Raw genomic sequence first — 72089 nt, forward strand, 5'->3', positions numbered from 1 at the left:
GTGACCCTTTATTACAGTGCCTCGCGTTGTGGTGACCCCCTCCCAACCATAATTATTTCGTTGCTACTTCATAACCGTAAGTTTGCTACTGTTATGAACCATAACGTAAATATCTGTGTTTTTTGATGGTCTGAGGTGACCCCTGTGAGAGGGTCATTTGCCCCCCAAAAAGGTCGTGGCCCACAGGTTGAACACTGCACTATGTTCTGTAAGGTAATGAGTCTGTGGTCACCCTAGCCTGGGGTCCCTGGCTCCCTCCTTCAGTAGAGCACTGGCCTCCCCTCACTCTTACCAACTGGTTTAACAACCAGCAGGGCTTCAAGTCCGGGGTCCCACTGAGGTGTCTCTTGTCAGTTTCTCCGTGCAAACTGAACAGGCACCTGTAAGGGCTAGGAATCCTCAGTCTTTGAAAAACCAGGCGTCTCCCCTTGGTCCTCATCTCAGTGCATCACGTGTGTCAAGTTTGTGTCTCCTGCTGTGTTTGTGAGGACTGCCACTCCCTCCTCTGCGGCTCTGTCAGAGTCACTAACTCAGAGTTGACAGGATAAACATGGAGCTAAACACAACCATCTAGAAAATCTTTAGAGCAAGCTTCAGATCACAAAGAATTAGAGAAGGACACAGAAGTACACACACACACACACAGAGATAGAGTCATTTACTCTCCATCCCAGAGTGAGAGTAAATTCCCACCCCCACCCCCACAAAAGGCCTCAGTTCCCAATCTCCGGAACATGTGATTATACTGTTACACACCAGAAAAGTTAAGGCCACTCTTAAAATGACAGAATGCCAGCGCACCCTGCACCACATGCCTCGCGAGAAGGACCTATCCAACATTGCAAGCTTTGAAGATGGAAATAAGAGGCTGTGAGCTAAGAAAGGCAGGCAGTCTCTAAAAGACAGAAAAGACATGGGAATCGTTTCTCTGCCGTAATTCCCAGAAAGGAGCCCAGCGTTGACGTTAGCTCAGTGAGACCCATGTTGGACTGCTAATCTGCAGGCTAGAAGATAACCCATGTGTGTTGGCTGAGCCGATAAATCTGTGTTGGTGGGAAGGAAGGGTTGTTGTTACAGCCACAAGGAAAACAAATACACTTCCTGTCTCATCCACATGTGTCTTGGAATCTCTTGATGACTCCAATGCCTGGGCTATGGAGAAACAGCAGCGAGGACAGGAGGTCAGATCGGAGTCACGTCCACTTCGCTCTGTGACTTTGCATGCATCAGCTTCCATACTTGCAAGACAATACTCCTTTCTCAAACGATCCCCAAGCCTCTCCCCTGAGTTCTGAAATGTAATGGCTGCTCCTTTTCTTCTGGGTACCAATGGTTGTATCAGATCTAGCTGGCCCTGAACTATTGGTTCCCCACTCAGAATAGATCTCTGGCTAGGGAGGGAGGGTCTATTGGACAACAGGCGCCTCAGGGCCTGTTCACAATGAGCGTGGGAATAGGTGCTGGGGACCGACTCAGCATCCTAGGTGCGCTTGCGCTCTCTCTCTCTCTCTCTCTCTCTCTCTCTCGCTCTCGCTCTCGCTCTCGCTCTCTCTCGCTCTCTCTCGCTCTCTCTCGCTCTCTCTCGCTCTCTCGCTCTCTCCCTGCCCCCTCAGAAACCTCCTAGTGCCATATGAGGAACACTGGGGGCCACCACCATCATCCTAAAGGACGATGGGAACTTGTGTTGGCCTCAGAGGAGAAATGGGCTCTGAATGGCTCCTGAGGAACTCGTGAGGACACGAAAGCTGGGATGCTCGGGGCATGACCAATTCAAGGGGCAGATGGGAGAGAGTTTTGTATGTCCTGATATCCTAGGGGGGAATAAAGAAACCACATATATGGGTCCTTGACAGATTTCAATACAAAAAGACCAGGACTCAATGAGCCCCTGCAGGCCCTGCTGCATTTTGTGACGTGCTGTCTTCCCAAAGCTCGGTGGTGTGGCGCCGTGGCAAGGCAGGGATGTCACAGGTGCTGGGTGCTCTGGTGCTTGAAATTTGTAGCCAAAGGAATGAGGAGGCATTGCTGTAGTTTGACTCCTGTGTGTCCCCTAAAGGCCTATGTATTGGGTCCCCAGGGTGGTCCTAGCGGGAGGAAGAGGAACGTTTAAGAGGTGGGACGAGGAGGGAGGCCCTTAGATCAGGTGCTTATTAGAGCAATGAAAGCTAACACACATTTCACCGTTTGCTGAGTAGAATACAGCCGTAACTCGACGTGAATGCAGGGGAGCTAAGTGGGACCTCCATGTACAGAGTGGATCTGAAGAGGCAGAGAGGAGTATCCAATACAAAGATTATACTGGGGTCTGGGGCTCTGTAAACTGAGAAGAGTCCCACGGACCACTCCAGCCGGGAGGGTGTCACTTCCCTTCATACAGATCCCTAGGAAATAAACCGACCACTCGTGAATAAAAACAGCATGATACTCAGCACACACAGAGAGCAAACCCCTCAGGCGCCATCGGAGCATCCCTAACCGACATGGCGCTGCCAATGGCAGTGGACGAGTCTTCCCGCAAGTGGAGCCAATTCTTAGTTTATCCCTTGCCTGCCTTACACTCAACATCCCTGACTCCCCTCGCTGCTTTCGGAGGCCCATTCTCCAAGTCCAACTGTGACAATGTTTTTTCTTTAGATTCCTTTCCCATTTTCCCTCGAGTCACCGAATCCTAAGACCAGATTTACTCCAGTCACACACATCTGACAGACTTGCTTTTCCTCTATGACAGCAGTTCTCAACCTGTGGGTCACAACCCCTTGAGAGGCTGCATATCAGAGATTTACATCCCGATTTATAACAGTAGCAAAATTATAGTTATGGAGTAGCAATGAAAATAATTTTATGGTTGGGGCCAGCACAGCATGGAGAACTGTATTAGCTAGTCATAGCGTTAGGAACGTTGAGAACCACTGCTCTAAAGACTCCACAAGAACACAGGTCCTCCTCTCCCAGGACATCATTCCTGTTTCATCCAGGTCCAGGTAGCTAAGGATGCAGCCAGCACTTGTCTGAGAGTATCTCCCAGAAATCAGTGTCCAGCCTTAGATCCCAATGGTACACCCCATCCTCTTCCTCTTCATCCTCCTCTCCCAGTGTCCCTTGTTTTACCTCCGCCAAAGTCCTTCCTGGCGGGGACAGAAAGGTAATTGATGGCCTTAAGGGATACCAAAGTGCTATTGAGCAAAGCCAGGGCTCGGCAGCTGCGCAGGTGCTTCCTGCAGTGGGGAGGGAGAGGAGCATCTTTGGAAAGCCCTAAATAACCCTGGGCAGGGATGTCAACTTGACTAATGACTCCCGAGAAATAGCCCCGTTGTTCCACTGTGTGTGATTCATCCAGAGCTGTGTGGGACTGGGGGACCAGGGCCTTCCCCGAGTCTTCATCCATCACCAGAGGAATTCCAGGGCACTCTGTTGCTTCTCTCAGCCTCGGTGCTTTGGCCCTCATCTTCTGGAGGTTTTATTTAGACTTGGAATCCAGTTAGGAAGCAGGTCTGTAGCAAGCCTGTTCTCAATCGATGTGGACATGTGTGTGACCCAGGGCCTGCACAGAGTGCACACACAGCACCACTTCAGGTCTGTTAGATCTCCTTCAACAAAGCATTCCGGCCACCAGACTATGGCATGCACATGCATGCATGGGCACTTGCTGCGAAAGGACTCAGCAGATCAGAAGGCTGTCTACTAGCAGAAGGGATGTCTGCTCGTGAGTTATTAACACAGTCCCTGAGCCGGACAGTGTTGCTGGTCTGCAAAGAAGTCCCAGGAACACACAAGGAACTCAGCCAAGGTGTTCCAAAGCCACCATCTTCTGATTCATTTTCTCATCCCTGTTTATGGGCTGGCGCTTTTTATGCCCTCAGGGTCCAACACTGGTAGCTTTGTTGATGTGAACAGAGAGCAAAGCAAATTCACTTGAAACCAGTATCTCCTGGGCCTCACACCAGAGCTGAAAATGGTTGCAACCTTGAGACTGAGATACTGAATGAAATAGTCTTTTATCATTATTATTATTACTATTATTACTAAGAGACATCTGGCAGCTAGAATTAAGGGTCACAAAAGTTTTGTAAGTTGCACCTGTCAATTCCCCTCTGGGGATCAATCCCCCTTGGTTCTTATACACAGATCATCAGGGTGTAATTATGGAAGCCCTTAGGTCAGGTGAAATCAGCTGCAGTTCTGACCTGACCCGCATGTCAACCTGCCTTTCTGCAAAGTGTCTAATCGCCCTTGCACCTTGGCTGGACTTAGGCGGGACCGACAAGGAGGAGCTTTGTTTGAGCTCTGGATTCTTGCCAGACTCTAGTATCCTCAGGGAAACAGACAAACCTTCCCACTGCAGAAGTAAAGGAGATGGAGGACAGACAGACGGACGAGATGTTCTCACCCCAAGACAGCAACGCCTGCACGCGCGCATGTGCTTGCACAGTCATACCACATACCCATCTGACATGGAAATCAACAGATTCTAAAAGGTAGACTTTTGAAACCATGCAGACCCAGTTTGGATTCTGTCATGTCACCTGCTTGCCTGTGAGCCTGGGTGAGCTAATTCGCCTTCTGGAACCATGGGTTTATTGTTTATAAAGTGTGGGAACAGAAAGGATCAAACCATGGTGTTGCTGGAGGGACAGAGGACATAACACAACAAGGCACTTTAGCTGTGCCTGGCTGCTCCAAGAGCTAGGTAAATGATTGATTCCACTGAGACAATAACAGCCATAAAAGTCTCCTTTTCTGCTCAGCCCCCTAGCACACCACACAAAGCTGGAGTTTATTCTATTTGGGGCTTTCCTTAGAGTTCACTACTAGATAGAACTATAACATAGATCACAAACTATCAAATATTTCTGTCTCAGTAAACTCCCAGAGAGAGGCCATCTGTGATTTGGGAATTGAAAGTTTTATCTTCTTAAAGACAGAGATAGAGAGGCCCCAGAGACTCTGAGCACTTGACCAAGACTCCAGCTACTTTTTCAGAGTCAAGATCAGAAACTAGCTTTCCTAAGCCCTGGCCTTGGGGCTCTATTCACTTACCCACTCAATGTTTGGGAGGCATTTAAATTAGCCAGTTCTTCGAGGAGCCAAGAACAAAGAAAGGCAGCTTAGCATGGTGTTTGATTTTAAGCGGTGCCCACAGTGAACATCAAAGAGAAACCTTTGCTTGGAGAGTCTCTCCATGGTTCCCGTCCTTCCTTCATTGAACATAGCTCAAACTGTACTGCATGAATCGGGAACGCAGGGCGGCCCATCTGCAGTGTGCATAGCACTGAAGCAGGCCACGTGCACTGAGAGCCTGGTTCCCCATGGAAACGGGTAATTTTTGCTTCAGGAAGCATAAGAACTTAATAACAAAGAACAGATAGATTCACTGTCTTCAGAAGTGAGCTCATGGTTCTCAGACACCCCCTTACACAGATGCAAAGGGAGGACAACAAGAGAGATTTGAGCACCAGTTCCTACGGAACTCACAGAGTTCCGTGAACTTACGAAAACGAGCCCAGCCTTTACCAACGCTTGGAGGTGTGGCTTTTCCAGCTTGCACCTTCAGAAGCTAAGCACCGTATCATAGTTCAGTAGTCAGCCCTTGTGTCCACTCCATGAGCACACGGATCTGCCACAGGTTTGCTCTTGCTGCACCCCAAGAGTTCGGAACCACACTCAGACATACCAGCCACTACACAGCTGCTGAACCTTCGAGAATAATTCGATGTGCAAGTTGAAGCAAATAGTTCTCCTTCTTGGTACCACCTTTCCCCATCTTGGAAAAAGTATATAGAATTCGAAAATCATCATCTTTATCTCATTTAAAAAACAGTGCTAGTAAACTGGGCGGTGGTGGCGCACGCCTTTAATCTCAGCACTCAGGAAGCAGAGGCAGGCAGATCTCTGAGTTCAAGGCCAGCCTGGTCTACAGAGAGAGTTTTAGGACAGTCAGAACTGTTAGACAGAGAAACCCTGTCTTGGGAAAAAAGGAAGGAAGGAAGGAAGGAAGGAAGGAAGGAAGGAAGGAAGGAAGGAAGGAAGGAAGGAAGGAAGGAAGGAAGGAAGGAAACCCAGTATCAGAGTGTCAGATGCCCCAAGTTCCACAGCTATCCTGCTTTCCTATACTCTCTCTATGGATTGTGGATTTACCAGACACACCTAAAGGCTATTTCATGCAAGTGACCATATGAGAAAAAGCATAGAAAAACATTTGGTAGCTGCTGTGTGTTTCTTTACTTGAACTGTTTTCTTGAGAGCAGTTCTGGGGGCTGGAGAGATTGTTTTAACAGTTGATAGCACTGCCTGCTCATCCCTAGGACCCAGGTTCTGTTCCCAGCACCCACATGATAGCTCAAAACCTCTCACAATTCCAGCTCCTAGGGGATCTGACTCCTTAGGTACTCATGCACTTGTGCATATGCCCACACAAGGACAGACAGACAGATGGACACATACATACATACGATTAAAAATAAACCTTTTTTAAAATAAAGGAGAAATTGCATATGATGGTTTCATTTTTATTGATTTATTTTATATGACTTTGACAGTCATGTTCAGATTCACGTCTGATAACAAAACAGCATGTTCTCCTGGGCCATTTCCACAAGGCAGGCATTACAACCTTATAAAGATCCTACTGAACCTCTGTAGCAAACTCTTCATGGAAGAAGGCCAGAGAACTTCCCAGATGGTAAACTGCCCTGCCAACATCCTCAGGCTGCGTCTTACACTATCCCTAAAGCTCACACTGCACCACAGTAAATCCCTCATACACTTGAGCCTCCTTAAACACCAGCTCAATTAAAAACCACACATGTGTGGCCCGATATCAATGCAAAGAGCGGAAAAACCACAAGTATCAGCATAGGTGAAGAGCTCATTTCTATATACATAAGTTTACTAAGTCTTAATGCATTAGGAGTCGGGGCCACAGCATCCTATTTATATTGCCAAAGTGAACAATAAGAAAATAAAAGCACTGGAGATATAGAAATAGGATCCAGCCCTTCCTTTCTGGATCCTCTTCTTGAGCACCACACTCTGCTGAAATTCAATTAAACCTGTACATTATCTAGGTTGGTTGGTACGGACCTATAAGCCAAGCTTTAGGGAAGCTAAGAAAGATTGCAAGGTCAAGACCTGCCTAGGTTATCAAGTGAGTTCAAGGCCAACCTGAGTGACTAGTGAGACCCTGTCTCAGATAAAAACTAAATAAAATAAACAAGGAAACGACCTGCTCCCAAGGAAGCAGCAGTGGCTCAGAGGTAACCAATAGCTCTTTGCTCAAGGAGACAAGGCCTGTCCTCGAGGGGGAACGTCACGTCTAGCGTCTAGCGCTGTTATCCTAGTTAAAATCCCATGACTGGGAGGTCACAAACCCCGAGGGAGCAGGCAACCACTGTTGCTTTGTTAAGTGGACATACAGTCGAATTGCCAACTATAGATTTGTGCTTTTATCCCTGAACTAAGACTGATGTCAGGTCAGAATATAATGCCAGAAAAGCCTCTGCTTGCAGAGGTAATGTGTAACTATGGATGCAGCAGACTCAAGCGATGAGAATGAGTGACTACGGAGAGCTTAGCCCTCAATAGGAAATCCATACTCCACAATCAGGGAACACAGAAGAGTGTGAAACACAGAGAATGTAAGACACAACGAATGGGAAGGAGCATGGCAAAACACTGTCTTTTGGACATGGTGGATATTGCACTGTGAACTCACAGACCTGTATACTGTATCCATCAGCACATGGGCAGGTGGAATGTGTGGGTGCCCCTAGGATATGTGGGCCAGTAATGGTTTCTGAGGGAGGAGGAGTCATATTTATCAGTGAGTTGCCCATTTTCAAGTAAATAACCTGCTATCCATACTCACACAAACATTCCTAATTAAAGTCAGAGGTGTATGGTTGTGTGTACATGCAGACAAAAGTAGGAGGAAGGCTTTCTAGAAAGGAGTGTAATGTGGGATTCCTCTCTGTATGCTGTAAATACCATTGGTTAATAAAGAAACTGTCTTAGGCCTGTGATAGGGTAGAGTAGAGCTGGGCAGGGAAAACTAAACAGAATGCTGGAAGAAAGGAGGTAGAGTCAGGGCAAAGCAATGGAGTCGCCACTGGAGATAGACATGCTGGAACCTTGCAGGTAGGCCATGAGCTTTGTGGTAAAATATAAAATAATGGAAATGGGTTAAATTAAGATTTAAAAGCTAGGCAATAAAAAGTTAGAGCAAATGGGACAAGCAGTGATTTAATTAATACAGTTTCTGTGTGGCTATTCTGGAGTCTGGGCAGCTGGGAAATGAACAAGCAGCTTCCTACTATAGGAGTGGTTCTTCAGGAGGGGGAGGAGATAAGAGAGATGGGGGAGAATATAATGCAAGGACATCATATAACACTGTAAAAGAATAAATAATCTTAAATGAAATATAAATAAATAAATAGGATGAAAATATAGCTCACTAGTTGTCTTAGTTAGGGTTTCTATTGCTGTGACCTTGACAACTCTTATAGAGGAAAACATTTAACTGAGAAGACTTACAGTTTCAGAGACTTAGTCCATCATCATCATGGCTGGACACGGTGGCTTGCAAACAGACATGGCGCTCACGAAGGAACTGAAAGATCTACATCTTGATCTGCAGGCAACAGGAAAGAGTCTGATTGTCATATTGAGTATAGCTTGAGCAAAGGAGATCTCAAAGCCCACCCTCACAGTAACATACTTCATCCAAGGCCACACTGGCGTACTTCAGTAAGACCACACCTCCTAATAGTGCTACTCCCTTTGGGTGTCACTTTCTTTCAAACCACCACAGTCGGAAAGTGTTTGCCTAACAGGCACAAAGTCCTAAGTTCAAGGCTCAATATTGAAGACAAAGGCAAAAAAAAAAATAATAATAATAAGTCATTTGCACATCCTACTGATGAACACTGAACTGGCCTGGGGGTCACTTGTATTTCACACAGAAAAAGCAGCTAATATAGCATGGGTTTGGATGAAAGACCAGATCTCCTCTAGGAGACTTGAGTTCAGATTCTGAACATAAGCTTTGCCCGTATGGGACAAAGAAAGTAGTGCTGTTTAAATGTGACTGAGAGGACCTGCCAGCTCCCATGAGCCTGCTTCCTCGGTGATGCTTTGTAAAGACAATGGCCAAAGAAGCCACTGTTCTGTGACGGTGACCATCCCTCTTCATATCCTCAACCTTAGCAAACCCTTGGCTTCATCGCCCGGTAATATTAGTAGGTCTAAAACTAGAGGTGCCAATATTTCCCAGCCTCATTCCAACAATTTTCCAGTAGACAGATTTGTAGGAACCAAACTTGCTATATTCATTTGTCCACAGCTTTCAATGATCCAAACTAAACGTTCCTATTTTAAACAGGGTTTTCTTTCCCAACAACTTAGGACACGGATGGAGACAGACAGACAGACACACACACACAGACACACAGACAGACACACACACACACACACTCATGCGCACGCCTTGCTTACGCCAGTAATTCGTTTCTCGTTTTGGTTTGGGACGCAGCCATCTGGTAAAAGGTTTCAGCCTGTGTTTACTGCCTCTTTGTTCTCAGGCCTTTTTTCTAGGGCCTCCTGGCAGCTCTTTGGTCTGCAGCAAGCAGCAAAGCCTTCCAGGGTTGGAGAGTCCAGACAGATCCCAGGCTCTGACCACTGCCTTGGGCTGAGAGAGAACAGCTGGAAGCCTCTCCTCTCCTAACCCAGGCTCATGCCCAGCTCTCTAGGCAAACACGAGGCAGGAGCCGAGTCTCCAGCCCCAGGAGCTCTTCCTGGAGTCATCTCACCCTATCTTACTGGGCCACCCACTCAGGACTTTACTTGACATTTGTCTTCAATTCTCCCAATCACCAACAACAGATCAAGTGACTCTAGGTGGATGGGCTCTTGTGTGTGTGCCCCTCCTATGTGGTTTCCAACAGTGATGCTACAGAGTCCAAGTTCCAGGAGGCCCCGGAATGTCTTTCTAAATACACTATCTGAACATTCAGCACCAGTCCAAGCCCCCAGTCCTGATCCTAGTTAAGGGTCCTACTGTGATTGGACTTGAGGTTGTAGCCTGTGCCCCAGGTCAGATTCAGTTGCCTATCCTCAAGAAACCAATGGAAGGAGCCAAACTAATGGTAGAGAACAGAAAACGGAGAGGTTTTCCATGTGACTGCACAGAGACGAGGGACAAAGAGATCTAAGGCATCCCACAGTCTGTCTTTGGAATCCTGAAGGAAGATTAATGTTTAGAGGGCCAAGGATATTCACACCTAAGTAGTCCAGTTCAAAGTGTGGCCCTGCCCACCACTGACCCATCATGTCTAGGCCTCCGTCTCATCCTGTAAGATGGTCTGACAAGGTCCTGAAACTGTGTGAAATCTCTTCCACAGCTGGACTTCCCTTTCTAGGAAGAGATTCCTGGGTAAATCCACATTTATTTGGGGTTCATTGTTCTCAGTCATCTGACAGATTGGGGGATACCTTGCCTCTTTAGAAAACCTCCAGCTTCACTTCTCTAAACCTAGAAGAAAGTCAGTACCATCCCAGCTGAACCCCTCTCCAGCCCCCTCATCTCCCTGCTATCATACACGCCATGGCAAAGGTATTCAAAGGCTATACAACTCAAGAGTCAAAGATGCTACTGTTAGCCTTCAACTGATCAAGATCCAAAGCTGATTCTGCCACTGTAGCATGGCCTGGGATACTGAACCAGTCTGTAATCTCCCTTTGCCTCAGTTCCTCAAATGTAAGTCAAGAGTACATAATGACATCTAGAGCTGGTGTAGAAGTTGGTGGAGGTGGTGGCCATAAAGGGCTTGGTCCATGTTGGTGGTCAGTATCAAAAGTCTAAATACAAATTCTGGCAGTCTCAGCTCTGCTCAGTACACTCTGAATTTGTTTCAGCGAGCACCCCACAGCTTCTGTAGCAGACTCAGTGGAATGAATGAGTTCATACAGGTTTCTGTGGGAGGTCTGAAGCCTCTGGCATATTCCCAACTTTGGAAAAAGTATGACCAATTGACAAACATAGCTTCAACATCAAGTATTGTTGAAGCACACATCTAAGGGACGGAAAAGTCCCAGCTTGCTGTCCTACACTGGAGAGATGGAAACACTGGTCAGATGTTGTGGTTAGAATGTGAGCCAGGAGGGACAGTGCATAGCAGGAACTTCCAGAGGAGGACACAGGATGTGGAGTCCAGACAGAGTGAGTGTGCAAAGACACAACCACAGCTCTGGAGAATGAGGACTTCCTTCTTCAGGATGGACGGAAAGACCTGAGGATAGGTGCACCCGCTCTGCTGTTGTAATCGTGTGGCTTAGGCCACTGGGAACTCCAAATTTCAAGAAAATCAGACAGGTTAAGTCACCACTTATGGTGCTCCCCTCAAATCCAGCCCTTGCGGGGGGGTGGGGGTCACAGGAGAGCATCAGTGAGCCGACAGTAGAGTCCTTGGGTGTTGTAGTTCATTTTCTCCACTCTTGGTTTTCAATGGAAGCAAATATCTTCTCAACGTTCAGTTTCTTCTTCTATGCACAGCAGGTCTCTGTTCCTTTTAAGGGGAAAATGTCACTCCCACATTGCTGTGTGTTACCCTGTGATGGATATTATTTAAAACCTTTCTTCAAATAAAGGGCTGTCAATGTGCCCTTCAAGAAGACACACAAAGCAATTTCCAGAAACCCACTGTACTGTCCACATATGGCCTTGAACATCCTCCGTGGATTTCCCAGTTTCCTCGTGGCCCAGCAATCACGTCATGTCACGTCACACCGGAAGGAAAGAGTCACACAGGTAAAGGTACAGAAGCTTCCCCCTAGCTATTCTCTGTCATTCTCCGTGAGAAAAAAAGCAAGCAAACAAACAAACAAATAAAAACAATAAAACAACTAAAACCTTTCAGGGCGGGAGGTGGGGGGAAGAGAGGAGAGAGAGATGCATTGCACAATCTGACTCATCAACAAAGAAATGTCCTGGACAAGTGGCTTCTTTTCTGCCAGTGGTGACACTGTCTCAGTGCTCTACGTAAATATGATCATCTCCCAAACTACCACCGATCTACCCTGAAGCCAAAACTAGACAGGATATCCTGTACACACAGAAGGAAACTGCACACCAGAGTCTTGGCCATCGACACTTCTGAGAATTGATAATTCCGCATTTTATGTAAGAGATCTGATAGGCTCCATCAGATGCCAAGAAATTCCTCAGTAGAGAGGAGAGAAAATTAGCCATCTTATGTATTGCCCTTGGGATCCAAAGGATCCTTTTCCCTAAAGACTTTGAGAATGCAACACCTGTGATCCACAAAGAACCCTGGCAGACAGGAGAACACAGCAGAGGTCTAGGACACATATTTAAGTGAACATTGTAATTATTCAGTAAAATCCCTCCGGGTGTACAGACGACATCTACGCTGAAACCTATGCTCTCCACCGAGACGACAATACAAAAAAAAAAAAAAAAAAAAAAAATTCACACGAGAAAGTGAAAGATTCAAGAGGGAAATGGCTTTATAAAACCTACTCTGCTGAGTTGTTCAGCTTCCCAGTCTTCAAGCCTTCTGCAAAATCCACAGAGAGCCAAGTGGTGGCTTCCTGGTTCCAGTCTGTCCTTTTCCACCCTTATTTAACAAACTCATCAAACACCCACCCTCCTCCGGGAACTCGGGACTACACAATGGCCCAGGCAGAGTCTCTGAAACACAAAACAAGTCTGCCCAGAAGAGGAAAAGGCAGCAGAAAGAACCAATGCTGGGGGTGGGGTGCTCTGGTAGAGACGATGAGGCATCCAGTTGATCCTCCTCCTTGGCTTTGCGCTGGCTTTGATGTCAGGGCTCCCTGGACTCCTTCCGTACTAAATGCACATACCCGAATCTTCATGAGGTTGGTGGAAAGAGAAAGCATGGCCCTAAGAAGGCGATCTGGGCCACTTAGGGAACTAGGACCAGCTGTCGCCGCACAGCTGTGTGCCATGCGCTGACCCTGCCAGCACAAATCCCTCTGTGAGAGCGCCCTGGAGACAGCCCTGGTAGAACTAAGAAGTGGAGACTCGAGTTAATTTTACCTCGAGTAAATAATCAAGTTAAATAAAATTAACTTAATTTGCAGTGCTGGATACTGAACCTAGGACCCCCTATGTGCTGGCAAACACTCTGTCATTAAGAACTTGGTATCCCAAGTTCTCTTTTTACTTTTTGAGACAGTGTCTTACTAATTGCCCAGGCAGGCCTTGAACTTGGCATCCTCCTGCCTCGGCCTCCCAGAAAGTGTGATTACAGGCCGGCCTCCACACGTCAGGCCCGCCTTTACCTGGTTATTAAGGAGCGAGCAATCCTCCAGAGAACATCACGTGGCACTAGACAACATCTTGCATTTTAGGAAGCTTTTGTATTTTCTCCAAGTGGCTATACCTTCATGCTCTTAGAGAAAGGCCACTGTTACCCCATGGGTGGGCCTGGGAGTTGGCAGCGAGTCCCACCAGGTTAAGAAGTCGAGGTCATCTCTCTTACTTCCAGATGACTTGTCTGTATAGTGTGGCCCAATGCATCAGGCCTCACTATGGCCTGCACCCATCCTGCTGCTCCCTGGAATTCAGGATCCATCTGAGGCTGACTGTTAATTGATCCCAGACACCCAGCCCCACCGTCTTCTCATTCTTACCTCCAACTACAGAGGCCGCAACTTAATGGTTCCTTACTTCCAGCTAAGCAAAGGCAGCTGACCCCATTCTGCTCGTGAAACAGAAGTCTCCCATAGACAGCATCAGGAAAATTCTCCTTTCTTAAGCAAAAGGGACAATCTTAGCTGGCACAGCCCTGCCGTCCCTACTCTCACTTTCTGTCTTGAATGTGTCCTGGGTATACAACTCTCTTACAAAGGAGGCAAAGTACAAAACTCGGGACCCACTGACTTCAAAACCCCTGCTCCTAACCACGGTGTCCCACAGACAGAAAGAAAAGAGAATGCGAGCAGTAAGCAATAGAGACAAGTGCCCTGGGCTCGGCGCTGTTCCTGCTCTATCCTAGCTGTTCCGGCTCTATTCTAGCTGCTCAGCCTGGGAACAGATCATCTCCTCATCTGTGAACACACGGGTAAACTCCCAGAAGTGCCCTACAGCACACCAGTTCTATAGTCACAAGTCTGAAAGGTGAACATTCTCTAACTTCTCTGATAAGCCATTATGTGCCCAGAACACAACTGCATCTAACAGACCCAGACCCTGTGGAGAGAGCCAGCTAGGGACCCAAACGGTTCATGTCACCACCACCACCCCACCAGCCCCTGCTGTAGAGCACTGTCTGGACATACCATGAACCCAAGAGACCCTATATCTTCTCAAGGTTAAAGAAAGTTCCAGAATACAGTGCACAGTTATTATAGTCTGCCACGACTTGAATTCCAAGGACAGATGTCACAAACCTTCCCCCACAAGTCATTTAGGTGCTTGGGCCCACATCTGTACATTTGGCTTAACAATTAAAAAAAAAAAAAAAAAAAAAAAAAAAACTCCTTCATCCTACTTCCAAACAATGTCACAGTGAAATCATATAAAAGAAAATCCTCTGGAAACGGCAAACATGTCATTACCCAGGGTCTAGCATTCTCAGAGATGCCTAAGGGGGCCACCGTTGGATTGTGAGCTTGGCTTGTGGAACACTACAAGCCATCACTGTACACAGTGAAGAGACGCCGTTAAAGGCAGGCCTGCGATACTCCGCTATCTAATTTAATTGCACCCTCTGAAGAGACTCCATTGAAGGCGGCATGTGATGCTCTGCTGTCTAACTGCACCCTCTGGTCATTTTTGTGGCTGCTCATACTTAGCTTGGTATGGAGAGAGTCTTTTTGAAATACCTAACTTTATGCTATTTGTGAACCCCAAAGACAACAACAGAGAAGGAAAGGGCAAGGAGTAGTTGAGAAATGTTCAGCAGTTCTGAGACAGAATGTGCCCAGCCTACCACCTTCCTTTCTGCCTCACCAGGTCTTGTGTAACCCAATAAAAAAAAAAAGACAATAAAATCAAAAATATGTCCTCCAAAGACCTTTCCAGCACAGGTTGTGATTTGTCTGCTTCTTCTCACGGAATGTATTATTTTCAGCAGTGGTGTTGGATCTGAGGCCCCAGATGATATGTTACCAGTCAAACATCAAAGAGAAGTCACTGATGCTCAGGACAGCCAGCAGAGGAGGGGGCGGGCTTTCCACCTTCTTGCCTCTCTTGGATGTCTGAGCCCCCGAGCTCTGGTGGGATCCATCAACTTTTGATGCTGCCTCCCATCATCCAACAGGTGGGATCATTTACTACAACCCATCCAAACCACACCAAAGAAAGGTGGCCTTGTCCCCCATGATGCCATACTTCTAGGTTTAAACAGTGATCTCTTCAAAATGTCAGTGGTTCTCATTGGGAACCTAAACTGATGTTGTGGGAAGCATGGGGCTTCTGACCCCTGGATCTGGTTGCTTCCCAGGTGGGGAACTGCCAGGTTAAGTCTGGGTGGCTGGGATCACAGTGGCTATAAAGAGCCCCTCCAGCTCAGCCTGAAGTACTGGGTACAGCCAGCCTCCACTTCCTCATGTGACCTGCCCTGCCATCTTAGGCAGGACACGACCCTTACTCCAACACATTACTGTCCACCACCACACAACTTGCTCTCAATCAAGTGCTGCCTGTTCTCTTAAGGTCTGTTGCCTGATGGGAAAATTTGTCATACCTGGACACAAGCCCACTGCAGTAAACAGCATGGGATGGGGAGCCTGGCATACTGGCTCTGTGGTCAGGCTTTGGGCAGCAATGGGATTGCATCTTAACTCTGCCTCTCACTATCCCTGGCATCTAGACATTTACTTTTTCTTTCATTTCTTGAGCTGTTAAGGAGCCAGGGCTAATCTGGGTGTCTCTGAGTTGTTATGTTGTAGGATCCTATAATTTCTTCATTATATGCCTGCCATTTAAAGACTCCTCAATAAATATCAATGAGTGATAAGAACTACTTATTGAACGCCTCTCTGGGGCCAGGCATTCAGGCAAGGAACATTGTAGTTACTTCATAGTCCTCACAGTGTCTCAGTGACATACAAGTCATGAGCCGTGAGAAAGCCAAGTAATTTGCCCAAGGCCACACGGCTATTGAGAGACACATCAGAGGTAAGATCTGAACCCAGGTCTGTCTGATTTGAAGTCTTTTGTGAAGGCTTATATGGAGGGAGCAAGGTTGTGTCAAGAAAACCATAGTTGAAGAAGGCACCCTGGTAGGGAGCTTATGTAAGGCCAAAGGCAGCAAGAGTTACTCATGGCAAGATCTTCTTTGAGGGAGGATGAAGCTCAGTCACCAAAATGAGATAAATGTCCTGACGTGGGATGCCCTTCTGTATGCTGTGAATATGTTTTATTACCATTGGTTAATAAAGAATCTGCTTTGGCCTATGACAGGACAGAATACTGCTGGGTGGGAAATCCAAGCAGAGAGTCGAGGAGAGAAAAGGCAGGGCCAGGGAGATGCCAGCAGCCACCAGAGTAGGATGCCAGAGGATTGCCGGTGACCATGGATCACGTGGCGATACACAGTTTAAAAGAAATGGGTTGATTTAAATATGTAGAGCTAGCCAGTGGGAAGCCTGATCCATTGGCCAGTTTGTAATTAAGATTAAGCCTCTGAGTGATTATTCGGGAACTGGCAGGTAGGAGAGAAATCCCCAGCACTAGAAGAAATCACTACCGACATTGCTGGTCAATCCAATGCCACCCGAGTCCTTTCCCACAGAATCTTAATTGGAATCAGTCATGATGCATCTGTCTTGAGCACGCAGACACTCTCCTTGCTAAATGCTCATGGCACTGATGATCTGCGTCATCCTGAATTAATACATTACAACCTACCCATCCAGGGGATGGGTTTTGGGGGGGGGGGTGTCTCAGGGAGGTGATTGACGCCTTTATCAAAGAGACCCACAGGGAGGGAGACCCATGCTTTCTCCTTTCCATGATAGGAGGGCCCAACAGCCAGGCAACCTTGGAGCCAGGAGAGGGGCCTCAGCAGACACTGACCATCAATGCCTTTCCCACGGACTTTGCCTCCTCCTTCCCAGCAATAAATTCTTCCTGTGTTGCAGCTACCGAGCCTGTGCCTGCGGTGTTTTGTCACAGCTGCCTGACTGACAAAAGCAGAGCTGTCGGGAAAAACTGGGGGAGGGGACGCTTCGGGGAAGAACTTTGTTTCTTAAAAGTCAAAGGCTCGCTGGGGGGGGGGGGAATGCGCGCCATTAATCCCAACACTTGGGAGGCAGAGGCAGGCGGATCTCTGGGAGTTCGAGGCCAGCCTGGTCTACAAGAGCTAGTTCCAGGACAGGATCCAAAGCTAGAGAGAAACCCTGTCTCGAAAAAACAAAACAAAACAAAACAAAAAATCAAAGTCTCCTATGTGATGAAGAGAGGCCCTTTCATCTTTGCCTACGGAAGTTCAGAGTACGCATGCCAGAAGTGCTATGGTAAAGCCTGAGGTCAGTACTATGGGGATATACGGCAACGAAAGAGAGGGGAAGAAGAGACGATCACCAAGTCATCCTGCCAATGCTGGGGCCCACCACTCAAAGCACCTTCCTCAGCAAATATTAAACTCAACTCTGGACTCCCTTACGCAGCCAAGCATCCTGTGGGAAGCAGAAAGCAGCCCCAGAGGAAAGAAAATAAACTTAGCTACCCAAACCTCCTCTTCAAAATAAAAGCTTCTCTATCTCATAACAAAAAATAAAAGTGTCTCATCACACAGCCTGCATCTCACTCTGCCAGATGTTCCCGAGGTTAGCTGGTTGCACAACATTCTTCTCCCCGTGTTTGGAACCTCCCCAGTCATGACCACACCACTAATGGTAAGCTATTTAAAGACACCAAGTACCCTGAATCATTTTCATATCCACTACGCTCCCCACCCTGCCTGCTAATGATGACTCTTGGTGCTATTTCCATCCTGTGTTGTCATGCCAACTACAGACTGGACAAAACACACCACTTTACGCGCAGGTGCACACACGTACATGCTCCGTGAGACGGACTTTGTCGATGTGACAAGGGGCCCACCATAATCGGTTTTTGTAAAAGCCGCTTCTCCTAGCTTATAATCAATTAAATCATCAGTGCGTATTCATTCTCGTTTTCCTACTCCGTGATTGGAGGGCTGGTAGGGTTCCAGACTCAGCTCATCCACTGGCACATTAGTCACATGATTTGGGGATAATCAGGGGAGAAGGGATGACCAGATGGCTGTGTCCACAGAAGACAGGAAGATGCCGCAGGCGGCAGTACCAACCATGAGCGGTGCCTGAACACACCAGAAATAGTAACTTCTAAGAGCTGACCCTATTTATGTTTAATCTTAAGCGATTTTTTTTTAATGTGCATTAGTATTTTGCCATGGGAAGTTTTGGGTCCCCCCTGAAACTGGTGTTGCAGACAGTTGGGAGCCATTGTATGGGTGCTGGGAGTTCAACCCGCATCCTTTGGAAGAGCACCCAGTGCTCTTAACCACTGAGCCATCTCTCCAGTCCATAGCTGGCTATTTTTACATCTCTGTGTCAAGGAGGCAAAACCAGACGTCTTATTTGTTAGGAAAGATCAGGTCTGAGAGGGTCGCTGAGTAGGAGAGGGCTTGCCTAGCAGACACAAACCTTGGATTTGATTGCCAGTACTACAACAAATAAATAAATGTTTTGGGATATGATGCCGCACACTTGCAATTCCAAGTCTTAGGAGGTTGATGCAAGACCGTAAATTTGGGCCCAGCTTGCGCTACATCGATCCCGTTTTAGAAAAACAAGGACCATTTGTGAGAACAGGCTATGGTTTGGCTGGAGGTCATCAATGACTAACCTAGGACGTAAGAAAGAGAAGCCTGTGGCGGAGAGAAGCCTTCTCACTCCTGCCCGGGGTTTCCTGGTCACCAAACAGAGGCACTCTTCACCCAATGCAGTCTGCGCTCTCTGGAGCCTTGGGAATGAATGAGATCCTTCACGCTCTATCCACAGAGCACCCATGAAAGGCGGGCGGGCAGCAAGAGAGGGGTGGGGAGAGTCCCAGTCAAAATAAAAACACAGAGATTTCTACAGGGCAGTACCTCCAGCTGCGAAGGCAACTTCTTCCTTCCTCCTGAAGTTGAGATGGAAGGAAATTAAATCCGGGTGCTCATCTCCATGGTGACTTTCTGGCCTTCCTTCTCTGTCAGCTGAAATCTCTTTGGCTCAGACTGTCTGTTCTGTCTATTGGTCGTGTTTAACCTATCTCTCTGTCTCCAAAGCTACATGAGGAAGGGCATATCTTTCTTGTTGCAACAGAATGAGCCAGAAAACCGACTCTGATGCCTGAGAAGGCAGAGAAGAGGGGAATGTTTAAAATTCTTGGGCTACTGATCACCATCCTGTCACTCAGGCAGGTCTGTCAAAGCAGTATGGACTGCAATAAACTGTGCTCAGAAATACGACTCTGTGAGATGAGCCTATGGCATCTCCCCCCACGCCTCCACCCGTTAGTCTGCCAGTGGTCACTGTCTGCTATTGCCTGGCTGTGTTGTCGGCCAGTGGTCACTGTCTGCTATTGCCTGGCTGTGTTGTCGGCCAGTGGTCACTGTCTGCTATTGCCTGGCTGTGTTGTCGGCCAGTGGTCACTGTCTGCTATTGCCTGGCTGTGTTGTCGGCCAGTGGTCACTGTCTGCTATTGCCTGGCTGTGTTGTCAGCCAGTGGTCATTGTCTGCTATTGCCTGGCTATGTTGTTCCCACTGTTCACTTGTCACAATCTTTCCAGAAGATCATGACTACCTGTTGAGGTGTCGCTTTGGGGCTGTGATGTAAAAACTAATTTGAAAAGTCCTCCTGTGAGATGAAAATGTCAATTATTTTTTTCCTTTGCGACATCCTTTTAATGTTTTTGTCATTTTAAGTCGTTCTCGTCCATTTCTGCAGATCTCTACTCCCTGCTATCCCACCACCACCCTGAAACCCCAGCTGGGTGCTTTCCTTGGCCCTTGACCGGAAGCATAAAAGCAGACTGGAAAGGTTTGTGGTCAGACGTGGTCAGAAGAAAGAAAGATGGTTCAGTCAACTCCAGGAGAGGCATGCCTTCAAGGAAGAGACCAAAATGCATGGTACCTGAGGAAACAGATTAACATTCTTAATGTCCTACTAGATAGCAGGCATGGGACAGTGGCCCCAAGGCCATTACATACTTGCTATGCTCTCTAAGGGAGGAAGCCAGTGCTTGAGAAGGTGACAGAAAAACCTACTGACAAGACTGAGTCCTCTCAGAGGAACATCCCACTCCATTCTGTTCACAGAGGCTAGTCACACAGCTCCCTGATGTATCTCCCTCGCCTTCCAACTACGCAACCGGAAACAACAGGCACAGACCAGCACCGAGGTGGTAACTGGTGTCAATGTCAGATAGAAATGCCTGGTGCACGAGACAGCATGCTGGCCTGTAGGACCGCCAGCGTTCTGGACTTACGTGGTAACACTGAGCAGATGTTCACTGAGAGGAGCTCCCTGCTCCACAGAATCATCCAGAGCTATGGATACTGACAAGGCAGCCTTTCCCAGGTGGTCCCGCATGGTAGTGTTGGAAAGTGTCTGGTGGCTTAACGGGCCTTGTCTTGTCCCTTGATCCTGTTAATCCTAAATCAAGAAAGCCTTGATCTTTATCCAAGTGAAAAGCAGGAAACTGGGGTTAGGCCAAGAACAGGGCTGTTTAGTTCACGAGTTAACACTGGGAGAAGTAGAAACTTCAAGTCTAGGCCTGTTCTAAGTTTGGCAAACACCCATGTGTCTATTACAGTTACAGCTCTAGACAAAAGAGCCTCATGCAGTGGCCTTGGTCCTGACCAGGACTGGAAGCTGTATTCCACAACACCCTGTCCGGAAGCATAACCGTCATAATCTCCTGCTTATATACCGTCCATCCCACCATTAAAGGCCATGTGACCAAGGCCACAGTCTCTGGAGCCAGATACCCTCGTTTGACCCTTAGCTATGCCACTTCCTGGCATGGTATCTCTGTTCTATATCTGTGAAGAGAAGTGGAAGAAGTCAGGGCAAAAACTCAAGGCAGGAACCGGAAGGCAGGAATTGAAGCAGAGGCCATGGAAGAGTGCCGCTTACTGGCTTGCATCTCTTGACTTGCTCAACCTGCTTTCTTATAGAACCCAGGACCACCAATCCAGGGATGGTCCCACCCACAATGGCTGACAGACTTGCTTATAAGCCAATCTGATGGAGGCATGTCCTCAGTTGAGAGTCTCTACTGCCAAATAACTCTAGTTTGTATCAAGCTGACAAAAAATTAACCAGGACAATGCATGATGACTCTTAACTTTTACCAATATGATAATAAAAGTGGTGATTCACATAGCTTAATTTCCTATAAAGTAAGTATGGCATCAGTTCAACAAGAAACCTTGGACCCTCCAGAGCTACCTTAGGGTCTAGGTTTCTCCATCTCTCCTTTTTGTGAACTGAACTTCGGGGAGACTAGGAGGGGGCTGCCTCACTAGAGAACACCAGAAACAATGTTAGTAATTATATTAGAAATAGATGCTGCTTATTCTGCCCCAGATTAAGTCAAACCCATATACATTTCATCACTTTAAAAAACACGTGTAAACATTCTGTCATAGATGGGAGAGGGGCCATGCGGCATATTCAGGCAGCTAATGACAGTCAAGGGTTGCCACTGGGGGAAGAGAATGCGTTGTTTTCAGAAGTGTATGGGTTACCCATGCTTCCTGGGATAGCTTCACACCCATGCCATGAGTGATCATGGTTAAACCCAGTGAGTTGCAAAGCAAAGAGACATGGAAGTGAGATGGGGACTTGGTGGCAGGGAAGGATGAACTGTCAAAGAGTAATATGTGTGCATGCATTCACATATACACGGACTGACCCTGACTCTCAGCTTGACTTATCATTTATGCTGATGTAAGCAGGGCCCATACTCATCAAAAAAAAAAAAAATACGGCAAATTAGCAATTTGCTCTTTTCCCCAGTTAGCCATGGGCAGTACCGCACCCTCTCATGATGACGGATTGTGACAGCACATCAGGACTCCCAGTCAGTCACATGATCATGAAGGCTGGAAAACGACCGACTTTACACTGAAGTGTGTTGCTAAGCAAATGTGCTGGGTAGGTTAGGTCTGTTAAATGTCATTGCCTTTTAATTGTTTAAAAATCAAGATAGGGTTTTGTTATGCAGCCTAGACTGACCTTGAACTCCAGATCCCTGTGCCTCAACCTCCCCAAGGTTGGGGTGACAAGCACACAACACCGCATCAACCTCTACGCACGCATTTGGATTGGTTATTTTCCATTTTACGGTGGTCTACTGGGACAAACCTTTCAAAACAGTCAAAGAACAGAACATCTATATTTTTGGTTTTCTTTGGTGACACGCTGGAGTCATTTGTGAGTAGAAAAACCAGTACTTGTACTCACAGACATAGAGCAAGGACCTCAGCAGCCACTGTCCAGCGCCATGCCCTTGGCCTCAAGAGTCACGCCAGGGCTCTAAGCCCTAAACTACCACCTCCTGGGGGCTGTTCTCAGGTTTAATGTCATCACCTGCCTCCAGATCCAATCCTCTGTTCCACATCACTGTCTGGACTCCCTCCTGAGAGTGACATCATGCCACTAACACACATGGGGAAGGTTATGCTCTGCTGGCTCTCACATGTTCCTTCACTCCAGTCTTGTACCGCTTCGCCACCCCATCCACCGTGGGTGCTAGTTTCCAAGTCCTAGGCTTGAAGCTGTGGTTATTCATGCAGACAGAGCTGTTGAGAGGGGCCATGGCAATTAGCGCTCTCACAACCGCCAGGGGCACGAGGAAGATGCTCAGCCCTCCCTCATTCTAAACACACAACATGCTGCCGACACAGGCAACTGCTGGGGCCTGCTGTGGAGAGTATCCTGACAAGGACGAGGAGTCCAGACTTCACAGGACGACCCTGAAAGTCTGTAAGATCTGGGGGTACTATTGTCAGCACGCATCACGAGCACGCATGAGGCCATGAACAAATAACGTTGGAATCAATGAAAGGGACAAGGATGAATGAAAAGGGCCAGGCTTGGGACGCTTGTGACAACCAGCGATGGTGACTGCCCAAGCAGTCATCCAGCATCCCACTTCAGAAGCTGTCATGGACTCAAGTGGATACTTACCAGGGTCCTATTCTACCCACTCACCAAGGCCTGTTCAGATGAATTGCTCAAATGACAACGGTCTCCATGGCAATGAACTGACATGCAGAATGCTAGAATTAGGAAGCAAACAACCGCACTGAAAAGCAGACCTGAAATTTGCTCCTGACGGAAATGAAATGAGAGCACTCTGGTCCAGAGAACAATGACGAGAGGTGAGCCAGCCCCTTACAGCCCCATGCCATGTTCCTTCACACACCTGGTGGGGCTGACTTTCACAACCAGCTGAGGGAGATGGTTCCTTTTTGGGGGAGCGGAGTTTCAAGATAGGGTTTCACTATGTAGCCCTAGCTGTTCTGAAACTCACTCCGGAGACCAGGCTGGCCTCGAACTCAGATCTCCCTGCCTCTGCCTCCCAAGTGTGGGATTGAAGGCATGCACCACCACCACCCGGCTGGAAGATGGTTCTTGCACACAGTTCTAACTGGGTAAGTCTCCCTGAAGTAACTCTCAACAGGCTGAACTTCTCAACGGAGCACCATCTCCTCAGCCTCCACCGTGAGCTCTTCCCCTCAGAAAACCGACTTGCTTTCCTTTGGTTCTGGCTTTGGTGGCTACACTTCTGTTTAGGAAAATCTCAAGTGTTTTATGTCTTAAGTGACTTAGTTGGAACTCAGGAGCCACTCTGTAGGACTGTCTTCATTTCTCTCCTTCTCTCTGAGTATTGACTCCGTTGCCCTGGAGACAAGCTAAACAACGTGGTTCTCTGAGAACAATACTTTTTTTATTCTCCTCGGTGGGGAAAAATCGGATAAGATTTAAAAATTTTAAACATTTAAAGGTTGGAATTTTCTACATCTGATATTTTCTCTTTCAGCTTCTCTCTCTGCTCAGCCATGACCCTCAACATCAACAATAAAATCCACACTGAACTACCCTGGTTGTTTACCTTTCCTTTGCCAATCCTCGACCAGCATAGGATTTATAAATACCTTAAAAGACATGGCATTTGCCATTCATTTAGTGCATTCCATTAAGAGCTTATCAAGGGCCAAACGCTCAGAAGGGTGAGAGGTCCTCTTATCCCAGCGGGTGTATGAATGTCGTGAAGGAAGTTGCCCAGGTCTGTCAGGATACCCCAGTGACTGCTAGGATAGGAGTGTATGGCAAGTTCCGGGTGAGCAGAAGCTAGGCTTGAATAAAGGAGAATAAGAGGTGGGAGAGGAAGTAACACTAAAGAAACAGACGAGAACAAAGAGAATGCTCTTGGCCTCAGCCCAAAGGCTGCGAAGTGTCATGACAGACGGGAGACTGCTTTAGATTCCCGGAGACGTGTCCAGTTATTTCATTGGACATTTACTGAATAAAGGACTTTGTGTAGAAAGTAAAGTAAGAAGGAATGAAGGGGACTGGTGGATGCCTCTGGATAAAATACTTGCCAGGAAAGTGTGAAACAAGTGTGTGAATCCCAGTACCCACGTAAGAGCTCCAGGCTCGATGAGATGCCCTGACTCAGTCAGTGAAGAGAGATCAAGAAGACACCTGATGTCAGCCTCTGGCCTGCACACGCACATGTGTGCCAATGTGCATATGAAGCTGCCACATAACTCAGAACCTAAAGAGGGAAGGTGTCACTCTGTGTCACACAATAGAGATCACCATCTAGGTCAGTGTTGGTGAAGATGGGACCCTGTAAGGAGCCACGACAGTTCCCAGTCCCTAAGGCAAGAACAGGGGTGGGAGAGTCAGGTCCCTGGGCGACCCTGTCACAGAGAATATAGGGAATGGATAACACATGGAAAGGGATGGGTACCCAAATCAATGAGAGGATGGGAGGGAGGAAGGGAGAGGAGGAAGAAAGAAGGGAGGGAGGGAGGCAGGAAAGGAGGGAGGGCCAGAAACCCAAATCCAAAGAGAAATATTAATCAGAAATGAAATGTAGTGTTGATATACAAAGGACAGTGTGATCAGAGGCCACACTGCTGATCTGAATGTAGCAATTTACTCACTGAGGACAGCTATTCTGATTGAAGCAAACAGCACCCCCCCCCCCCCATTCAGTTCCTTTGGGAAGGAATCATAGCCTCGGGACTTTTTGATCCCTCAGACGTCAGTCTCTCCACGTGGGGATCAAACAAAAATGAAGAGAGAGTATGGACATATCTTATTTTGTACCAGCCCTCTACTACCTGAGCTGAGAACACGTGAGAAATGCGATCTTCAAGCCCAATGCAATGCTGTAGAAAATCCCAATAAGTAGACCAAAACCCATGTGCGTATGTGTGTACGTCTGTATTTTAATGCCACCACACCACATCCGCTAAACCCTCACCTGTAGGCGATCTTTGCAAGGCATTTACCTATAAACAAACACTAAGGCCCGGCTACTTCCACGCAGGAATTGCCCAACAATATAATAATGCTCGCCAAATCCCTAGTCAAATTTCATTTAAATGGAGCAAACCAGCTGAAACCAGCCACTCTGTCACATCCGCCCTGCCCGGACGCTCTTGCCAGAAAGCAGAGAGAGATGTTCTTGGCAATTCATCCTGACACACCCACCATTCTGTTCCCAAAGAAGAGGCTTGTGCAAATTCATCCTTAAAAATAAAAACACCTGGGGCTGGAATGCAGCCCAGTTGCTAGAGTGCTCGCCTAGCATGGACAATGCCCTGGGTTGGATTCCACCGCTGCCTAAAACTGGGCATAGCAATGCAGCTATAACCCCAGCACTTGAGAAGTGGGGGCAGGGGGGTCAGAAGTTCAGGGCCACCCTCAGCTATATAGCAAGTTTGAGACCTGCTTAAGACTATGTCTCGAAAAACAATAAAAATAAAAGCGCTAATAATAACGTGCTAAGAATCACCAAGGATCTTTCGTATGCCACCTGACACTACTCCTAGCGCGCGGGCCGTGAGTCAAGGTGCTGGCAGGAAAGGAAGTGGCTACCAGGGAGAACTCTAGCTTCCTAGCTCGCTCCTGGTCATCTTCTGACCCTTGTGACCTTGGGGGGATTACCAGTGGGAGGACACAAGAGAGACACACTTCCAACACCTGGCTCCTTCACACCCCACCACCCTCATTTCAGAAAATTCGCTTCCACTTCTCCTCCTCCCCTCCCCCACCCCGCGGCCCCTCTCCCACCCAGTGCCAACTCCCCAAGTCATAGAGTGAGCACTAAAAACTGCAATGGCCACAAAGGCCCCCTGGAAACTTCATTTCTAAATGCACTCTGCTAACCAAGAAATATCACGTTTATGTATTTTCATTCATCACCTCCAGTTACAGTATCTGCAGAAGCCAGACTACATGGTCACGTGGTCACGCTAAGAGTGTTGGCATCTCAAGGCCCTAGTCTGATATCTCCCAGACAGAGAGAACCTTGAGTAGAGGAATTTGATTATCACTGTAGCTAAGAGCTCCACTCCCTGGGTTTCAGGCATCCTGGGAATTCTCCACAAATACTTCTACATCTTGTTCCTCATCAGGTGAGTAAACCATCCCACAAGGGTAAGATTTCCTCAGAGGTCATGCCTGCTGCCATCCCCTCCCCCACCCTTCACTGCAGACAGCCAATAATCAGGCCCCTGGGGGTTTTTGCAGAGCAAGGATTAGGCACACAAAGGGTTACTATAACAAGTGGGCCCCCAATTTCTACCAGCCTCACAGGCTTAAGACACCCCTCCCTTCAGCTTCCACTGCACACCCTAAAGCTGTTCTCCCCCCTCCCCCACTCCCGGGGATGGAGCTCATAATCCAAAGAACCCAGTATCCTGAAAAGGAAAGAGCAGAGCAGCCCTTCTGACTGGAGGGAGAGAATCTGGTTTTAAGTCTTATCCTCTTGCTGCCTAAAGATATTGAATACTTTTGAAGCATTCGTTGCTCTTCTTCTGAGCACTCTGATCAATGTCACAGGCCATTTTTGATTGAGCATTTTTGTCTTCTTGATGGTGTTCTAGTTTCCGGCCACCTCTCCAATATACAGCTGGCGAAGGTCTTCTCTCCCATTCGGTAGGCTGTCTCTTCACTCGATTGACCTCTTCCTTCGCTATTTATTACAAAGGCTTTTTAATTCCATGAGATCTCGAGGGGGGGGCGTCCTTACTTCCTCAACAGCTGGAGCCTGTTCAGAAAGCCCTTGCTCTACAATGCCTAGATTTCAACATGCACTCCCTACCGTTCCTCTACAGCTTCGGATTTTCAGTCTTCGTCATCCTTTAAAAGGCTTTACCGTCAGCTCATGGGTCAAAGCTTGAACTTTAAACTGATTTGCTGTGAAACCTTATCAAGAATTTAAGCATGACACACATTTCTTGTCACCAACCTGGCTCCAGTTAAGCCAGAAGAATGTGTCTGGAAACTTGAATGGACCAAAAGGTAGGATTTCAGGAGAAGTGCACCTTACTCTCCATCCTGTCCTCATAGGAACTGCCGAGAATCACACACACATACACACACACATATACACACACACACACACATACACACCCCCCCAGAGTTATTGCTTAGCAAGGGTTGGGAACACAGCTGTTGACACCCCACACTACAACACGCATGTACATATGCTCAGGTTTCATTGGCCTGAGCATGGAAAAGGGCGACACCGAACACAGGCAAAAGGAGGAACCGAAATAAGTCCATTCTCTCCTTGTCTACGAGAACCCTGGCACAGACCACCGCCACGAATCCACTTGAAACCATATTCGCATACATTACCTCGCTGAGCCTCACAATGGCTCTGAGAAACAGAACGGGCAGTTTCCTTTCAGAGGAAAGTTCACAGCAGGCTAAGCAAACACCTCGCTCAAGGTCAACCAGAAAGAATGTGAGAAGCCACACAGGACGTAGCTAGCCCAGCTCCTGGATACTGTAGTTACTTTGCAGTAGTGGCCCTGAGCAGGGGACATCGGAACTGGAAAAGAACTCTGTAACTAACGCAACACGTGACTCCCCCCAAATCTAGAAAGGAAGCAGTGTTACCACATCAGTGAAACCAAAGATCAAACTGATGGCTTTGTATAAAGCAACACACCCCCGGGGATTCTTACACAGGTAGTCTGCCCCTGCACCAACCTGCTGGCTATCTTTCCAGGAGACTTAGGTTTTATCCTCTTGTCATCACCCCGTAGAATGGTGGCTTTGTGTTTTCCAACACAAAAGTAAGAATGGCTCTTATGGTGTCCAAACACCGGACTTTAGACAGACCCATGCTACCTGCCTAGGAGGCGGTGACAGGGACCCTCCCTGGCTCCTACAAGGGACATTGAAGCATCCACAAAGTTACCCAGACATGGGAGTCAGCATCCACACCATGGAAAAGCAAAGCACGGAGGACCAAAACAGTCTCACCCCCTGCAGCTTATCAAGGGTAAAGAAAAATTACAAATGTACCAGAGGCAAACCAGACGGTTCAGCCACTCTGCTGATCTTCTCCATTCTTAACACCTTAATTAGATTTGCCCTGAGTCATGCCTAAAAGCCCCTGGTGATTCTTGATCCCACTACAGGTAAGCGTCCTCAGCAACCCCGTTGTTTATCTAAACCTATCCTGGAATTTGTCTCCTGCGCAAGGAAAATGAAAAGGCCACATTTAGTAGCAGACTGCAAGCGTGAGGTCCCAGCGCTTCCCAGAAGCTTGTGAAAGCCTCTCTCCTGTTTACTCAGAAAAGGTTGCCTGTGGCACACGCTCAGTCTGGAAAGGTTCTTTCCTGTGGCTTTAAGAAGTGGAAACAAGAAGCTCCGCCATTGGGCTGCCCTGGTCGGGATGCTGAGCTTCTGGGCCTGTGTGAATGGCTGGCATCATCATTTCCCTGAATCAGGTTCCCAAAACAACACAGTGATGAAAGAAAACAACCGACTATGTTGACATGGCATCTGCCCCTGGGGACTCTTAAACAGGTGGCCTGCCATGTAAGGATCCAAACCAGACAGACAGAAGGTCTGGGGCCAAGACCACAGAGAGCCCTTACTGAGGGAGGGGTTTTCTTAACTGGATACCACAACCTAAGAGACAGTGGCACAAGGAGACTGGATTTCTCCTCACTCAGGAAGACAGACCAGAAACTGCCGCCAGTGTGTGACTTCCAAAGATGTAGGACAACAATATATCAAATGGCAACGTCAATAATCTTCTTGCCGCCCACCACGGGTTCACTGCAGAAGGCTTTGCATTTTGAATTTTTAGAAGTTGGGTGCTCACTGATACCGCCCATAACAGTCATTCCCCAGCCTTGGTCTCTCCATTTTACAAGCCTCTCAAGAGCATCGCCCACGCAGACCAGTTTTCCAGTTTCCTCCCGGTCAGCCTCCAGGAGCTATTTTGGGCTTGCTCTGTGTGTACTCGCTTTTCCTGCCGGGACTGACTCAACCCCTCTCCTCTCCTGGGACTCTGTTCACTGAGTAAAACTTGAAAGAGGCAGCCTTTCTCCAGGGTAGCACTTCGTGCCTGGCTCAACCTGGCATGCTGCCAGGAGGTGCCAAGTACCACCCTATATGCCAGGAAAAGGGTGGGAAGGGCAGGATCTTCCTCACTCTCAGCTGGAGCCCCTCTCGTGCCCACTCCAGCTGGGTCCTATGGAGCCGAATGGTGTTGAGTGTATGAGCCTTGGCCCACAAGGCACCTGCCTTCTAACTCCTGGTTTCATCTCCATCCCCAGCACAGCCTAAACACTCTGACTTCTTCTTTAGACTCCATCCCATTAGAGCAATTCAACCCTCCCAACAGAACTGACCGCTTTGTCTCTCTCCTTTCTCCCCCAGTACCCTGGCTCCATAAAGATAACTCCTGTGCTTTGATGGCTCCTGCATCCCATATGCTCTTTACATATGGAATTTGATTTAATTGTGTTATCAAAGTAAAGTGCTGAGAGGGTAAGATGAAAGAAAAAGGAGGGGGGGTTGAAGAAGGGAGAACTTGAAAAGCTGTTGGTTAGTGGAAATTGAGACGGTCCCTCAAAATTACCACGCCTGACTGTGCGAATTAAGATCAGGCTGAGGATGAACCAGTCGGAAACAGTGACGGGACCTCTAACCTCTGCTGTCCGAGAGAGGGTTTCCAAGTCCAGTGGCTCCCTGAGCCAAGTAGGTAACATCAGTGAGAGGACAGGAGCCAGATACTAAACAGCAGGGAGTGATGGTGTCATGGAAACATTGTGTAGCCAGCCTCACCCAGCAAAAAACACTCGAATTCAAATCCAAACACAAGCAAAGCCAGCACGGAGCTCTGGTCAGACGCGGACGGTTAGCTCTGCAAACACGGCGCTCTGGGGGGCGGGGGGAGCCCTGGCTCTCTGTTTCTACATCTGACGTGTTTAAACAGAGTGCAGGGGTGCAGCATTAGTCTGACCATGTTGCACTGCTGTTCAACATATCTCTGCGGATGCAGGTATAGCAGTCTCCAGTTCTAAACATGCTGAATCTGCCAGGGTACTATTTTTGGTGAAAAAAAAAAAGTCCAGGGAATCAATATTTGAGGCATGGATCCTCATTGGAGAGGCAAGAGATTGCCCGGCACAGGCAGATCATTATCTTATCATATTGCAAGGCCAGAAATGTCTCCATTAAATCCTCCTCTCTCAACACTTCAGCCCAAGCAAAATGCTGAAAGGTGATGCATCCCCACCACCCCCTACACACACACACATACACACACACACACACACACACACCTGAGACCACTGTCTGAACACCTCATCCTTGTCTCTCCTCCCTCCACTCCTCTCCAAATGCTAGCAGAGGGACTGCGGGCTTCCCAGTGCAGTGCTTGCTCACACGAGACTGCAGCTGTGATTTGTGTGTCATTGCCACCAGAGTGGCATGCACGGGACAGAATCTGACTTGTCAATAACTGCCCAGTGAGACACACATGCTTACGGGTTGGCATTGCACAAATAAAGGGAACGATGGAAGAAAATGAACAAATGAAGCGAGATTTCCAGGTAAACTGCCCAGGCATCCCCACATAGGTCATGTCATACACACATCATACACAGTCTTCTTGAAGGGCAAAGACAAGCCCTCAGTCTAAAACTCATGCCTGAATGTTTTATGTATGTTTAATCTGTACAAAAACTTCCACAATGTAAATGTTACCGTATTTGTTTACCGTTGCTCTCTAGCGCAGTCTCGGTGTCTCTGTCTCTGTCTCTCTCTCTCCTACCCTCTCTTCTTCCCCTCCCTCCATTCCATCCTTTCTTTTTCTTCTCTGTCTGAGTCAGAGACTGTGTATCCCAGGCTGGCCTCAAACTTGCTGTGTAGCCAATGGCGGCTTTGTACTCCCAATCCTCCTGCCTCCACCTCCCAAAGGTTGGGATTAAAGTGTGCACTGTCAAACCCCGTTTCTGCAGGGCTAGTGGCTGAACCAGGACCTCCTGCATACTGGGTAAGCACTTTCCCAAGATATATCCCCAACCATCATAAGCAATCTACAGCTAGTAAGTAGCTGAGCTCCAAACTCCAAGCAGTGTCCTTAGACTACAGTAACTCTTTCCACACCACCTGAAGATAGGCTGTGTCTGGGACCTCCCAACCCCTGATAAGAGGTATGCTTCTGCCTCTGCTGACCCACGGCCATGCTCCTGACCTTGCCATTTCAAGCCCATGGGGCAGAAGCAGCTCTCAGAAGAAGTAGCCCCTAGAGCAGATCCTGGTGCATAGCCGTTAGGATTAGAACCTGGCCTTCCACCGTCAGTGGACGCTTTGTCTCACCAGACTGGCCTCTGTGAGCATCAGGGCTCACAATCACCACCATGTCAGACAAATGTTTTCATCCGGACGTTATGACAACACTGAAGGACAACCGCAAGCCACATCCTAAATCCATTTAAATTATTTAGGCAAAATTTGTAATTATACTTTGAAGAGTGTATGTGTGTGTGTGTGTGTGAGAGAGAGAGAGAGAGACAGAGAGACAGAGAGAGAGAATAAGAACGTAAAGCCATATGCAGCAGGCTCCTAAAATACCCTGTGTTTAAAGGTGTGATGACGCACACCTCAGCAGAGAGAACAAGACAGGAAAACCTCCCTGGCATTTGCATCTTATACAGTTATTGATAAAAGCCATCCTTGAAGGCAGTAGTGACAAGGAATTTGATAGTGAGTCAACTGTTGCCTACCTACCCAGTTTCTATTTTAGCATTGCAGCCTGAGATAACGCAAACTAACCATGCCATTCCCAAAAGAATATTAATCAAGTCTTCAATCGATCCCACCCAATGTGTGCAGCAGTCCTCTGACATCCTGTCTCAAGCTCTGTGAAACCCTGAGAGAGCTGCACAGCAAGGACCCGGGTTCCTCACACCGGCTGATGCAGGCACTGAACACATTCTACCAAAACTCATGAAGAAAGAGACCAGACCTTTCCAGAACCCAGCTTCTCGTCCCAGTGATGTAGGAAAATGGGCATAGGCTTCCCTGACATTGAATTTGCAAGGATAAATCTAGCAAAGCTTGGGGAACACAGTTCTGGGCGTGACTGACAATTCTGTTCCAGAGAGCAGCGTAATATCTACTATCAGACAGCAGGCACATAAAAAGGCAGGTAGCACCCAAGACCAAACCCAGTGGCCAACAGCGGTGGGAAAAGCACAGGGACCATAGCCATCGGATCCCAATCAGCTGCGCACCGACCCAAACAATGAGAGGGATATTTATTCCTCGAGAGTAAGCCGTGATCCCAGAAAGAACACATCTTCAGACGAAACGTTACTCTTTCTGGTTTCACTTTTCAAAGACCTCCCAAATACTGTATTTGTTTTCTTCCTTTCTTTTCCCTTTCTGTGAGCTCACTGTCCTTTTGGAAGCTCCGGGACATCAGATTTCGCCAAGAAATGACATCACGCTAAGTGAAAGAAGTGAGCCACAGCTGGCCGCTTTCTCTACGCTGCACTTTTAGACTTGTCCCATTGGATACTCCACTGGGGTGTTTGTTTGTCTTTGTTTTTTGCTTCTGGGGGCTTTCCTTGAGTGTCACACTCAAGGATTCTTTTCTCAGCGACATTCAGTCCCTGTAAGAGTCATCAAGTGAGTCCTATCAACCCACCAGAAGCATTCTTTTGTCTCTGCTCAGGGGTTCTTTATCTGTGGCATTCTCCTAGCCATTCTTGGAATTCCCACTCCTCAGCTTACATTACCCAATAAAGCAGTTTCCCCTGAGGGCAGACCTAGTTCAGAAGCGCAGAAGGCACTGCCTTTTTCAGTTTGGTTTCTCTCTTCCTTCTGACAGAAATGTGAAGAGATTTTTTTCCCCCTAGTATTCACTATGAGACTGTAGTTGAGCCTCTGGGGTTAAAACTCACAAAAATGTGATCCCCCTATAGAGTCCCTCTGAAAGTATTTTAAGTGGTGTGTGTGTGTTTTATATGAACATGTTTATATAAATGTAGATGAGTATATGCACACATACATGAGGAAACCAAAGACTGATACTGGGTCTCTCCCTCAGTTCCCTTCTGCTTATTTTTTTAAGGAGTTTTTTTCATTGAACCTGGACCTCATGGATTCAGCTTTGCCAGATGGCCAATGACCTCTGGGGACCCCTTGTTTCTGTGTCTATAGTACTGAGCTGATAACCACACCATATCTGACATTAGCATACGTCTGAGGATTAAACTCAGGTCCTCATGGTTGCATAGGAAGCACTTACCTCTGGCTAAACTACCTCTCTGTCCCTATGCCCTTCCCTAGAACGTTTTGTTTGCCTTGGTTTGGTTTGTTACAGGTGCTGGAGGTGGTCGAGGAGGTGAAGGTGGTGGTGGAGGTGATGATGGTGGAGGTGATGATTGTAGAGGTGGTGATGGTGGAGGTGATGGTGGTGGAGGTGGTGATGGTGGAGGTGATGATGGTGGAGGTGATGATGGAGGTGGTGGTGGTGGAGGTGGTGGTAGAGATGGTGGTGGAGGTGGTGGTGGTGGAGGTGATGGTGGTGGAGGTGGTGGTGGTGGAGGTGATGGTGGTGGTGGTGGTGGTGGTAGAGGTGGTGGTGGAGGTGGTAGAGGTGGTGGTGGAGGTGGTGGTGGTAGTGGAAATGAAGGTGCTAGTGGTGGAGGTGGTGTTGGTGTTGGTGGTAGCTGTGCTGTTTTGTGGGAAGGACAGTAAGGAATTATGTTGGCTGGCTGTTTATTGACAAAGGGTCTCATGCTGTCGCCCAAGTTAACCTGAATTTATGAGTAGCCCAGGTTGGCCTCAAGCTCACAGAAACCCTCCTGCCTCGGCCTCTCGCATGCTGAGATCAGAGAAGACTGAGTTAATGGCACAAGTCTGTCAGTTTTTACCCTCTTCACCCGCAGAGAGCTTTCCCATGAACTGTGCTACCTGAATGGCAAAGCAGACCGTGTGCGTCTCTCTCAACACAGGACAGTCTATGTAACTGTGCTTGTCATCCTCAATGAGACCAAAGTTCATGAAAGACAAATGATAGATTCTGGAGTAGTTGTCATCTTACTGAGGATATCAAGTAAATATTTACCAATTGAGCAAATACCAAGAGAGTCCTGCCCCCATGACACAGGGCACAGTAAGCTAGCCAGAAACTGCTCCCGCTTCCCATGTCTGTAGAAATGCATTGCCTTCCCCAAGGAAGTGTCTGGGCTCTCAGATTTCTACCCCAAGTTAGAATCTTTTCCTTTTCCTTTCAAAGAAGGGAACATAATGCTTTGAGAATTTCATACAATTTATTTTGATCATGTTTACCCTCTCCCCTAATCCCTCCCAGTTCCACCTCTTGTATCCTCTTTAAAAAAAAAAAAAAAAGAACAAACAAACGAACAAACAAAAAAACCCCAAGTCCAATCACCAATCAGTGCTGCTGTATGTTCTCAGATGTGTGGCATCTACTAGAGTATGGTCAACCGACCAGAGCCTGCACTTTTAAAGAAGACTGACTCCCTTTGCCAGTGGCTGTCAACTGCCAACAGCTCTGCCAACAGCTCCTCAGCTGGCGGGGGGACCTCGCGCTCACAGCCCACCTGGTTTAGGCTCGCAGAAATCACGTGCATGCTGTTATAAATGCCCTGAGTTCACATGTGCAGCTTCCCTGGAGTGTCTGGAAAATCCTATGTCCCTGTAAGTCATCTACTGCCTCTGGCCTCACAGTGTCTCTGCCCCCTCTGCAGTGATCCCTGAGGCATGGGAGGAGGGGAGATGATAGAGATTCGTAGGTTACCTATTATATTATTTAGACCGATACAGGATTTGAAGATGAAACGGTACACAGTTTCTTATTCTCTGAACCTTGGTTAGTTCTAAGTCTCTGTGCTAATAACGTTTCTCTGAGGAGGGCTGAGAAGCGCACTAAAATCTATGGGTATAATGATGAAGTCGTTAGACATCAGTGCAACACTGTATCCATTAGCAGATTATTAGTAGAAGGTTCTCCCCTAGGGCCTATGATCTGTGTAGTCACGATGTTCAACATGCCTCTTCTCAATAAGTGAGTTCCTAGTCAAGGAGCCCCAAAGAACCCCCTCCCAGACTCTGGCAAAATCCCCATGGCAACAGCTGCAGCAGGGAAGGCAACAGCTGATGCAAGGATGGCTGTGACACCAAACAGATGTGCAAAAGAAGTCTCAGACAGCACCAGAAAATAACAGTTGATCAAAGATTTCCAGTGATTTCATGTTGGTCCTGGTTAGTTTGTGTCAACTGGCACACACCTAGATATATCTGGGGGAGAGGGACTCTCGGTTGAGGAGTTGCCGCCACGGATTGGCCTGTGGGCATGTCTGTGTGTTTTTCCTTTTTTCTTGATTAATTCATACAGAAGAACCCAGCCCACTGTGGGTCATGTCACCCCTAAGCAAGCAGTCCTGGAGTGTACAAGAAATCAGGCTGAGCCAAGTGGTGGTGGAACACGCCTTTAATCCCAGCACTCAGGAGGCAGAGACAGGCAGATCTCTGGTCTACAAGAGCTAGTTCCAGGACAGGCTCCAAAGCTACAGAGAAACCCTGTCTCTAAACCCCCCTTACCCCTCCCAAAATAAAGAAGTGGAAGGCAGGAAGGCAGGAAGGGAGGGAGGGAGAGAGGGAGAGGGAGAGAGGGAGGGAGGGAGGGAGGGAGGGAGGGAGGGAGGGAGGGAGGGAGGGAGAGAGAGAGAGAGAGAGAGAGAGAGAGAGAGAGAGAAAGCAGGCCGAACAAGTCAGGAAACAGTATTTCTACATGGTTTTTGCTTCGGCTTCTGCCTCCGAGTTCCTTCCCTGACCTCCCTTAATAATAGACTGTGATCCTGACATGTAAGCCAAGGAAACCCTCTCCTTTCCAGCTTGCTTCCTCAAGAATTTATCACACTAATAGAAGGCAAACTATGATCTGCTTGACCAGTATGCATAAAATAAACTCGCTGGGCATGGTGGTGCACACCTTTATCCCAGCACTCAGGAGGCAAAGGCAGGCAGATCTGAGTTCAAGGCCAGCCTGGTATGCAGAGTGAATTCCAGGCCAGCCAGGGCTACCCAGAGAAACCCTAGCACAACAAAACAAAACCAATTAAAACTGAGCAGCTGTTGAAGTCACATCTAGCAGTCTCTGTCCCTGAGACAAGCCTCCTGAAACAAAAGAAACAGCCAACCCTAGAACTGATGAGAAGGGATAGAGAGGGTATGAAGCACGGAAGATGGTCAGACACACCTGAGAGAAAAGGCTCGGAAGCTGGCAGGACAAAGACTCCATGAATATAAGCAGGCTACTTTTCATATTTACAGATGTCTCTATGTTTATGCTGAAAGCCAAAGCCATAAATCTTCAACCCAAGTCCAGCTGTTCCCGATAAGCATTTGTTACACACAGTCTGACTCGAAGATCTCCAGGTTTGCTCACAGATAGGCCTCATCTAGGGAGATCGGAGATCCCACCCTTGCAAACATACCAGCACAAACGTAGGTACATCCACGCACACACACTCACAATTCCACGGAAACAACACTTCAAAGTTCCCAGAACCACATGCAGTGAATAACTAATTCCCTGTACATCTTCCTGCTGAAGCGGACTTGGGGCGTACCGTTGCGTGTGGCGTCGTCTTTGCTGAGTGTGTCTTGCCTACGCTACCCCGTGTGTGGAATGACTCAATTCTCCCACCGCTTTCCTCACTTTCCTTGGCGCCAACACCTCCATTCATGCCAAGGCTCGTGGTGTCATTCGCCCTTCCCCGGAGCGAATATGATCACAAATGTGGGTGCTGGAATGGTGTCTCATAGCCCCGCTAACCCCATCATCTGCTTGTTCCACTGAATCAAACGTAGGATTTTTATTTCTATGACGAAGGGGAGGCTACTGTAATTCACCTCTGAGGAACATTCAGTTAGGTCAGAAGCCCACCCTGGTGCTCAACACACATGAATGCCTCGCTCCCCCTCCCGACATCCTTAGTCTTTGCTTCCTGCTTTCTGTTTTAGAGCTTGTCTGTCCTAAGGGCCCCCTATATAACCTATATAACAGGGCTTTACATCTGTGACTTACCCCACTTAGCATAATGTGTCTTCACAGCCCATCCATGTTGTATGGGGTCAGAATTGCCTTCCTTATGAAAGCTGACCTATTGCCACAACCAGGGTTCGGGTCCTGAGAGGAGGAGGAAGGGGCGTCGTCCTGAGATGGGGAAGGGGTGTCAACACCGAGAAATGAATTGTCTGACCGGCAGATGCGTTTCACACAAGAGACTGGCCCCTGATAGCTCCAGCCGTCTTTACTTGTACTCAAAAGCAAGCATGTTTCTCCATCCTCCAGCATTTTCTAGCAAAAACAAGTTTGTCAAATCGTTTTTTTCCCCAACTTTCACATCAAAACATCTTTTTTTTTTCTTTTTTTTTCTTGCTGATCTTTTTATTAATTAATTAATTTAATTATTAAAGATTTCTGCCTCTTCTCCGCCACCACCTCCCATTCCCTCCCCCTCCCCCAATCAAGTCTTCCTTCCTCCTCAGCCCAAAGAGCAAGCAGGTTTCTCTGCCCTGTGGGAGGTCCAAGGACCACCCACCTCCATCCAGGTCTATTAAGGTGAGCATCCAAACTACCTGGGCTCCCACAAAGCCATTACATGCAATAGGATCAAGAACCCATTGCCATTGTTCTTCAGTTCTCAGTAGTCCTCATTGTCCATTATGTTCAGCGAGACCGGTTTTGTCCCATGCTTTTTCAGTCCCCGGCCAGCTGGCCTTGGTGAGTTCCCGATAGAACATCCCCATTGCCTCAGTGTGTGGGTGCACCCCTCGCCGTCCTGAGTTCCTTGCTCGTGCTCACTCTCCTTCTGCTCCTCCTTTGGATCGTGAGACTTCAGTCCAGTGCTCCAATGTTGGTCTCTGTCTCTGTCTTCTTTCATCGCCTGATGAAGGTTAATATTCAGGGGGATGCTTATATGTTTTTCTTACATCAAAACATCTTTAAACCGAAACAATACTTACCATTTTGTTTGCTTGGCCAGGTATATCTTGTCTTTACAAAACTAAAAGGTGATTGACTTAGGCACACGTTTTCAAGAACAACTATCTCATTCAAAACAAATTTACAAAAATAGGGGTGATCTAACCTGGATCCTGTCAGCACTGATTCAAAACAGCTCCCAGGGTCTGAAGTGACAGCTGGCATCCCCAGACAAGACACCTGAGAAGCATCAGCTCCCAAAGAATTTTAGGGGAAGATACTCAAGAAACAAATTGGGTTTCCAGGAATGGCCACATCTATCCCTTTCATGATTGACAAAATAACACTAAAACCACAAAGAGAACCATCAATATTATGAGAGAGAAGCGAGCATGCAGGCTGGGTGGTTCCAGCGGTGTTCTGCACTGTCCCAAAGTTCGCTGGTCCTTGCAGGGTGAGACTGTTCCCACAGGCTTTTGCCCCATTTGGGACCCATTGGACAAGCACTTGTACACTGGTTCAAACCTAGGCCCCATGGCTTCCAACAGTGTTTTCTGCCAAATGTTTTCGTCACTTCCATATTTGGGTTATTGTAAGTATAGCTGCTTCTTAAATATGGGCATATTTAATGGTTGTTTTCCCCCTGAATTGTTTAGGTTCTATCATGTTTTCTAGATATACTAAATCCCCACTGAGGCCTGGGAGAAATTGCCTTTAGGATCTGGTGGCACTTCTTTCCCACCAATGTATAATTTCATGCACCTTCTGTTCCAGGCATGGGCACAAAGTCGCCCGGGGTGACATTTTAATGGGCTGTGCTACAGAATGCCCCACGGGAACACATAAACGCACACAAACAACAGTGCATGGCTCGGCTCCAGTGGAGAGGAGCTGAGCGGGTCTTTAGGGTCACACGTAGTCATCGGCACCTGTCCTCATGGCGGTGTGGAACCACCCAGCATGCCCTTTCTGAGCTCTGCTGGAAGCTCCTCTCTCGTTGATTTTCCAAATGCTAAAACAGAAGCTGTGTCTCTTGTGACTGATAAAGGCAACCCAAAGTTAGCTGCTTTTGTAGGTGGAGGCTGTCATTCCCGTGCGAAGTCTTCTCCAAGAGTGATACATTGGAACGCGCTGTGCCTTTCATGGAGAAGTACTCAAAATGCCACCATCGAATGGCTACCCAAATTGACGTACACCCAAACATGCATACTGGCACATACGCACACACACGAGCATGCATGCATCCCACAAAGACCTACATCTCTACAAAGGTAGAGTCAAGAGCCTGCTGACCTTCTGAAAACCATTCTCCCAAAGGAGGGGCCATACAGAATCTACCTTTCTCATGGCCCTATTTCCTACTGGTCAGAGGAAAGACATCTTCCTGGTCCTACTGGTTTCTCCCAGTGGCTTCACGACAAAAGGAAGTGAATGGTTCTACCCCCACCACAGAAGCAAATGTGCTTTCACGAAAGGCAGAACCCCAGAGACCTCTCCCTTGTCATTGGGTCCCCCGGCTTTCCCAAGTGTGTAGCCCTCTCTGCAGTCTTGGGACCAGCTTAAGAACTCATGGTAGGCTGGAGGGTAGAGATGCTGGAACCAGCTCTTTACAGATGGATTCACAGTGGGCTGTTCCCTCCTTCGCCTATGTTTATAGCAAATATGAAGTGTAAACCTGAGTTACGAAAATGTTTCACAAATGCTAAAATGTGTTACGAGTGGAACGCACCGTTGCTTGTTTGAAACCCAACTTGAGAAGAAGACGTTTCTTTCCTGAAACACTGCTCAGGATTCTCACGCCCACCAGGTAGGATTCAGTCTTAGGAGTGAGCAGATGATCAAACCTGGCTCCATTCCACCTGGCCTGTCGCATGACCAGGATCACAAGGCTGCTTAAAGAACAAACAGCTCTTAAGTCCAGAAGCAAGGCTTGTACAAGCCTCACCTCCTTCTTAGAGAGGAGCTGGCTCTACAGAGCAGCTGCCAGTGTCCCCCTCTGTGTTCCCAAGCAAATCCCACTTTCATTTTTTTCTATCCCCTGCAAGCAGTAAGAGCTTCAGGGGCAAAGTTGGGAGAGACGCTGGCAGGCGTGACCTGCACTTCAATTGGGGGGCACGGAAGGGGGGCCTTCTGGCCTCCTACACATTTCTCAAAATAAGGGATTGAAATGTCAGCAGCAGGAAACCTCTCTTTAGGAGGAAATTCAAGTGCCTGCCTTTCCTGTTCTATCACGAACTTCCAGTAATAAAATTCTGCTAAAAATAGGTTTACTTACGTTCTCTAAGTTTCTTAACGTCTCCCTTCGAGCTTGAAAGAACACAAAACCGCCAATGGTCACCATATCAATCAGGAAAATGAAATCTTCATATTTTCCTTTTCTTCAGTTATTCATCCATTTCCAAGACTGCAAAACCTAACATTCACACAACTGTTGGGATGCTATCCTGCAAAGGAGTTTACTTGGGAATGAGAGGGTCACATTCACATGGATTGTGTTTGTGTTTGGACAACATACGCCTAGAGAAGGTATTTGCTGACCGACAGATCCACGCACTGACGATGAGAAGTCTTTCAATGTGGGAGCGGCTTCAAATAAGTCTCGATTAAGTCTTAAGCAAACCATCACAGTCAGATTTTGTTTAACTTTGATTCACATTCCTCAACCCCAACGGATGCCATAGCCTCTTAGAGAATGGGTGAGGAGTGAGCGTGTGCATGTGAGGGAAGACCAGTGGTGAGTGCACGCCCTGGGGCAGACCAGTGGTGGTCTCCAGCGATGGTCTGGTTTTGCGCCATGATTCAATGTGCCATTTAAAATCAACTCCTTTTGCACTCCTCACTCTCCCTTCCTCGTTCTTTAGCCAGTCTGAACCAATGCCAATAAGGATAGCAGAGCCTTAGTCTTCTTGGCTACAAGAAGCACCCTAAATGAACCACGAAACCTGAACTAGAGTGCAGGCCTGCTCAGAGAAGCCCAGAAGTCCCTCTTGAGTGCAATACAGATTCACAGTGATACTTCTGACACACATAACATAATAGCCAACAACTCTCAGAAACCCATCAGGTGCCAGGCACTTCTTAGACATTACCTCATTCAACTACAAGATAAACATTAATAATCTCATTTCACAAATAAGAAAATTGGAGGCTCAAAGGAGGCAAGTATTTTGGCCAAGACTTCTCAGCTAAAAAGTAAGAAGCCAGAATACAAATCTCATAGCAGACGAACAAGGAACAGGTTTTCCTCAGAGCTTCCAAAAAGAACCGACCTTGCTAATGCCTCAATGGTGTATTTCTAGCATCTAGACAGTGAGAAAATACATCCCTGTTGTTTTAAGCCACCAGCTATATAGTAATTTAACACAGTCACTCTTGTAAACACATAGACATGTTAGCCTAGGCAGTGAGGAAGTATTGGTTTAATTGAGTACCATTATAATCCATAATGTATTTAATAAACAATTTCATAACTGTAATGGTTAATGACCAACAACTGGATAGATCTAGAATCATGTAGACAAGCCTCTGGGCAGACTGTGAGGGAGAATTTAGATTAGGTAACTTGAGGTGAGAAGACCCACCCTTACTGTAGAAGGTACCATTCCACTGGTTGGCACCCTGGATTGAAGAATAAGAAAACTAGCAGCCAGGCCGTGGTGGCGCACGCCTTTAATCCCAGCACTCCAGAGGCAGAGGTAGGCAGATCTCTGTGAGTTTGAGGCCAGCCTGGTCTATAAGACCTAGTTCCAGGACAGGCTCCAAAACTACAGAGAAACCCTGTTTTGAAAAAAAAAAGGAAGAAAGGAAGGAAGGAAGGAAGGAAGGAAGGAAGGAAGGAAGGAAGGAAGGAAGGAAGGAAGGAGAAAACTAACTAAATACTTGAAGCATCCTCTCCCCTCCCTCTCTGCTTCCTGACTGTGGGACGCAATGTAAACAGCTGCCTTCCACTCTGGCCACTGTACCCTCAGACTGTGGCCCCAAAGGAACCCTCCCTTCGGTTGACTTCGTCAGATATTCTGTCGCAGCAGGGAGAAGAGTAACTAAGGCAGCTGTTGATGGAAGGCCTGCCTGCCAGTCTGTTTTTTCCTGCTTTTGGTTAAGTGGAAGCCATAAATCAATAACGACAGCCGGGAATGTCAGATGACAGTGGAGATCAAGGGTCCACAGAGAGGAAACCAGCTCTGTCAGCCAGAGCGAAATCAGAACAGACTAATGATCCAGGCCTGACGGTGCGTGAAGGGCTGAAGCAGGCCTGAACACAGCAAACACAGGCCAGAGCACGGCAAATACTGACCAGAGCATGGCAAGCATGGTGCCAACACAGGCCAAAGCATGGCAAACATGGCGCCAACACAGGCCAGAGCACGGCAAACATGGTGCCAACACAGGCATGAGCATGGCAAAGGCTGACCTGAGCATGGCAAAGGCAGACCTGAGCATGGCAAAGGCTGACCCGTGCATGGCACACACTGACCAGAGCACAGCAAATACTGACCAGAGCATGGCAAACATGGTGCCAACACAGGCATGAGCATGGCAAACACTGACCAGAGCACGGCATACACTGGCCCGAGCACGGCACACACTGGCCCGAGCATGGCACACACTGGCCCGAGCATGGCACACACTGGCCAGAGCATGGCACACACTGGCCAGAGCATGGCACACACCGACCAGAGCATGGCACACACTGGCCAGAGCATGGCACACACTGGCCAGAGCATGGCAAACACTAACCAGAGCATGGCAAACATGTCACCGGCAGGTTTTGCCTTTACCCTTCTCCCCGTTGCTAAACTGTCGGGTGGCATTCCTAAAGCTAGCCCCCAACATCTATTCCCTTATTTGGCCACTGACTCATTCCTGAGACAAAACACCAAGGTCCAACAATCAAAACTCATTATGTGCCTCCCAAAATTCATAAGTGGGATATATAATCCACAATCCAATAGCCTTGAGAGCTGGGACCTTTGAAAATTGAGCAGGTCGTGAGGGCTGTATGAATGAGTTAACGTCATTATGACAGGAATGGGCTCACTGTCAAGAGCGATTTAACTATTAGTCTCTGCCCTCTCTCTGTTCTGCTTTCTACCAGGGAGATGAAACAGCAAGACCAGAGGCAACTTCTCACTCTGAGATGCCCTTGCCTCCAGAACTGTAACCTAAAGAAACTGTTGCTTATTCCAGCCTTGAAGCATAAGACGGAATAATACAGAAACACACCCACACATCCCAATACATCATGAATCCACTTCAGATCCCAAAACTATTTCTTAATTGCCAGCGTTTCTATACATGGGGTGCGGGGCGGGGGGGGGGGGTCATTACTGTTGTATATTCAAGGCACCTGCTGGTGAATTGCTGTGGGTTCCTCATATAAATGATAAGAATCACACAAGCCAGCAATAAAGCTAAATGCAGACAAGTTTGGACCAGGAGTCATCCTGAAGATTAATGATAACACATCACTGCACTAAAGCCTACAAAGAGAATGGGCTACCTTGGTGCCTAAAGGTAGTTTAGCATCACAGGAAAGGTATGGACTTGAGGGTTGACTTGATGTACAGCTAACAGCTGCACAAGCTTGAGGCTTTGGACAAGTCTCTATAATATAGAGGCATGCACCTTGCTGTGTATTTATAATGAGATGAAATAGATGTAAAAACCTGTAGAAAACAGGAGCTGCCTAAGACAAGAACATTACTCTGGTGGATGGCCCTACCTCCGTGTACGTTCTGGCAGCCAGACTCTGAGTTAAAGACATGAACTTGGGAGGGGGATTTAATGGTAGGGGAGGAGTTAGCGTGAGCACTGAGAAGTGGATATGATACAATCACAGCATATACAGATAAGAAATTCTCAAAGAACACATTAAAAGTATATTTTTAAAAAAACAGAATAGTATACCTCCATGAGCTAGGCTACATTCTATTTTATGGCTAAGTCTCCTTGTTCATTAACACACACCAATGAGAAAGCCAGAAGACAGCCAATAGCAGGATCGGGAGTTGCTCACTGGGAGTCAAGTTCTGATTGTACACACCTGTCACCCAAGCTCCTCAAGAGACTGAGAGGGCAAGATCACAAGCTCAAGTCCTGCCTGTATAACTTCTTGAGAAACTATTTCAACATAAAACGTATAAAGGGGGTGGGACTATAGCTCATTGATGAAGCACTGCTTACCACATGCAAAGCTCGGGGGTCTACCTAGTCTCCAAATAGAGTCAGCTTATTGGTTTGTCCTCCTTATACTTCATCTATGTGTTCATTTACTGAGCATTTATTATGCTACTGTATACATCAGATACTAGATCTAGGCTTCTATGGCTTCCCAGCATTCCCAATATGCACTGTTAAATAGACCTGTGTCTCCCTTTGGGTTTCTCCACTGTTACAAGTGAGGATCACTGTGCCTGTCCTAGACTCCCTCAGACAGATGCATAGACTCTTCAGAACTTCTGGGCCACGGGCAGACCATAGTTCCTCCTTGATGCTTCTCCTGCCAGCCTTCATGGGATGTTTTTCTACACATTCTGCTAGGAAACAGTGAAGTCAGCAAACTCTAAGATCCAGACTGGGTATGGAGTAGAGGAAACACAAAGTCCTTCAGCCTGGGAGGTCCAGCTCGCTTGAGAGCATTTGGCTAAGAGACTGGCGGACTTAATATTGATAACTATAATAATAACATTATACACTCGATCCCCTCTGTGGCCGTGGGTTCCACAATTGGGCATTCAATCAAACTCACATTGAAAACATTTGGGGAGGAAACCGACTGTCTTGAAGATCTATAGGGCTCTTTCATCCCATAAACAATAGATAATAATAAATTAACTGCAGAGCAGTTTCATCATATTCGGCATTAAAAGAAATCTAGCAGTTATTTAAACTGCATGGGCAAATGTGTTTGGGTTATATATAAATACCGCCTCAATTTCTCTGAGGGCCCTGAGCATCTGCAGGTTCTGCTTTCCCAGGGAGGGGGTCTTGGAACCAATCCCCCAAGGATACCCTATAAGGGGTGACTGTATTTGTAGCCCCTTTTAATTCTTAAGGGAATTATGTGGCATATGTTGTCCTCCACATTTTATTCCTGAATAAACAAGACCCAGACAAATTAAAGCATTATCTCAAGGCCCCAGAGCCATACATACTGACTGGAGGTTGACCTCAGTGCTCTGACTTGCTTCTTGTTTCCTCGGGAGGCTGGTAGTCCCCGAGCACTGTCCAACAGAACTGTCTAGAATGATTGGGTATTCCAATCTGTACAGTCTAATACTGCAGCTACCAGCCCAGTGTGACTTCTGAGCACATGACATGTGCCTAGTACACCTGAACGTCTAATTTCTTTTTTATTTTCTTTCATTTTAATTGATTTACCTACATGTGGCTAGTGGCTGACATTTAACTCAGCATGGGACCTTAACATTAAATTTGAGTTCCACAAAGTGTCTGCGGGTCAGTCACTCCTGTCTTTCAGTAAGAACTTCCTCCTTGGCTCTGCCTTCTCTAGCCCAAGCCCCATGCCCATGCGAGGCCAGCCATGACAAATCACTGAGTATTCCGCGGTCCTCTGGAGGGGCTGAGCCTAGACAAGCTCAGAGCCTACAGGCCGTCCTGGTGTCAGCGTGATGCCCAGCCCACCTGATGGTCAATCATCCCCAACTGGGCTTTGATTTTCCCCATCAGCCTCACTATGAAGGCAAAGGGTAATTTGCCTCTTTCTTAGGACCAGTCCCTTCCCTGGGTCATAAGACACGGGAACAAAGTCCTTAAGAAACAGAAAGAAAAGGGGTTATGGCATTGCTTAGGACAGAAATGCAGAGGAGAGGCCTGCAGGAAGTCCAGCCCAAAGCCTTATTTCATTGGTCAATACACACTACAAGTAAAATAAAACATAGTTATTATTAAAAGTCATTGGCTCGCCGGGCGGTGGTGGCGCACGCCTTTACTCCCAGCACTCGGGAGGCAGAGGCAGGCAGATCTCTGTGAGTTCGAGACCAGCCTGGTCTACAAGAGCTAGTTCCAGGACAGGCTCCAAAGCCACAGAGAAACCCTGTCTCGAAAAACCAAAAAAAAAAAAAAAAAAAAGTCATTGGCTCTCAAGTATTTAAGTACTGTGAGATTTTGTGTGTGTGTGTGTGTGTGTGTGTGTGTGTGTGTGTGTCTGCACCATGCTCATGTGTTAACAGGTGCAAACATGTGAGTACATGTGCACATGTGTGGTCATGTGTGGAGGTCAAAGGACAACATCCAGATGTTGTTGTTCTGAAACAGGCTCTCTCATTGGCCTGCAATTGTTGAGTCGGCAGGTACGGCTGATGAGCCCTAGGGATCAGCCCAGCTCTACCTTACCACCCCTAGATTTAGAAGCTCATGCCACATTCACCACCTGACTTTTTTCTTGAACCTAGGTTCTGGGCGTTGAACACAGGTCCTCACTTTTGTTTGGAAAGCACCTTATGGACCACGTTCCCCAGCCTCGGTGAAATGTCTAATAACAGTTGTTCTCAGTCCCCTCTTGGAGCCACCCTGTAATACCCAATCTCATGGGCATCATTTGCCTCAACCCACGACAGCTGTCTGCTGAGGCGGTCCCCACCAACAGTGCTGGTTGCCCCAACAACCTTCTTTGCTCACCCAGCTAACCTGGCCAGCATCTGCAGGCTTTTGTGGGTACAGGTCTGAACCTACCTCTGGGGAGGGCCTGGAAGGGTACCACGGTGCTAGTGAGATACCTGAGACTTTGGGGAGATGGACAGAAGGAATGGGTGTTAGGAGAGAGGGAGGGGTAACAAGAAGAGCTAGAACACCTCGAAACACTATAGCCTACCTCTCTTGTCCTGGAAAATGCCGGTTTGTTTGCTGCTTAATAGCTTCATTGACCATCCCCCAGAGTAGTTTCTTTTTCTTACTCTTTCTATGGCAACCGCATAGAAAGAACTTGAAAGTCCTACCTAACAAATGGACTCACTTCCAAATTCCCCCACTCATGCTCGAAGCGATGGTTTCAGCCTGTCATTTTCTGTGCTGAGCCCTCTGGATTCTTTCCTCGCCGGGCACTGAGTCTTGTCATCATTCCCCACTGTGCTGGTTACTCAACTCCAGGACTCTGCCCACAGCTTCGCCAAAGGCCACACATAGGGACCATTCCCCTCCCTGTCTCTCAGTGTGGTCCTAAAGGTGGCGTCACACTTATTGCCGAAATCCTAGCCTGATATATGGCTTTGACACACTTCCTTTCTGTTCTTTTTTGATTCAGTCTTTTCACTTGGGATGTTCTCCATGCCTGTGAGAAAGAGCTCAGGGCTTCCCTACAGCCAGAGCATCCTTTGCCAAAAGGGGCTTTGAGCTTCTGTATTCTATATCCTAGCAACTGGCAATGTCTCTGATACACCGTGGGAGTGCTCAAAGATGCAGTTCTAGGTGAGGACCAGACCAGAGGAGGAAGATGTGCACAGAACAACAACAGACTGGCAGCCGCTAGATAAGGAAAGGGTCAAGGGAGCACGCATTATCTGCAGCTCCCAACCTCACCTGTCTTCCTGCCCAACCCAGGTTAGCTAGCTCACCAATCTGATCTTCTCTTCTCTGAGCCTTGACAAGCAACGAATAATACACATACTGCCGATCAATAGAACAAGCATTGGGCAGACAGAGCAGCTCTTGGCAGGCGAAGCACAAAATGTACTCAGCCAACCTGGTCCCAGGAGCTCGTGCGGCAAAAACGAAGCGGTTAGATGCATGAGGTTCATTAAGAACTCTACCCTTTAACAAAACACCTGGCATGACCTGTCTCCCATGATGGGAAATAATGGCTCACATAACATAGTTCAACATGATAGACAATTCTCAACAATAAGAATGTTTGTGAGGGCTGGACACACAGACACTATACCACCCTCAATGCGGCTCTGGCAGGCCCTTAAAGTCCAGATCTGCTCCCACTGAATTTAATAGCAGGACTGCTGGATCACATGGTCATGTAGAGTCAAATCCAAGTCTCCAAAACAGAAATGACAGTAAACTTTCCCACCAGCAGCATGTGCAAGACTGCCTTCTTCTACAACTCAGCCGGGCTAAAAGATGTGCGTTGTATCCCCATACAGCTTCTCGTTGTTGTTGAGACCAGGTCTCACATCCTAGAATCTGAGCCCCATCATTGCCTCTGTAATTTGTTTCCCTTCTATCTATTCTTCAATACCAATGAGAACATACCTGAATTTCTCTTCAAGGTCAAATCTTGTAGTCACAGCATCCTGTATATCATGGTACCCATGTGAATATTCTTGTCTATTCCCCTTACTTGGCTTGGCGCATCTTTAAAAGTCATAGCTTGCTTTATTATGTTCTTTACTCCCATTACCAGGGCTTGGTAAACATTGCTTAGTAGGCATTTAATCTCTGAGTGGTGGGTGGGTGGGTGAGTGGGTGAGTGAGTTGGTGGGTGAAGATCAAGTGAGATCTCTGAGAAGAATTCAGTGAGGATCCAGAGGTATGCCTCCCCAGATTCTGTTATGTGATGGTTTGATTTAGCTATGTAATATGGTTGCACAGCCAAGCCCGTGCCCTCTGTGAACTTCCACCTCCATTCCAAGGTGTAGCCGGAAGAGTTTTGCCAGTCCCTACGTTGGAGTCCAGAAACCGAGCTTTCAAGATGATGTGCACATGAGGCAACCAAGAGATACTGGATCCAGAGAAACCTGTACTGAAAGATTTGTGGCAACTCCTCCGCTCTACACACAATTCGCCAATCCTACAGAATGTTTCCCCACTAAACAGAAGTCCCCGAGTGATGTAACCCAACTGTATTTTCATTTCTAAGCACGCCTGTTTACTGAGAATGCACTCTTGCCTCTTGGTTCTGACAAGGAGATGCCACTGCTATTTGCCCAGGCAGACACGAAGTAGCTCTGCCCTCACAGACACCCCTTGAGGTATTTATCTGATGACATGGAGTTGGGGACAAGACTTTTGTGGTTGTGATCCACTCTCCTCACCCTTGCTGGAGCTCTCAGAAGAAACCTCCTCTCTGTCACCACCCCATCACTTACCAACATGTCTTTCCTGCTCCCCCTTCTGCCTTGTCAACACCACCTCCAGCCTGAGTGTCCCCTGGGCAGAGAATGGCAACTTGCCTAGATGTCCCCCTTCCAACAGAAGGCATTTCCCACATCATCTGCACTCTTCACCTGCCTTTATTTTAAAAGTGTTTTTTCCACGATAGCTGAGGCCCACGAGAGACCCATTCCGTGTCTGAGGCGGTGATTACTGACCTTCTTTGTCACTGTCTGACACCTGGACATTTACTACCTGGTGAGGTCTGACCACAGCGAGGAACCTTCAAGTCCATACGCAGGGGCAAGTAGGGTCTGGGGAAAGCTGCACAAGAGGCTAGAATAACATAAAACTTGGAATTGAATTTCAAGTCCCCCGAACCCCCTCCTTCCCCGCTATGCTGTAATGGGAAATTCCTTTGTTTATCTGTTTGTTTGTTCTTACAATCTGGATAGACCTATGGCCTCCTGGGAAATTGCCAAGGCTGGCCTCCTCTCTAACATGGGCCCGGGGCTCCAGCTCTATCAGAGACATCACGTCTCTTGACACCAACTCCTGCTCACCCTGGAGACTGATGCCTTGCACGCACTCAGATGGATACACAGGGAGCTTCAAACAATGGTTCTTTGGGGAGAGAGCCAGGATAAAGAAAGACCACTCTCAGCAATACGTCCACTGCACAAACAAGCTTGTGCACCGTGAGTGCCAAGAACGGCTTGGAACGCTCGCTCGTATTTTCCTAAAATACCCAGTGAACCGTGCGCCTGAGCTGCACACCTGGGGCAAACTAGGAACTGCTATGTTAACAAAGCACAGCTTAGGAAACAGTCTGTACATGTTCTGTGACTTGAGCCAGCCCCAGAGGGAATCCTGGCAGCATTCTCTGGGTGACCGGCATTCGAGTTAAAATCAGCAGGGTTTTTGGAACACCGGCCTCTGGAGAGCGACAGCTGCTCAACAGGCTGGCTTCGGTAGACCCTGCCTCCCCAGAGCTGAGGGGTGCATGGTGCTGGGCAGACAATGGCACTCTGACGACGTTCGGGGATGTTATGGTCGAATCGTGGCTTGTTTCATTTCATCTACTGACAGAACTCTTAGAACGAGACAGGAACGTGCAACACAGGACAGGAAAGGCACCTGTTCATCCTACAGCATCTAGGACGGAGTTCTGCTCTCCGGATGATGCAACTGGGGACCAGCGGATGACTGAAGTGTGGTTAGACAGGGAAGATGTGAGAACAGATAATTGACACAGCCAAATGCTGAATAAGGTTTGTACTGCCGGCTGAGGGAACACACAGGAGAGAAGTCATTTTGCCAGAGGGAGGCAAGGTCAGTTTTGTGGAGGAGGATCTCTGGATGGCATCTTAACCAGGTGAGCTAGGAAGAAGCCTAGAAAGGAAGAAAAGAAAGGAAGGAAGAAAGGAAGAAAAGAAGAAAGAGAGAGAGAGAGAGAGAGAGAGAGAGAGAGAAAGAAAGAAAGAAAGAAAGAAAGAAAGAAAGAAAGAAAGAAAGAAAGAAAGAAAAACAGTGATGTTTACAAAGACACCGAGGCATGAAATCCCCTGAGATGTGTGTGGTGTCTGAGGTGCAGGTTACGTGGGAACAGAGCCACTGTGAGTCTGCTGCTCTAGGCTGGGGTCGGATATGAAGGCACACTATAAGGCCTATAGTAAAGTCTTTGGAAAAGCATCTGAGGGTGCCAAGCACAGCTATGATTTGTCAGATTTTAGAAAGGCACATCGGGCAACAAGCAAAATTTGGCATGCAGACAGGAGGCCAAAAGTTTGCATCAAGGGCCAAATAAAAGATGATGGAAGCCTGAAAGACAGGAAGGCTTTATGTTTGTGAGAAATTATCCAAGAAAACCTTCTTAAAGAAGAAATCTTTATTTTGACTTACACTTTCAAACTCTTCAGTCCATCATCATTGGCTCCATCTGGTTGAGCCAAAGGTGAGGTTAAAAAAAAAATCATGCCGGGTGGTGGTGGCGCACACCTTTAATCCCAGCACTCGGGAGGCAGAGGCAGGCGGATCTCTGTGAGTTCGAGGCCAGCCTGGTCTAGAAGAGCTAGTTCCAGGACAGGAACCAAAAAGCCACGGAGAAACCCTGTCTCGAAAATTAAAAAAAAAAAAAAAAATCATGGTGGCATATACATTGTGGGGCAAAGCTGTCCTTGTGGCAGCCAGAGGAAGGGGTGAGGAAGAACCAGGTCCCAATATGTTCTTTCAAGAATATCATCTTCAACCACCTCCTCTCCCCAGCAGGCCTACCTCCTGATGGTTCACCAGATCCCAACTGTGTTGCCATCTAGGGACCAAGTCTAAGGCATAGGAGCCTTTGGGGCACATTTAAGACCAAATGCTAACAGGGAACCAGGCACGAGGTTTTCAGAAAATGGTGTCGCTAACTCTGACTGGCTAATTAGATCTGAAGAATCTAGTTAAGGTAGTTAAGGGTGAGCCCAAGATTCTAACTTGGATAACTGAGTCAATGATGACCCTGATAACTAAGCTAAGGAATAAACAACCCAGGTAGGCAGAAGGCAGGAGACTGAGACATCAGGCCTTGCCCTTCCAAGCTGCTTTCCATCAGCAGTAGGGTACTAAATGGCCTAGTGAAAGACGGCTTTATTTAGATATCATTTTTTAAATCAAATGCTGTATGCTTAAGATATTTTTTATGATTTAAGCTAGCCTTAGGTACTGTTCTCTAAGATCAGTCAATGCCAATGTTGGTCCAGGGCCTTTCCCTGCCCTGTTTGGTTCTCAGGGATCAGTGGTACTGGAGACCACAGGCTGAGCAGCAGGGACCTCAAACCTTTACTATTTTCCGTACCTCCTGAGTTCCTGGTCAGACAAGGTCATGAGAAGAGTTGCTACACTGAACACTCAGGGCCAAGGATTCTCACGTGAACGCCCCGGGAAGTTGAGGTGACACTGTGGTCATCTCAGTAGATTTAAGAAGTAGAGGTGGGGACAAGTTGCCCTAAGAAGGCCCTGTCTCACCTGAGAGGGACCCAGGGACCTCAGAGTTACTTAGCCTCTTTCTGGCCCTCGGTCTGAGCAGCTTTAAACTGCAGGGCTGATTGTCACTTTGCATAATTAGCCCCTCCTTGGCCACCTCCCAGGGACAGCCTTGGCTGGGAGAACAGTGACATCCCTGTCTATCATCTAAAAGGCTTCTGTCTGAAAATCCAAAAGTGTAAATGTCTAAAGGCATTGAGGGGGGCATGAATACACCAAGCTACAGATAACCTGCACGAAGGAGATGGCCCTGCGCAGGGGTAGAAAAAGGGGGCAAGGGGAGGTTGTGTGGTGAGCGAAGATGAGCCTTGTCTTGTGGGTTCACCAGAGCCTGAGAAGAGGAGGGAGCATTCTGAAAGGGTGACGGCAGGACCAGCGGGAAAGCCAAAGCCTCAGATGGACGGTCAGCTTTAGCTTTGATGGAAGTTCCAGCCTGGTGGCAGACAGAAGCATTCTCGCTGGCGGAAGGTGAGACCCTGGAGGCTGCACCAAAGGGGCAGAGCAGACTGGGTTTTCATTTAGCTAACAGGGAGCCAGCTGAGGTATCTGAACATAGATCTGACTCTGGAGGGAGACCCATTTAGCAGTAATACTGGATATAGAGAGACAAAGCAGAAATGACAGTCAAGATCAACAAGGTGGCCCCTGAAAGATGGGATGGGGGAGTCTATGACTTTCATTAAGTCATGTGCAGGATGAAGGCATGTTTTCCACAACTGCTTATGAAAGAACTTCTTGTTCTGATTTTAGAGCGAGGCAAGGAGAACCTCAGTGAGTTTAAGAACACTCCTACGTGTGGCACCATCAAGAATTCACACCCCATTCTGTTGGACTGCCAAAGCCATATTTCACTCCGTGGCACTAGAGGAGAGAGGGCTAATGAGATAGGCAGAGTGACGTTCAGCCCAGGCTGCCCAATAAGATAGGTCTGGGGAGGTCTGAAAAGCTGTGATACCCAGGACCAAGTGTGGTAGCCCCTTCAATCCCAGCACTTGGAAGGCAGAAGCAAGCATGAGTTCCAGGTCAGCCAGGGGTATGTGCTGAGAATCTGTATAAACAAACAAATACATAAACAAATAAATAGACAGACAGATAGATAATCATGATACCCAAGGCTGGAAGGACAGCTCAGATGGCATATAGTACTTGCTGTGCATCCATGGTAATCTGAGTTCAAACCTTAGAATCCAAATTTAATAAACAACAGTGTGCTGGCTCACACTTGTAGTCTCGAGCACTTGGGAGGTAGAGACAGGCAGATCCCTGGGGGTGGCTGGGCAGTCAGTCAGTCTTGCATACTTGGAAAGTTCCAGGATAGTTTGAGATTCTGCCTTTAAAAAAAAGGTGTGTGTGTGGGGGGGGGGGTGATGTAGGACCCAGCAAGGACAAACTCAATAGAGACCTGAGTTTCAGATTACCCCAAGGCAATATCTGGTTCCAGGAAAGACCACAAACTGAGACCACCCAGGCACCACCCAGGAACAGACCATCCAAGGGGAAAGTACCTAATTTCCAAAGGAAATTCCTAACCTTCCAACCATTGTAGATAAAGAATCCCCTGACATCCCTTAGCCCAGCACATACCCATCCCCTTTCACCGAGATACCCCTAGACAAATGTCAATCAGTCAGGTGTCCTGAACCTTAGAAATCCCTCACTCCAGCCTCTGCTATGATAAAACCCCCAACCCAACTGAGCTGGAGGCTCTCTGGTCCTGCCAATGTGTGGGACACATGGAGAGTCCGAGTTCAAACTTGAATAAAGATTTTTTGCTTTCATATATGGAACTGGGTCTTCTTGTTGGTTTTTGGGAGACTCTACAATCTGGGCATAACAGATGATGCCTGAGGAATGACACCCAAAGTTGTCCTTTGACCTAAATACACACACACCACGCACTCATGCACGCGTACCCATACACAAACGTTCACAGAGAGCTAATCGTGATGCCCAGGTACAGATACTACACATTCACAGATTGGGACACCCAACCACAGATCCCAGAGTTTAAAATCTCTCCCAGTGATTCCACACACGACCAAGTTTGAGAAGAAACTGCAATCCCTGTTACAAAGGAAGACTTGGCTGAAAACTGTGGCTGGGAAAATCTGAAGCCCCAGAGATCAGGTGCAAAGACAATGTCAACTTCCTAACTTAAATAAAGACAGAAATGGACCCTGGCGGAGAAAAGAGGAAATTACTTTCACCATTGTTTATTTATCACATCAATGTGACATTCAGATAGAAATGTACCACCTGTGCTTGGCGAAGTGAGCCAGACTTTTCGAGAGTTAAGGCCACACCAAGGTCAGCACCACCAACACTGTAAGTTCAGTTATAATTGCTGAACAGGAACAGGCAACTCATTTTCTGAAAACTTGCAAGCCATTGGTTAAAAACTTAGTCATTATTAATAAACCTTCACGATTACCGAAATTACATTTCTAAAAATAAATAAATTCTCAGAATTAATTTAAGACTTATTTTTAATTATGTAAATGTGTGTATGCATATACAAATGTATGCGTACAGGTCTACAGAGTCCAGGAAAGGATGCTGGGCTCCCAGGAGTTACAGATGGTTATAAGCATCCAATTTAGATATTTGAAATGAGCTTGGGTCCTCTACAAAAGCACTTTGTGCTCTTAACCATTTAACATCTCTCCCGAACTCAATTCACAACGATTTTACTGAACTTTATTATTAGGTAATAGCATAATTCGGCGATACAAATATTGGTTATGTCTGCCTTGTCTGAATAAAGAGCAGACCAATGAGAACCTACTGAGTCTCTTCCGGGACTCTGGGACTCTGCCATCCTTGCTTGCAAGCAGCCATGGCTAAGGAATATTTGCATCACGAAGACAGACTTGTGCTATAGATTAGGGCTGCTCCCAGGCCCGGACCCCAAAAAGGCCAGTGTTAATAATTCCCAGCACACCCCTGCCAGCAACTGTGCTGCAGGATGCACGGAGAAGATGACATGTGAGCATGCTTGTAGAACCTCATTGTGGTACAAACAAAAAGAACAAGACAGAAACGAAACTGATGCTAAAAACAGCTTTCCCCTGCCTGACGTTCCCCAACACGAGCTTTTTATACTGCTCCAGGCCGTGAAATTGCTCCTATTTCACATAAATGTTTTATTTAGCTCTGTGAATAAGGCTGTTCCAGCCAGAGAAGACAGAGCTTATAGAAACACATAAAATCCCTCTGAACAGAAACTCTTTCCCTTGGAGGCATTCACACCAATCCTCTCTATTCCTGCGCACATGCTGGGGAGGTGGCGAAGCGGCAGAGAAAATGGGAAAGAATAAAAAGGATGTTGAATTAGAAACCATAGCATTACCTACCCTCACTGCTATTAAGGAAAAAATTTCCTTCCCATCCCCGGAAACCTCTGCTTAGGACTATAACCTGTTTTAAGAAGGTTCTCATTTCTCAAAGGCAACTCGCCATTGCTTTCTTTCTCCCTCATTCCCTGGGTTCCTCGTTTCTATCCTAACCGAGGACAGGGCTGGAGCCTGCAGCCTAAGCCTGTGCTCTCCATGGCCTCAGAGAGTTCACTGGGGAGCCAGGGCCAGGATCCCTGGATCATGGATCAGGTCTTCTTGCCTGACTATTTTGTCACTGAAGACACCTCCTACTATACCCGCTAGCTACGTTGTCCCATGTGGCCTCCTGCCCGTTCCAAACAGGCCTCTAGAACTTATTTATACTTAGTATCCTTCCCATTTTCCCAGGACTCTGCTGTGCTGCCAGCAAAGCAGAAAGCACAAGGTCGCTGATAAAAGGGATCAAGGTTGAGAACCTGGAGCAGGGGTGTGTGCTCACCAGCTAGATAAAGGGACTGAGAAGGAAGGAGGTGGAAACAAAGGGCAGGAGGAAGGTTTGCAGAGCCAATAGGGGTTCCTAAACAAAGAAGTTGTTTTGTCTGGGGTTGTTTTGTTTCTAAGAATCGCAAGAATTTGTTCAATTGCTGGGAGGATAGTTTTGTTGTTGTTTTCCTCCCCAAGCAAAACTTCCTGAGGGGTAATCCTGGGTTGCACCCAAACCAGACCCACACACACTGTGTAAGCCTCAGGGAACAGCTGGGCTGGACATGAATGATACGCCTAAAAGACCACTAGTGGATGTTGGACTGGGCAGGACCCAACTATGTCAGTAGCAACAAGTATCCTTCCAGGTTGCCTGAACCGAGCTTCTCATTCAGATGGGAAGTCGTGGGGTGGAGAATTTCTCTCAGGAACCCACAGAGCCACTCTTGGGGACCTAGACAAGACATGCAAAAGGAAGAGACCAACTGAGAAGAGCAAGATCAGAGCTGGGGAGGTGGCTCAGCTAAATTTATTTGGTAAATGTGAGAATCTGAATTCAGATCCTAAAACAGACAGAAAGCAACATGTGTTTGTAACATAGTCCTCAAGATGAAGACAGGATGACCCCCAGCAGCCCATGAGCCAGTTACCTGCATCAAAAGATTCCATTTCGAACAAGGTAAAAGTCAAGGAACAACTCCTGAGGTTGTCCCTCGACCCCTACATGTACACCATGGCATGCCCACACCCGACCACCACATGTACACCATGGCATGCCCACACCCGACAACCACATATACACCGTGGCATGCCCACACCCGACCACCACATGTACACTGTGGCATGCCCACACCCGACCACCACATGTACACCGTGGCATGCCCACACCCGACCACCACATGTACACCGTGGCATGCCTACATCCTTGGCATGCCCACACCCGACCACCACATGTACACCGTGGCATGCCTACATCCTTGGCATGCCCACACCCGACCACCACATGTACACCATGGCATGCCCACACCAGACCACCACATGTACACCATGGCATGCCCACACCAGACCACCACATGTACACCATGGCATGCCCACACCCAACCTCCACATGTACACCATGGCATGCCCACACCCGACCGCCACATGTACACCGTGGCATGCCTACACCTGACCACCACATGTGTAATGGTTTAAGTAAAATGCTGCAGGTCCCTAAGTGGCCACAGGCAGTGGGCAATGGGTCCTGAGACCATGGCAGGCCACAAAGGCAGCCTGGTCCCAGGCAGGAAGCCGTGTGGTAGGTGAGAGACCATGATGGATAGGCATGTCATGCAGAGTGAAGCTGGATATTTATTTAGTGGGTTATGGAAGGGAAGGAGAGAAGGGGGAAGAGCAGAGAGAGATGCAAAGAGAGAAACAGAAGGGGGAAGGGGAGAAATGATAATAACATCATTCCGAGTCCCCGTCCTCTTATCTTTACAATGACGGGGTTAGACCAAGGGTCATGCAGTCCTGGGATGTGTGAACAACCTTGACATTTACTTCATCTAGAAGGCCTAGGGTTTTTCTACACTACCTGTATCTCTAGCCCATTAGGACACAGGGGACATGCACCCATTTTACAGAAAAGAAAATGGAGGCATTTTACAGAAGAGAAAATGAGGAGAAGGGGGAGACAGAAGCTGCTGAGAGAAAGAAGAAAGAGAGAGAGAGAGAAATGGGGGGGAAGGCTCATGCTAGAAGCAGAAGATCAGCTTGCCTAGGCAAGACAGAGGAGGGAGTGGGCGTGGCTTGTCTCTTAAAGGGACAGGACAGACCATTACAAAGGGCGCTCTAAATCTTCCTATGCCTCCAGAGGCCCTCCCTAACGTCTCTAGAAGCCGGGAATTCAGCTTTCACTCAGTAAAAGAGATCAGTCAGCCTCCTCCCTCCTTTGCTTGTGATGTGGGAGCTAAGGGAGTCTAGCTGCCACCCTGCAAAGAGGTGTGAGTGGTCACAACATCTGCCATGATGGAAAACATTCACTGAAGATGCCCATCTGCTTTGGCCACTAAAGCAGAGGCACAACCCAGCTGTCTAGAAGCTTCTAGAACCTCTTGCCCACATAAAGGGCAGCAGACAGCTGAGCAAACACTGATAAAATGGAGCTGCCAGCCAAAGAAACGGAATGTAAATGAAGGCTTGAAGAAATGGTAGGTGAAAATCAGCAGAGGCCTTTGCTGGGACCCAGGGGTGCTTGGGGGGCAATTAGCAGAAGAGTCGGGATCCAGATGAAAGACCCCACCCCTTACTAATGCCTGGAACACGCCCAAAGTTGTGAAACCAGCAGGGGAAATAAATCTCTGAGAATTTCTCTCACCCACACACAGGACAATCCCTCTCTCCCTTCACCGCACCTTAACACCTTCCTTAAGGAGCCTTCTATTGTGTTTTTATCAGACCGAAAGATTGAGAGATGCTAAATGCGTGGCTGAGGAAAACTGCAGGAGGAGGGAGTCCCCGAGGCTTGCCCCCACCCGCAGCTATCTTGGCTGCATCCCCGATTCTGTCAGGTTCACAGGCTCTGACATAAAAGGCAGGAAGTTACCCGTGCCACACAAAGCTCCTTAGATGTCAGGAAATTAACCTGGGAAATCAGAGCCAACAGTGATGAAAGACAACGCAGCCTGAGTTCAGAATCCGTATGGCGTTAGATCAAAAGCCATTTGCTGGGCACCCCAGGCTGGGCGCTGCCAAACTACACATCCCCTAAAAACTCCAGGCCACAGGGCTGCATGCCCTGTGCTGGGCATTTCTCCTGTGCTAGGGCTTAATCCTCAATCAGATCTGTAACCTTTAACTCTGTTTCTCTTGGAGGTTTGCATGCCTGCCCTTGCTAAAGCTGCCCACAGAAACTGCTGGCTGGCCACTTCCTTATAAGGGAAGAAGAACAAGGGGTCCAGCAAGGGGCCCCAGAAGAAACAAAGAAATGCCTTAAAAGGAGAGGGAGGTAGACAGCCTGAGGATTCTGACCTTCCCAGCTAAGAAAACAAACCGCCTTGTGGGGGATGGAAGGTCAGACCGGAGCATACCGCAAGGCTGTGAGAATCATTATTTACACACGCTGCGATAATAACATCATTCCGAGTCCCCGTTCTCTTATCTTTACATCTATGACGGGGTTAGACCAAGGGTCATGCCATCCTGGGATGTGTGAACAACCTTGACATTTACGTTCATCTAGAAGGCCTAGGGCTTTTCTACACCACCTCCCTGTATCTCTAGCCCATTAGGACACAGGGGACATGCACCCATTTTACGGAAGAGAAAATGGAGGCATTGTCAAGGGAAAGGGCTTTGGCCGTGGTGTTTCATCGCAGCAATAGAAACCCTAAGACAAGGGGGAGCACCGCTTGTCTGCTCCTCACTCCACAACTTCACCTTCTGGCTCTTTTCCTGCTTTGATTGGGGGGGGGGTCCTACGATATGGGCCAGAGGGTCTCTGCCCAGCACTGACTCAAGCAGAGTCACGTAGCCGGAGCAAATCAGAGGTGCTCTTCTACATACAGGTCAGGTGTTCAAACCTGGAAAACACCCCAAGCCTGAAGCCATACAACTCCTGTTTGTGTGACGGCTCCCAAGAAAGAAAGGAAATGGTGTGTGCTGAGAGGCTGGGGGCGGGGGGAGGGACAGGGATGGTTACAAGGAACTTGCTCATACAATTACAATTCTAGGGCCTACAAGTCCTAGAGTCACAGGCAGGACACTAGAAACTCAAGAGAACGGATGTAAGAGCAATGTCTGTCATCTAAGGGGCTGTCAGGTTCCCATAGGAGAAGGGACAGCCTTTTCGTTCTATTCCGGGGTTCAGTTGGTTGGGATAATAGCCCAGGGAAGACACAAATATATACACACTACTGCTTTGCTCAGCACGCCAACTTTCCATTACTCAGATGTGAGAAAATCAGCTGAAAAGAGAAGGTTTCTTCTGTGTCGGGGGTTTAGTCTATGGTCACTTAGCCCTGCCATCTGGAGCCTGTGGTAGCAGAGAATACCGTGGCTGAAGCACATGGCAAGGGAAGCCTGTTCAACTCATGGTAACTGGAAAGCAAGGAAAGAGGAACTTGAAGAGCCTGCCTCTCCATACCCCTTCCAATATTCCCTCATCCCCCTCATCCCCCACCCTCTCACCCCCACCCCACCACCCCTGCCAATGACTTCCTCTTACTAGTCTCTCCTTTCAAGAGCTCAACTCTACCTCAGAGAGGCTGGAGACCAACCCTTTAATGCATCATCCCTTAGGAGACATTCCTGTTCTAAAACTATAGCGCTCACACAAAACATCCTGCAGAAACACCCAGAACAGCATTTGACTGTCAGTTTGGGCAGCCCTGGTTCAGTAAAATTGACACATCAAATGAACCATGACCATCGTGTAGAGAAGGACCAGGTCAACATAGGGGCATGCCAGAACCAGAGGAAACCGAAGGAGAAGGTGCCTGAGGGTGCCAGCAAATTCAGCTTCAAGAGAGGATCAGGCATGATTCTTGGTGAAAGACAGAGGGGCAGAGGGAGGGAGGAAGAGAGGGAGGGAGGGAGGGAGGGAGGGAGGGACGGACGGACAGACGGATGGACAGACACAGTCTGGAGCCTTTCCAGGTCCCCACGATGTCTTGCCTTTCGCCTCCCTGTCCCTAAGGAGGTCTGTGAGTGGGGCTCTTTTCTGACTGAGCTGGATTAGACCAAGGGCATTGTGAATCCTCCACACATTGTCAGGGGACCCCATTCCAAAAGTTTAGATCAGCCGTGTATGGTGGGACGCAGCATGGTGCCCGTGGGTGGTGTCACACCACGCAGCACACATTCCTGTTCCTAGGTAACTACTGTTAGGCTTTCACTGCTTGCAAACAACCAGCACAAATGAAGTAAAATGTGAGTCCAAGGGCTTGAAAATGATTTTGATTTTCTTTTGAGGAAGCGTCTTAGGCATTCCAGGCTGGCCTTGAACTCTTCTGAGCCTCTGGCCTCTGTGTCCAGGGTGCTGGGATGTGAGGTGAGCACCACCGCTCCCAGCTTACATGATGCAGGAGACCAAGCGTGGGCTCTGAGCATCACAGGCAAGCCCTCCACCGGCTGAGCTGCACCCCAGCCCTGAGTAACACATTCTAATCTGTTAGGCGTAGGTGCGAACAGGGAGTCAGACAGTGAGGGGGCCACATCCAGCTGCCCAGCACCCACACCACAACCCAGTTTTGCTCTTTTAATTGTTCTGGAAGAAATCGAATCTTACTGATATCAGGGTTTTTTTTGGTTTTGGTTTGTTTGTTTGCTTGTTTTTTAGAAATTTCTCTCTCTTCCACATTAGCTCTTTGGAGGACAAAGCTCCGTGATGTGTATAAGTATATAGCCTGTACAGGACACAGTATCTGACTTGTATTGTAGATACAATGTATTTTTAAGTTCACTTCTCACAGAAAAAGCCCATAGGGTAGCCCCTCTTGTTGCCAATGGTATTGGTCAGTTTAAGCAAAATGCTGCTGCAGTAATGGACATGAACCCTTCAGGGATTACCTCATCAAAGGTTTACATTTTAGTAATATTAATGGCTCAGCTATAGGTCTTCTAAAAATTCTTCTTCGCTCTAAGACCCACCGAGAAAGAGAAAGAGGGACATCAGGACCACAGTATGACTTGATCTTGACAATGGTGGCACAATTCCCTGTACTCGGTTTTGCCAGCCAAAGCAAATCTCCAAGCCAAGCCTGACGTTAATAGGGCAGGGATACAATCTTTCCACAACAGTGAGGGATGCCAAGACTCACAGGGCCATGCCTGGCACTATGGGACAGGACTGCATAATCCTCTATCAGATAGAGACAACACAATTAGGGCTGCAGACAGTATACAGTATGGCATCTTACAAAGAAATGCAGGGAAAGCCATGTGCGCCGTCGAGGACCTAACGAATGGAAGGACAGAGTCTTTGAAGCAAGCCTCTCGATTCCAGCTCCGAGGCTTTTGTCCCAATCCACCACAGCTGTCTCCAGCCCTTCAGGCCGAGAGGCACCTGCCCAGTCCTGTGGTTTATGTCAGCCTTCAGGGGTGTCACATGGAGTTGTCACAGGGAAGCATTTGGCCCTTGAATGTTTTATTCATAAAGATCATATGTCCAAGGGAATCCAAACTAGCCAAGTCAGATGAAATTAACAAGCATAAATCAAGAAATGCAGATAGAGCCAAAACCGGGAATTTTCAGAAAATGGAGTAATCGCAAGCGTCACCTTAGTCTACTCAAGGCTGTAGAAAAACAGAGGGTTGGTGACACCTGAGGAAAACAAGCAGCTGCCACCCTCCAAGGGCAGAGGAAGGGACGCGTAGGCACTGCCATGGCAGACTTGGGCGGCTGGCTGATTGCATCCTGTATGAACTGGAATGAAGAGTCGGGGAAGAACCTCGCACCAACTCTTCAGAAAAGAGCCTTAACCGTGACCTTCCCCGCGTCTCCAGACTTCTTATTTCCAGCATCATGAACAGCACTGGTCTCAAATGGGCACCCTGGTTGCCTATGCTTAATCTATCTGTTGTCTGGGGCCAGCAAGTAGCTTGGCACAAAGAAACCGCCTGACTGCACGCAGATCCTTGAGTGGAGAAAAACAGCAGAATCAACCGTTGTTCTAAAACTCGTCTCACCTCTTTAAGTTGCCCCATGGGACCCTCTGCCTGCCTCGGATGGTGACAATAAAAGCTCACGGTCACCACATCAGCAATGGGGACTTACGAGATGCCTGTCCCCTCAATTCACCAGTAACCTTTTCGAGGAGATCAGGATATTTCGAGGATATTTAATTTTGATTAAAATACACAGGGTTAGGCAGGTGTCCAACCTATGCAGGATGTATCAGGTGGGCCGAGTGTGATCTGACATATGCTGTCCTAGGTATTCTTTCAAAAGAACACAGAAAATGCTGTCCTTGGCCAGAAGACAAATTCCTTTCTGACCCCACTGCTCTTCACTTTGGACCCAAACACCCACAAACCAAGGCTTGCCCATCACAGCCCACAGTACCATGCTGCCTTTCCAAGCCCTCCACAGCCTGGTCTGAGCCCTTGCCTTCAGTATGTGAGGAGACACAGTATCGGGGACACTTTTCAGGACAAAAAAGGCTTCACGAAGCAACTTCCGTGGCATCTTGCTTGCTAACTCTGCTCTGCTGTAAGCAATTGGCAGGCTTCTGTACAAGGGGCTTCTCAAAAACACAGTCCAGAAGGCAGGCTCAGAATTGCAGCCTGGCTGCAGGCCACAGCATGGCAGATGCGCATATTCATCAGCACGTCAAATACATCACTCCACTCCTAAATCACAGGCCCAACACTGGTCGGGGAAGTTGGACACTGGGCAGCCCAAAGCCTCCTGGAGTGGCTGTGATGACTTTCCTGTGGGCATCGGTGCTGATGGAACACAAAGGGACACAGAAAAGGTTATCTCCATTCTTGGAGAAAAGCAATCATAAAGGGCATTGCGGAGCTCGAGTGCGCTAATCCAAGAGTGCTCGGCAGACAGTACAGAAAGCAAAGGGGTTTGCAGCCAAAACCTTTTGTCTTTGGGCTGGAGCATCTTGGGACGTTCATTGTACGTTTGCTACGAACCCATTTATACTAGCCACCACACTGAGTGGAGTAGAAAACAAGGATAAATGAAACCTGACTCCCATCAGATAGGATAACGATGACATGTCTGCACCATCTGGGGAGAGGGCTCCCCAACACTGGTGAGGCTAAAGACAGCTCCCTGGAGAGGAACCAAGTCTTCCAAAGGATGCTGGACCAAGTAGGTAGGGGGAAGAGAGCATGTCCACCGCAGCCAACGGTTGTAGAGGTGTTCTTCCAGACCCCTCTTTACCATGTGGGACTCCCCTTTTCTGGCTGCTAAGATTGGGGGGGGGTTCACAGCTGCTCTTTGTCTCTGAAGTTTCCCTTTGCTGGCCACAGCACCTCACCTGGACATTGCTATGATTTGAATATGAAACGTCCTTCCCATGCTCGTGTGTTAAGGCCTTCATCCCCAGCTGGTGGTATTGTTTGGGCAGGCTCTGGAAACACGTTTAAGAAGTCAGACCTTAGTAGGTGATCACGGAAGAGACCCAGGGCAATAAGTCCACGGCCCCTCCCATCTCTCATGCTCATTCCTGTCAATCATGAAATTCAGCTTTTAGTTATTCGAAGCCCTGCCTACATTAGGCCCTCCCTGACCTGCGTAATTTTAGTGCCTAATGATGTGTTAAAACATGTATCTATTTTTCATTTTTTTCAGACAATGACATCAAAGCTTAATCACCAGAGTCAATGCAATCACTTTCAAAATGCTCATCTTGGATGATTAATCACTTCCTCCAATGCAGCCACGGCCCATATAATTTAGGAATTCCTCTCTGGGGCTTGTCTGCCAGAGTGCTCTCCGCAGGCTGCTGAGCATGGTGGCCTCCAGCGGCTCCATCCTTTGAGGTTAGGGAGTCAGTCATTCAGAACCACGACTGGTGACTGGGAATTCCAGAGAGTTCACCTCCAGAGTTGTCCCTGGCCCTATGAGATGACTCCTCCCACAACTCTGCTCTCCACCTATTCTAGCCCAGGGGTGGCAAATATTTGCCCTGGAAAAGTGACTTCTCAGCCATTTGGATCCTTGCCTGGTGAGTAACAGGTATTGATTCATCCGTCTAACAAATATTCATCAAGAACTTCCCACATGTCGGGCAACGCCCTACAGTGAAGCTGTAAAACCAAACAGATTTTACTTACATGGGGTCCAGATTCTATTAGAGGGAAATTACTGGTAATAGACGATATAAAATAGTGCAATGAACGTCACCATACAGACACACTCAGAGATACTGGAGGGTAGGATATCAGAAAGGTAAAGAGACTCTTTGGAGCTCTGCTTTGAAGAATTATTAGGAATTTGCTGAATGGAGGTGAGGATATGAACTCCTAAGACATAGAATTTTGAGGCTGTGAGACTCATTGAAGACTTTGTATTAAATAGGGGGATTAGTAGAATAAAGATGGAGAAGAAGGAGGTCACGGTGCTGCCTAAGTTCTTGAGAACAGTGGGTAATCAGTAAAAACCTACTGATAAGCCAGAGCTAGGGGGTGTGGTTCAATGGGATCTTTTTGCTGTGTGTGCTCAGTACTTAGAGTGACACTTTCCTTTCCCTCACTTCACAGAAGAGAATCAGAGACCAGAAAGGCTTAGAAACCTGTCCAAGGTCACATGGTAGTAAGTGATACAGTTGGGATGTGATGTCCTGGCCCCCAAGCTTACTGTAACCTCCTCAAAGAACCCCCGCAGATGGTATGAACAGTAAACACCACTGGAAAGGCAATTTTGAGCTCTTAGTAAACATACAGTGTTCAACAAAGGCACGGTCAAAGCACTGCCATGTAAATTGATAACCCTAAGCCTTCTCATAGACACGTAAGTAACAGGCATGTTATTAGCATGTACAACAACATTTACCTTGCATTCCCTCCTCTGCATACGCTGGTGAGCATATGGTCTGCATATCTAGCGGTGGAAACAGTGCAGTGCTATAGATCAGGAATCCTAAAAACAATCACATCCTTTCTCCTAAACTGAGAACAGCCTAACTGTCAAGGGCTGGGGCAATGGCTTGGTAATTGCTTTAGAGCAAATCAGCGGAAAGCTATGTAGTCACTGAGTGCGTCCTTTGTGAGGATGGTGTGAGCCTATAGGCACTACGGGTAAAGCAAAGAAGTAAACTGTAGAAGAGCTGAGAAGCAGGGCTCCATTGGCCTTCATAGGGCCACTGATCCCTAGTTTGTAAAAACAACCCCCATCTAACCTCCCCCTGTACCAGATAGTGATGAAAGTGTTAAACTTCCCCAAAGACTCAAATGAGCCCATGAACTTGGGATTTGCTTATAAGTCAATGCAACTAAATCCTGCCAATAGATTCTAGGTTTCATCATGCCATCAGCAGACTGCGTACCTAAGTCTACCTAAATCTGTAAAGATGTGCCGTCCTTCTCCTTTCCCCAGAGTCCCGTGAGAAAGCACAAAGCTGAGCTGGCCCTGGTTCACAAGCGGTATAAGTCTCACCCTCTGGCAGACCATCATTGAAATCTAGGAATGTCAAGATAAACCCCCTAAAACTTTAATTAAACAAACAAACTACAACAACCACCATCATCTTAGAAATCCAAAGCAAACAACTGAAACAGAGAATATCAAATTCAGGAATGTCCGCAGCCTACAGTCCTTCCTCTGTGTGTTATGGCTACCATGATTTGAAACTGTAGAAGCTGTGTTAAAATACAAGAAATAAGAACAATCCTATTTGGGTGAAAGAATTTTTAGTAATATTTTTCTCTTAAAACCCTACAAGTATATTTTTGCTTCTCAACTAGCAACATTCACAAGTGATTTATTACTCCTCTGCTACGCTCTAGTAGGTGGGACTCATTTGACTCAATAGTAAATAGTTTTACTACCTTCTCAGGGATTTCCAGCATTAAAACAAGTTAGGCCTGGAGGGGAGAATTAAGCAAGAATTGGCCAGAGAACTAGCCTCGTGCACTGCTATGACAATCGACCCAAAGAGCCCTGTCTCCATAGTCACACACACTGGCAAAATACCCCAGGACTTGCTCTGCAAAGAGGGCTAATGCTCTTCCACTCAACTAAGGAAATACATTCATGGCTCCTGATACCTTAGATGGACTTGGCAGTAACGAGTTACAGCCACGGATGGATCAACAGGACACCGACAGCAGAGGAGAAGCAGGAAGGACGGAAGGAGGAAGGCAGTTGCTCTGCAATCACGAAAACCAGCCCTGGGAACGGGTTTCCTTCTCCCTTTTCACAGACCCTAGTGCCGACCTCCGGGTGCCATCCTATCTGTCACACAGATGTGTCACAGACACAGCCTATGAGAGCCATCTGCCTACTGTTAGCATCCCTCCTGGGGACTCACTGTAGAGAAACCTGAGAAGATCTTGTGTCAATCACGCTGGGGTGCTGTCACAGTGTATGCTGCTGAGTAAACACCATGACCAAAAACCACTTATGTGGGGGGGAGGGGGGCGGTTACTGCTTCAGAGGGAGAGACAGGACAGCCAGGGAAGTCATGGCAGGAGGTGGCCAGAGCAGGAAGCAGAGGGAACAAACGGGAAGTAGGAAGAAAAGCCATAAACTCTTAAAGGTTACCCCAACCCATGAAGTGTTTCCTCCAATAAGATCGTGCCTCCTAAAGGTTCCATAACCTCCCCAAATAGCACCACCAATACGGAGACTGAGTTCAAATATTGAGTCTATAGGGGGCATTTCTTATGCAAATCATCACATTCTGTTCCTTGGCTGCCATAGACTGACTGATGGTTCTCCATGTGTTCTCACATGATATAGAGAGAACAAACTTTTTGGTGTCTCTTCTTAAAGGGACACTAATCCCATAGGATTAGACTCAGTTAGCTGTAATTCCTTCCTAAGAGGCTCCATGCACAAATGTAGCCACAGTGGGAATGAAAGGGTCAGCACATGAACCACAGGGATCAGGGCAGGAACATATAGTCCTCGATGTGTAAGCCTTCTGTCTTTGCGGGAGGAAAGAGGCCCAGCTGTTTCGATGCACTAGGCTTGCAATTTTCAAAAGCCTTATTATTCCTATCTATTGGCAATTGATGGTGGCTGAAAGAGAGAGTCTCCTTTGGTAGGTTGCTCATGCCCCAGTGGATGGCTGCTCATTCGTGTGTGCGTGCGTGTGGGGGGAGGGGCAGTATTTGAACTTAAGAGGTTATTGGTAACAAAGAAATTAAGGATAAAAAGAAGACTCAAAGTTGGGAGAGAGATGGAGTAGGGGAAGCGGAGGGAATTGAAGGATGCGGTGGCAAGAGGGTATGGTTAACATACATAGCATAAGTGTATAGAACTCTTAAAGGCTAAAAGGTGCTAGTTTTACAAGTACCATTATCTTTTTACCTAGTAGTAACACTCAATGATAATGCAGAGAAGGTAATTCTGATACTAAGGGATAAAATAACCTTAAAGATAATCGGTAACAAAGACCAGCAGATGTAAGGAGCAGCAGGAATTGCACTATCTAGCTAGAATCTGAATGAAATCACACGTTTCCAATGAAAATCAGTATTTCTTTTTAATAACTGGACTCCATGAAACTCTAAATGTCTAGGGGTTTTGTGTTTTTATTATCAGCTGTATTAACAGGAAATGTATTCAATAGGGAAATGGGAGAAAGATTAGAGACAAGAACAGAACATTGGAAATCCGATGCATCAGCACCTCGTTTGTTACCTTGCTGTCACTGTCCCTGCAGGGAAGGATAAGAGAGCGGCACAATTAAGCAGATTTAGTTTGCACCTCTGAGCACCGAGGCCTGCCCTGTCAGTATTCTTCATCCCCTAAGGACACACACAACTAATAAAGACTAGGCATCCTCCACTGCTCAGGCATGTGCATCTTCATCACGCTGCATCTCCGGATACACCATTTCACAGGTGAAGACACAGAAATGCAAACTAATTGGGTACCACAAGAGAAGCACAGGGGGGGCCTCTCTGATGTGCATAAACATGATGCCAACGGGAAGCAATCAACTGCTGCGATCCCAGGAGAAACATGTATAGTCATGCCACTGGGACACACATGCTCTAGAGAGCTTTTAAAGTTTCCCTCTTCTGGAAGCATCCCAGAGACCCTTCTCCATCCTCTAGCAATGATGCGTTGTATTCTGCTCCCGCAGTGACAGTGCCAAGGGTTGGGGGAGGTGGCTAGTCAGTAAATTACCTGTGTGTAAGCATAGGGACTAGAGAGTTTTGAGTACTAACATGAAAACCCCCGGCAGCGCCGGGAGGTAGAGACAGGAGTGGATCTAGTTTGCTCCTTGGCTAGCTAGCCGAGCCAAATATGTGAGTTCCAGGCTCAGTGAAGACTGTCTGAAAACAGAATGTAGAGAGTGATAGAGGTAGACATCCGGTGTTAACCTTTGATCTCCACACACAAGTATATACCCACATAAAAACATGTATGCATGCATACACACAAGAGATGGATGAATGACAGATGACAGATTGATAGATGATAAATAGGTAGATGATAGATAGATAGATAGATAGATAGATAGATAGATAGAGACAGCCAAAGCAAAAGGAAGGGGCAGAGAAAAGATACATGGCTGGCCATGGTCTTGAAGGACATCACTAAGGGGTCCACGCTCCAACCCAGAGCCAGCCCAACTTCTGGACTTTGTGTGCTGTGAGGTGCTTGTGAGAGCAGATTTCCTAAGTCTATGGTACCATGAGTCAGATTCTAGTTTCCTTTCATCAAAAGCATTCCGGGTTACACAACAAAAAGGCAGACTCCAAACTCAAGTCTGTGTAAGTACCAAATACCTCTGCATCCTCAAGAGCCCTCTGACGGGAGAGGATGTCTCTACAGGTTCTGCCTGGTTGCCAAGTAACAGCTTCAGTGGACCTCAGTCACAGCTTCAGATGCACTCCTGGCTTGGCCATTAATTAGCTGTGTGATCATGGGCAAGTTTCTCCTCTGTACGCCTCATCTGAGAAACGGGGGCCAATGAGAGAACCTGCCCACAGGACTTCCAAGAGGACACCTTGAAGCAGCAGAGATACTCGGTGACTGAGTGCACAGATAAAGGGGCCTGCCCAACATAATTTTTTTTCTTGCTTTTTGCTCCTGTCTGAATTTTCGTTTTGTGTCTTTATTTGGTTGTTTTGGGGTTGGCAATATTAGGAATCATTTGCCAGGCAAGAACTCTATAAATGAGCGCTCTCTCCCCCTCTCTCTCTCGCTCTCTCTCTCTCTCTCTCTCTCTCTCTCTCTCTCTCTGTCTCTCTGCTCTCTCTCTCTCTGCAGTTAAACATTTTTAATTAGTTAGCTGTCCTTGTTCGTTTCAAAGAAGACATTAGAGGAGGCCTTTAAATGCTACTCATAATGTCTCTGTTATTTTTAGAAGTGCTTCCCAAAGGTCCATCTGTTCAAGGCTTAGTTGTAGGCTGTGGGGCTATTGGGAAATGATGGAACCTTTAGGAGTCGGACATGGTGGAAAGTTAGGCTAGTGGGGTGTCACTGAAAGGAGTATTATTAGAACTCTCCTTCCCTACAGCAGTCACCGTGAGCCCCTCCCACGAGGACTGTGCTACCCCAGTCCTGCCAAGCTAGGTGACTATGAATTGAAACCATGAGCCCCAATAAACCATTCCTCCTCTTAAGCTGGTTTTCCTCAGGTATTTGTGAGTGGCAGAAAGCCAACTAACATAATCATACTTCCTGTTCGACTATTTTTCCCCTCACACTACCACTGGCATGCACTATCTAAACAAACATGCTAAATATATATTCATTTCTAAATATAATTGAAATGAATTTAAATATAACTATAATTTAAATATAGTAATATATATTCTTTTTTTGCTTTAATGGTTTTATAAGACTAGAACACCAATAATTTATGAACTGTTGTCCTAGAATTTATTTAAAAAAAAATACTAGGGTCTCACTATGTAGCCCAGGCTGTCCTCAAAGTCACAGGTATCCCTTTGTCTCTGTCTCTTGAGTGGAGTGATGGGATTGATGGAATGAACCACCACACATCACACTAAGGACTGATATTTCTAATATACATGAGAATCTTTTATTTTCATCTTAAAGATGACAAAGCCCTGAACGTTTTGCGTGTACCTCTTTGATTTCTGTACATTGTTTCCACGAGAAAAAAAAATCCTTGAGGTACAATTACTGGGTGCTTTTACCTCCTGCTAAGCAGTTCTTCCCAAAAGGAGCGCTCCAGTTTGTAAGTGGTGATGTTATCTGAGCCACACAAGGCTAAGTGGCAGTTTTTCCAAATAGGTGGTCAGTTTGAAATATCATGTGAACCTTTGTACTGTGGGGAAGTCAGTGTTTTGATTGCCTTGCCATGCCGTGGGTTTCAAGTTTTATAAGTTCTTTCTTCTGCCCAAAAGCTCCCTCCTCGAAGGCAATTGCTTTTATGCCTCATGGACCCCGGACGTTTATGTGCCTGTCTGGTTTTATCTCCCTTCTCTCTTCATGAACTAGATTGGATCTATATGGACCTCCCACCACGAGGGCATAGACGGCTCAAGGATGCTGTCTTTAATGGATGGTAAAGACTTTCTTCGTGTGCTCCAAACTGTCGTTTGGGAGTGAAGCGGAGAAATCCCTTTATCCAGATAGAATAGCCCACTGACTGCTTCACGGAAAACTCGGGTATGAACTTATGAATAACTAAGAAAACTCTATTCAACTGAAAGTCATGACCTGAGTCAGTCTCCCATCCAGCAAAATATCTGCCCCCCTTTTCCCTTAGCGTAGGGAAAGAAACAGATTTAGCTATGTCAGGATGAATCCCTGGGGAGAAGAAGTCCCTGCATTTTTCTTCAGTGCTAAACAATCTGACTCAAAGGCAGGTGCCTTCAAGCCACAGTGAGGTGGTTAACAGGGCCTCTGATGCCCCTAAAGGGACTTGGTTCGGCTTCTGGTGAGGTCCTTCTGTCTTTTCCCATCTCGTGTTTCTAGCAGGATCATCACGCAGATCCAGGCAGAGTAGTGTAACACAAGGCACTGCGTCCAATGCTGGGTAGCTATTCAAGG

This window comes from Chionomys nivalis, chromosome 12 (assembly GCF_950005125.1).
Source record: "Chionomys nivalis chromosome 12, mChiNiv1.1, whole genome shotgun sequence".
Lineage (NCBI taxonomy): Eukaryota > Metazoa > Chordata > Mammalia > Rodentia > Cricetidae > Chionomys > Chionomys nivalis.